General features: G+C 46.8%; 1 protein-coding gene across 1 annotated transcript; it reads left to right on the forward strand.

Moving 5' to 3' along the window:
- Positions 1-25,774: 25,774 nt before the first annotated feature.
- Positions 25,775-56,872, forward strand: hhip (hedgehog interacting protein). The gene is made up of 13 exons (XM_067250511.1): positions 25,775-26,113; positions 29,022-29,214; positions 33,545-33,686; positions 35,477-35,693; positions 42,271-42,422; positions 43,432-43,605; positions 43,845-43,988; positions 44,124-44,245; positions 45,772-45,895; positions 46,636-46,775; positions 48,043-48,124; positions 53,824-53,972; positions 54,297-56,872. The coding sequence occupies exons 1-13, from the start codon at positions 25,841-25,843 to the stop codon at positions 54,491-54,493; spliced, it is 2,109 nt and encodes a 702-aa protein (XP_067106612.1). The 5' UTR covers positions 25,775-25,840; the 3' UTR covers positions 54,494-56,872.
- The last annotated feature ends 4,076 nt before the right edge of the window (positions 56,873-60,948 follow it).

A 60,948-nucleotide genomic window follows, 5' to 3' on the forward strand; every position in this document is an offset into this window, starting at 1 on the left:
AGCTTAGAGGGGGGCTGTTTGGGGCCTGGTGGTCAGAAGGCACGAACTGTTTGTCTGAATGAGGGTGGGCTGGGATGGGGGCGGGGGTGGAGGGTGGAGGGGGCGTGGTTGGGTTGGTGAACATGTCCTGATGTGGTCGTCTTGAGGTCATCCATGAAAGAGAAGAGAGCGCTCTGTTCTTGCTATCACGAGTGTGTGTGTGTGTGTGTGTGAGGGGAGGAGTGAGGGCACCTGTGATTGAGTGCCTAAGCGAGTGAGAGCACATGCATATGCGTGTGCAGGCGTGCGTGTACGTGCTCATGCATGTGCGCACACACATGCAACCGCACACAAATATACACACACAAAATATAAACAGAAACACACACAGGTCGAGCACACAGCAGAAGGTGCGCAGATGTGCCGCGGGCTACAGCAGAGGTAGGTCTTGGACTCCAAATTGATAGCTCTCTGCATATGGCAGTAATATTGGAATCTGACATAATTTCCGATTCTAAAATATGTGTGGCCGTACAAGGGACAGCTTGCGATGCCATTTGGTCAGACAGGAATATTCATGATCTCTTCTGGTATTTTAATTGTGCTATATATTTAATAATTTTTTGCTTTCAAGGCAGTGTGTGCACTCTGATAAGAGAACCGTGTAATCAAATGTGTTCCACATCTCAGGTGGTATGCCAAAAGCCTGACAGTGTGTGATTGATTTTGTTTGTGTAACTTTTTGAAACAAATATACTGTTCTGATGCTCAGCCGTGTCATGTAGTGTTTACGGTAATGCGATAGAAACAGGAATCTGTGCTCTCACATTTGCCTTTTTTGTGTCTGTTTTTTTGTGCTTATGTTGCGCTAGTCTTCTGTGCAAATATGCAAGCGCGTGTGTGAGTGTGTTGTGTGAGTATGTGTGAACCTGTGTTAGCAAGGCATGCGTGCAACCAGGGTACACAGGTGTGTACATTTGGGTTTTACTGTTCCACCAACAAACACTACCTGAGTGACTCAAAACAAATGTCTGCAAGTGAGCCATATGACATTCCCCCCACCCCATGCTAATCACAGAATATCCCGGTCCATCGCTATTGGTGGGCCCTGTCCCAATTATCCCGAGGCCTCAGCAGTCTGGTATATTACAGCCAGAGGACCCAGCCTGCTTATTTCCACAGGCCCAACATACCACCCAAAGTGATCTCATCCATCATGTGTGCTGTGTTATAATACTGCCAGCAGTCTGTGGGAGCATGTTTATGAGGGTACGGCATTGTGTCCCCAGCCCTTGTCTGTCCCTGCACAACTGCCATTGGGCGAGCTGTTGAATAAACACACACAAATACTGCACACACATAAACACACATATTGTGGCAACTTCTCCCGCCCTGACTCCACGCCCCTCTTTCAACCTTGTAAAACTTGTTTATCTCCTATTAAGTTCCTTCCATAAACGTCATGTTCATTCAAAATATCCCTGTTTGGAATCATTTGCTTGTTGTTTCCCGACAGTCTTGCTCAAAGCTGAGCCAATCCAACAACTAACGTCATGTTACCGTAAAACCCAGGATATCCAGTCTACCCAGTAAAGTGGCACACAGCCTTTACACTAATGACCAAGTGGAGGTATGGAGGAATGGAGGGAGGGCAAGAGAAGGGGGCAGGGCAGGGGTGTCCAGAGCTGCGTCACCCCTCCCCGAAGTGCTTTCATCTCCCCTGATAAGTGCCATACCTAATCAGGTTAAAGCAGCACATGCCACAGAGGAAGGAAATTCCGGGGCCGAAATGGTAACGTATCTGTTCTGCTCTCATGCATCACATTCCTCCGGCTAATTAGGAGTAAATATCTGACCCCCCCGAGAAACGGTCGCATTAGCGCTGGCCCCCCAGTCGGTGTGGTCCATCTGCGCTCCCACCCTCTCTCTTTTGCGCTTATCTTTTTTCTAGTTTTTTCTTTCCACCCTTCTCTTCTTCCCTCGCTCCTTAAGTTGACACAGAACATAGGGGCAAGCTCTCCGCGGGTTTCTTTTTTACCCCGTCTCTCTTTCATCTCCTCCCTCCTTCTGTCTATTCTGGGGGGGGGGGGGGGGAGGAGGGGGAGGGGGGTTCTCCTCCGGGCGTGAGCCCTCGTCATTACTGACAGGCTCATCAGTTGTTCTCAGTGCAGATTATCTAGTGCCACTGGCCCCCAGGGTCACGGCGTGAGGCTCTCCGGCACTTTCTCTCCCCGACCGCTGCTTTGTCTTGCCACTGATCCACTCCAATGGGTTTTTAGGGTTTGCTGACTCTGAACCAAAGATACCATCAGCTGCGGTCCCATTCTCACTTTTAGTGGAGGCATGCAGGCAGACTCGCAGTGCATCGCAGTTTGGCTGTGTGGAAGCTCACCGTGTTGATTTGTGACATTGAGGGAATGGTTTAATGGTTTTTGTCCTATTCTCAACCAGCTCTCGAAATTAACGGCGTCCCGGGGACGATGAAAAAGATGTCTGGGACAGACTTTTGGACGACTGCGGGATGATAGACCACAACATGGATGAAGAGCTAATACAAATAAAAAACGTTGTCACAACATTGTACTTTAATATGTAGATACAAACCTACATCAAAACATTCCAGCCTTAAATCCAATAGCGATATGTTAGGATTTCTTTCTCTTTTCGGCAGTTACATTAGCCATGTGGGTCACGTTATCGGCCATTCAACCACTTTCAATAGAGTCATGTCAAGTTTGACGTTGTGCAAGAAAGAATATTACTACACACAGGTGGCGGCAGGTATGGCTTGGTTGGGCTAACGTTTTTTTTCAAACTTTTTTTTTTATAAAATTTTTGTAAATTAGTTTTTTACCTTTTTTCCAAACTTTTTTTTTTCAAAACCTTTTTTTCAAACCTTTTTTTTTAAACTTTTTTTTCAAAACGTTTAGACAAATAAAAAAATGCTTTTTTATTAGAAACTTTTAAAACAAAATATTCAAGCCCTGGTCTCAACACCCCCATTCTCTCAGATCCTTCGAGCATCATAGTGCTAATGTTGTAAACTGATAACTTGGCCCAAAGCCTTAAACAACTTTAGAAGGTAGCAAGATCCTTTTCTAATGGTTCCCTAATTATAGTATCTCATGCCTAAACTGTCAGTCTTCCATTTTGATGGAAGGTTTTACAGGTGTACAGATGGCATTCCATATCGGTTTCCTGTGGCCAGACCAATCGGTTTAAGATGCTAGAGTACCTCGAGCAGGCAAACTGAATCATTATCTGCAGACTTTCGCCTTTTAGGTATTGGGCATAACTGTATTACCTAAATGGCAAATGAATATGATTTTTATAAAGGTGATTCTAAATTAGATTCGTATTTATCTTCAGCGAGTCATTTATCTTCAAAGCTGCATTAAGACTCAAAACAGAGCCCAAACAGCAATGTTTAGCCAGCAATGACTCTGTAGTCTATTTACATACAAAGAAGTCCGAGAAATCTGCTTCATGTCTCATCATGTGATTTAATGGCTGATTTAAAGGCCATGCCACGTGCAGAGTACGGAGTACAGACTCCACTCGCAGAGGTTTACACTGCGCCTGACGAGGGAAAAGATGGAGAGGTCGGAGAGTGTGAGTAAAAGAGAGAGAGGGAGAGAGGTGGAGAGAAAAATAAGAGAGGGGAAAAATATGTCGGGATGGAAAAGGATGGAGAGAGAGAAAGAGAGGAAGTATGATGGAGGTGGGAGAGTGTGTTTGTAAGAGAGGGAGAGCGAAAGAGAGAGAGATAGATAGAGAGAGAGAGAGGGAGAGCTGCTTTGGAGGGACATCATGATCCTGACCTGTGCTCAAGTGAATGTCAAGCCACTTTTTTCCAAACTGGATGGTGGTCAAGAGCAACACAATTTGAGGTCGGGGAGTCGACTCAAAGGCTGCGATTGAGGCATGGTGGGCAGTAGCGAGAGCAAGGAAGGGGGATAAGAAGACAGAGAGAGGTAAGCAGGCAGAAGGATTTCAGCAGCAAACGTTTCGACAGTCCGGCCGTACTCCACAGCAAAACAACACATCATCACGATCTCCGTTTTATTACGGGGCATTAACAATTTATGGAGCTTATGAAAAGTGTAGCCATGCCCTCTGACAGCTTACATGCTGTGAAATCGTCGGTGACAAAAAAGATTGAGCCCAAGGAGAGGCTAGTGGAGTCTTGAGCAGATGATAGATCACTATGTGTCTGCCAGCTGTCACAAGCCCAGAGCTCTTGGGTAAATGCTTCATAAATCATCTATGGCCGTCTTGTGACAAGGCTACACATGTTTCACAAAGGCTTTATGAACTTCCATATATTCAGAGTAGCCAGCTATGAAGTGCTTTGGAGAGGGGGAAGGGAGGCTTTGGAGAAGGCGGGGGGGGGGGGGGGGGGGTTCAGTACTGTCTATGGTGTGGTCACAGGCGTATTTCACAGCTCTTGGGACCCTAGATGTTAGCGAAGGACCGGCGTGGCAAGGCTGAGCGCTCTGGAGCGAATAAGGGCCATGTCTGTCCACAGCGGCTCGCGTTCACACAAACGTCACGCCGCTTTCACATGTTTACCGGCCCCAGAGTGTTGACTCCGCTGACGGTAATTAGCTGATCAGAAAAACGGTTTTCTCTTTGAAGTGTTTGTCAAACAAACAACTTCTAAATGCTTCCAGACACAGCGCCAGGAACTATTTTCAGCTCACTACGACTGCCGTTTCAGTCCGAGGGATGAAAATAATGAGGATGAGGTTGAAATAACTAGTGTTGGCTATATATAGGGTAAATGGATATACGCTGTCCTTATGATGACAGTGTGACTCTGAATTTTTCTATTCTATTCTCAACTACAACCGACTATTAGCTTGTGATTGCAGACAGACCTACTCATTACTCTGAACATTACTCCCTGTTAAGTCACTTTAAACATGATCATACAGTTAAAGTAAATGAATGTGGACAAACCAAAGTGTCTCCGTTTCACATAAAATTAATAGTAATTTTAAAATGTTCAAACATCAGGTCCATACTTTCACCTCCTATTTAAATCAAATGATTTTACAAGCACATTTTAGACACAGCAATTTCATCTTTAGTAAACACAGAGAAGGATTTCTGCCAAGAATAAATCAAGCAGACCTAAATCTCTCTTAAGTATACTATGATGTATGCCTTGTGAGTGGTGAGTTGACCACACACACTGTCATGCTCCGGGGCTGGGACTGAGGATCGGGGACTGGATCCCAGGTCTAGGGGCAGTGTCTGGGGATGGAAGTGGGAGAGGGCAGGGGGGGTCTGGAGGTTTGGAGCCCTGGAAGCTGGCAGGGAGGCGGTGTGATGAGGCATTAAGGGGGGGGAGGAAAGGAGCCTGGTGGGCAGTGATCTGTGACAGCAGACAGCCGAGGGTCAGCCGCCCTGACAGACCCTCGACACCAAGCAGCCTCCCGGCCCGGGGCCTGTCCACACAAGACACGAGTCAGTGGCGCATTATAGACTTGTTCTATCAAGTGATGTGTGTCTGTGTGTATGTGTCCACTTTCAACATATGTTCATCCCGCTACGTCCCCTCAGAGTGTAGAGCTATTCACACACACGCACACACACAAGCACACGCAAACACATCCTCAGGGAGCAGATCAGCCCAGGTGGTCCAGACCGGAGGGGAAACCTGAGAGTGGCTGAACACCCCCTGGTGCCCCGGCCCTACCTGTGAAGCCTGGCCTTTAGACTGACAGCATGTGTGTGTGTGTGCAACCTAAGCCTTCACACCCCCTGCCTGCAGCTGCCCGCCCGCCTGCCTGCCTGCCTGCCTGCCCGCCTGCCCGGCCCCTTGTCCCTCAGGATCCTCAGGATGCTTCCTAACAGGGCTGTCCGCTTTGCTTTCCGATCCCTGCTCCAACATTAGCACCACAACCGCCTCCACAGGGGAAATCGGAGTCCACCAGATCTGAAAGGGCGGTTGGAGGTGGGATTGAAGGGGCACTGGGGGAAGTGAGCTGGATCAAAAGCAAAAATCTGTGCAGGTCTCCTTTGTTTCATTCCCCTATGCTGGATTCCCCTCGGGCCTTTCCTATCTCCCACCACCCCTGCCCTAGGGCCTTTCCTATCTCCCACCACCCCTGCCCTAGGGCCTTTCCTATCTCCCACCACCCCTGCCCTTAGCATTGGTCATTTAGGGGTGCCGGCTTTGTGATACACGGTCTGTAGACCGCCGACATTTGATCCAAACAATGGAAGGAAGGGTAGGGTAGGGTAGGGGAGAGAGAATGATCTAAGACTCCTGGTGTGTCATTGTGACATATCGTTTTTCACCAAAATTCGTCGCGTTGCATGACTCAGGCGATGCCTAACAGGCAGTCCAGTGCGTAGTTATACGCTGTGAAGAAATCACAAGGGTGAAAGGGTCAAACAAGCCCAGTGTTGTGATTACAGTTTTTTTTGGGGGGGGGTCACATTCTTAACTGTGTGTGTGTGTGTGAGTATGTGTGAGTGAGAGTGTGTGGGAGTTTGTGGGAGTGTTTGTGTGTGTGCGTGTGTTTGTGTGTGCGTGTGTGTGCTTGTGTGTGTGTGTGTGTGAGTATGTGTGAGTGAGAGTGTGTGGGAGTGTTCGTGTGTGTGTGTGTTGCTTGTGTGTGTGTGTCTGAATTTAAGGAAGGGGGGTCTCAGGCTTCTTCCCATTTATCTCCATTTTCATCAATGTGACTTTGTTCTTTCTGTGTCCTGCACCATCAGTCTACATTATGGAAGAAAAAGTAAAGAACACGTCCCCTTTGGGAGGGCACCACTACGCCACACACACACACACGCACACACACACACACACACACACACACACCCAAACCCTCCTCAAAACTAAATCAAAGGTTTAATCAGACACAGCCTGGGGTGGTGAATGGAAACTAGCCACAAACCCCCTCATCAGATGGCTGTTCGCCATTTCGGAGGCCTCCACTGTTCAGTGGCGTGGCCAGGATGGAGTCCTGTACTGTCTGGATCCTTCTGACCGCACAATGGAAAATGGAAAGCGACCACGCCACATTGAGTGATTTTAAACACAGCCACTAAAAAAAAAACTTTCTGGAGACCACAAAAAAAGATGCATGCTTGGCTGGTGAGAACCACACGAGGAATCTGGAGGTGAAGGGATGGGACCTGTCTTTAACAGTGTGAGCCAAGCGTGGTTGCTGGGGGACATGCTCCAGATGAGTCATAGGTGGTCAAGATGGCTACCGGCCACGGGCATTGGCTGGAAAAAGTCCAGAGAAGACAGAGAGAGAGATGGCCTGATTTATAATAACAGATAGGAGTGACCCAAAAGTGAATGTGATGAAAAGTGAATTCGGAGGAGACGCCTGCCAACAATTTCTCTCCTGCTGTTGAATTGACAGAAGGAAAAGATCGAAAGGCAGATAAATTAGGACACTGGAGACAGACAGTAAAAGAGGAGGCAAAGGAGATGAAAACTATGAGTGAGAGAGAGAGAAAAAAGAGAGAGGGGTGGGGGGAGAGAGAGAGAGAGAGAGAGAGAGAGAGGGAGAGGGAGAGAGAGAGGGGGAGAGAGGGGGAGACAGAGAAAGAGACAGAGGGGGGGAGAGATGGAGGGGGAGAGAGAGAAAGAGGGAGAAAGAGGGAGAGAGAGAGAGAGAGAGAGGGGGGGGGGGGGGAAAGGGGGAGAGAGAGAAAGAGAGAGAGAAGGAAAGAGAAGAGAGAGAGGTAGAGGGGGAGAGAGAGAAAGAGAGAGAGAGAAAGAGAGAGAGAGAGAGAGAGAGAGAGAGAGGGAGAGAGAAAGAGAGAGGGAGAGAGGGGGAGAGAGAGAGCCCTGATGTCACAGACGGCACAGAGGCACACGGCAGACAGCAATCACTGCATGTTGCAGCCTGGCCTTGAGCTTGTTTAGATATCATTAAGACGCTCGGCCGCCGCTACTTTGTGCGTAAACACAGCAGCTTTGAGTGTGTTTGTTTCACAGCATGAAACGTCGCCATGCCATATCCTTCATGTCAGTCAGTCTGGAGACACATTGAGGAATGAAGTAAGACAGCACATTTCTAAAGATTTAAATCTGTCCACCAAACTCGGAGCTCGTTTCAGGGAGCACGTTCAAATGATTGTCCCCTTCGAAGTGCAAGCTGAGGGGAAAGCTGCTTGAGGTGGCGGGATGTCAGTAGACAACGGACAGGACAGGACCAAGCTGCAGCACCAGGCTGATCCTGACAAACCTGTGGGATCACTTCAGAGGGGAAGCATTCATTTTGTTCTCAAGTGTTACATGTAAAGAGCCGCTCCCTTATTACACTGGAAATGATAGATTACCCACAGCACTCAAATCACATGTCCGGCAGAAGGCGGTCAGATGCACGGGAAGGGGGGGGCTTCCTACCTTCGCTGTGGCCGCCAGGGCAATTGAGTTCTGCATTTAAATTACGTCAAGGGTAAAATTGGGCTGCAGCTACTCATTAGGACGTGGCAGGAAGTATAATTGGAGAGCATGGCGCCCCAGTGTTTTCTTTTCACCCCTCCTGCTGTTCTCTTCAGTGGATGTAGTATTGTCAGATTGAGACCAATGGGCATATTTCCTTCAGCAGGAACTATAGAGATTTGAAATGTTGGAGGACATTTTATATCTGGGGGCTGTTTGTCTATGGTCCAACACGCAGAGATGTTTACCTCATCAGGCTGGGGTAGTTGGACTGAAATGGATATATAACAGGGCATGAAATAATAGACGGGACAAAACGTAGAGACGGAAAACCTCTTGAAAGAAACATGTTCTGCAGGTAGAGAGCATCCCGTCACGACAAGGCGTCAAACACAAGGTTGAACACTGCCTTGCATAATGCAACCCAGGAAAATGCTAATTCTCCCTTCTCTCCATTAAAATAGACATCCACCAGCGTTCCCCTTATCCCCCCCCCGCCCCCTTCCCTGTCCCTCCACTCTCTCACTCTGTAGAAGTTATTAATGCTGAGTTCATTACAGCTGTTCAAACAGCGGGAGGCTAAGTGACCCATGGTTTAGGAAAACACGGCAATCTACAACGGCAGTGTGTGCGTTAGGGGAGCATAATAACCTTTGTCATAACTCACCGGACGCTCTGCGGAGCTGGGGAGGATGGATGGGGGAGGGGCTAGGGGGCAGAATGGCGGGATGGGGGAAAGGATGGCGTGAAGGGGGGGACATCGACGACAAATGTCTTGAGGAGGGGCTGAAGACACAGCAGGCCCACAAACCTAAAGACCGTATGTGTGTGTGAGAGCGCTTGTGTGCGCGTGCATGTTGGCGTGACAACCCCAAACTCAAACAGGCAGACTGTTCGTACCTGGCAGGCCTGACCAAAAAGGAGGGGATGAGGAAGAGAAGGAGAAGGAGGAGGACAGAATTAAGACCAGGAACTCTTTAAAGTCCCCATTCGTTTCATCTGTTGAGGAGGTCCACAGATCAGAGGAGGCGAGGGGGTCTCTTTTGGGGCCAATTGAGAGGGCCAAAAATAGCGAAGTGACCCCCCCCCCCCCCCCCTCACTCGCTCTCTCCCTGTGACTCATCTGGAGTGGGGTAATTAACAGGAGACGCTCCACCACCATCGTGGCTGAAACCACACGGTGCACAGCCCAGCGATGGGGGCCAAAACAAACGTGCATCAAAGAGAGGAGGTGGGGGAGGGTCGAGGTGGTCGAAGGCGTGTGGGACTTGGATGTGTCACACTTGGAACCCTCTTTGGTATTACCAAACCCTTCCAAAGAGAAGAGAGAGAGAGAGAGAGAGAGAGAGAGAGAGGGGTGGGGGTGGAGAGAGAGAGAGAGAGAGAGAGAGAGGGGTGGAGAGAGAAGGAGCTATGGAGAAAGAGGAGTGCGAGAGCTGCGACCTGTTGACTCTGTCAACTTGATGTTTCTGCTTGATTTTCCAGTTCTAAAAGAAGAGGGTTGAAACTAAGTACAGTACCTTGCACCTTCCTCTTCCTCTCCCCTCTTTCAACCTTTCTCTCTCTCCCTCCCTCTCTTGTGATGATGGAGATGTACTCTGCTGCTAGTGTGTGAACTGTACTGTAGAGGTCCGCGCTCAACTATAATAGGGTGGAATTGGTCCCGTGACATTAAATTACGCTGTCCACACATCAATTAATTCAACACAATTTTCTCCGCAAACAGAACGGTCAATTCACATATCATCATGGGCCCTGCAAAGCAAACACATGGCTTCATCCTCTCTGTCTGTTTTTAGATCAACATTGTTTGCCCAAAGTTCCTACAGACAGTACTGTTAAGTTTTTTTCTTTGCATTAGGAGGTGCAGTGATTTATGTCTATAAGGGGTGTTAGTCTGTGTGCATGTGAACGTATGTGTGTGTGTGTGTGTTTAAGTGAGTGGTCATTTCTATAGGACCACACAGAACACACAGTCCCAACGTTGACCCATACATTGTTCACCTATGAAAAAAACTAACATGTTTTTCTCCTTTTCAAGGGGGACTGTGGAGGAGGAGGAGGAGGAGGAGGAGGGAAGGGGTGGTAAGGATCAAAGTGAAAGCAGCAGTAGATATAAGCTTGTGTTCCTGGCTAGTCAGGGGGTGGGGGACGTCATACCAGACATGGGGAGCACATAATATCCTTGGGCCTAGGGCGTGGTATACTATGGCTCTGCTGGGTGTACTCATTACTCATTGTGTGTGTGTGTGTGTGTGTGTCTGGGGGGGAAGGAGTAGGGCTGGAGAAGAAGCCCACGACGCCCCTGCCACACGCTGACCCGTTGTGTAATGCCTCCCGGGGGTTCGGAATGCAGTCATGATGATTGACTAAGGTGATAGGGCACCTTCAACCTGATACACACACATGTACACGTCTACGGTAAATACACACATGCACACAAACCCCAATGTTGACTAATGCATTGCCACAGGATTCTCTCTAAAAGGTGGGGAGGAGGACAAACATTAATCTTTGTCATTCTCTAAACTTCAAGTTGTGCTTTGTACGTACTGCACTGTACTGGACAGTCCTCTCCCCCCCCCCCCCCCCCCCCCCCCCCCCCCCCCCATCAGACGATGGTGTTTTCCTCACAAAAACTCAAGTCTACTGACGTCGGTTTCTCACACACATGCTGTGAACATCATCTTCTTGTAGAGGACAGAGTGAGAGAGATATTGACAGAGACAGACAGAGAGAGACAGGTGAAGGACCGGGGAGGACCAGATTGAAGAAGTCCCCAGCAGTTTACTAGACGGGGAGCCAGACCTGGACATCTGGGGGCAGAAATGTGGAAAAAATCCCTCTATTATTTCTGTTCCTCTCTCCCTCCGTTCTCCTCGGAGACTTGGTTACATCACCGTCAGTCTCCACATTTCAATAACACTGCCACTGAAGCCTCTCACCAGGGAGGAAGAGTGAGGGAAACCGAGAAAGAGTGACAGAGAGACAGAGAGACAGAATAAGTGGTGACATAAATATATCTGTAAAAATCAGCAAGCAGAAGGAGTACATGAAATTGAGGATATTCAGCCTTTAGTATGCTGGTCTGCCCATAGAGCTCTGTCCTCTCTCTCTTGGCTGTGTTGTTTTGTAATTTGCCCTAGTGGATGTGTAGTGGTAAGTGTATCGACTGGGGCTGGACGAGCCCTCTTTTCAAGCCCCAGCCCAGTGTGTCTTAGTTGGGTAGGTTGGGGAGTGAGGTGGGGGTCTGGTGGTCCCAAGCAGTCCAGGCCATAGCAGACATTTTTGTGGTGAAATCATTAAACCCACGTGCAGCTTTCTCTCTGTGGTCACTGGGGGTCGTGCTCCTCTGCCTTTAGCTGAATAAATCATAAAGTTTGCCGGGGGACCACACAAGAAGAGGCCCCAGCACAGGCAGCCCGGCCAGCCCAGCCAGAGCAAGACACATGCATACACACACACACGCATACACACGCACACACACACACAGCCCTAGACCTTGTTATTTTTCAGGGGAGAAAACACCAGCGGAAAGACAGAGACAGAGAGACAGAGAAAGAGAGAGACATGGAGAAAGAGAGAGAGTATGCACAGTATAAAATGAAGAAAATTATAAAAAGGATAAAAAAGGGACAGTTAATAATAGAATACAGACAAAAATATATTAATATAGAATGAAATCACAGAGAAGCAGAAATAAAGACATACTGTTGAGGACTAAAACACACACATAGACAAACCGGAGAGCGAGGAAGAGAGAGATGTCAACAACATTTGCTAGTAACATCAATTTGAGGAAGTAAAAAATAGAAACATTTTTCTAGACAGGCTCAGGAGCGCCATAAAGTAAAGGGAGAGAGAGACCGAGAGAGGCAGAGAGAGAGAGAGAGAGAGAGAGAGAGAGAGAGAGAGAGAGAGAGAGAGAGAGGGGCAGAGAGAGATTTCTCCCCTCGCTGGGAGACCCCCGGACTGATCCCTCTGACTAGCCAGACTGCTGAAGGAGGAAGGACTGTCCTGTCTGTGGATCCCAGCCTGTCTAGGGAACAGTAAGGCAGGGCAGGCCACCGTGAGTGTGAGTGTGTGAGTGAGTGTGTGTGTGTGTTGTGTGTGTGTATTTGCCGAGTCTGTGTGTGTGTGTGCATGCGTGTGTGGCGAGAGACGACCCAATTACTCCCATACACCACTAAAACAGATCCCGTTTATAAGCGGCGGAACATCCTGTGCGATACCGCAGGCGTTCTGGGATTTGGGACGGAGGAGAGGTGGGGGGGGGTGTCTGTGTCCATCTGAGGAATTCTCCTCTCTTCACTCCTCTCCTTGGGAGCTCTCTGATGAGTTTGGGATAGGAATGGCGAGACGCATGGAGTGACAATTTCCTGTCAACTGGTAAACCCAAGATAAGGAGGAGAACACTAGGCTTCCTCTTCTCTCTACTATGCCTCCACTCCAACAGACAATGACACAAGCGATATTTTTCTGTACAGACAGAAGAAAAAAGACTGAAAAAAATGAAGATAAATCAGCTACCATCAGTTCCAACAAGCGGGGGCATATGTTTAGAGGGAGAGACATTCTTCACTTTTCACTAAAATAACTCAAAATAAATGAATCGATGGTTCCTGAAAACAGAGACCTCCAATATCAGCCAAGAGGAAGTACTACAGGATGCCCTGGTGGCTCAACAAGTAAAGCGTGTACCACATGGGTTTAGGTCTTAGCACAGCAGGCTAGGTTTGAATCCGGCCTGGGTTGTTTGCTGCATGTCTTCCCCTTTCCCCTGCCTTTCCAGTCTACCTTAAACTATACCATCCAATGAAGCATGAAAATGCGAAAAACATATCTTGAAAAAAGAGGATGTACTACGCCAAATTCCTATTCAAACTACTGTCAACTAGAATGAACCTGCTACAGTCAACCAACCATCGTAACCCAGCTTGATTCATAAGCAGTGCATTTGCACCTTAACAGTCTGCATTTTTCCTCTTCCTTCTTATACTTTTATATCAACTACTCTGAAACATGACCCCCTCAACCCCGATCACCTGACCAAAGGCCGGGGTCGTCACACGTGTCATGGTGAGAATGTAAGTGGCGGCAGGGCAGGAGAGAGACAAGAGGGCCGAGGTGTAATTCTATCCTCACCTTTAGAGGAGGCCAGAACACCTCCTGACCCGGGCCACACATTTAAGCATGACCTCTGACCCTGTGACCACACCGGTGGTGTTAGGTGCCTCCTCCAGACACACATACGCACACACACACTGTGACGACTGGCTCAGTGTCAATACTGGGGTGATTCATGGTCCCTTTGGGTACAGAATTAAGGGCAGACGCCTGCTCTTTCTGTGAAATGTTAACATGGAACAACACCGTCTTATTTTTGAAGAGACTGAGTATTGTGGGGGACTTTTGTCCACTTTCAGCAGACACATAAGGCATGGAATCCTACTTGATAGTGTCTAAGCTCAAGCATATGTCCCCATCAAATCATGAAGAATTCACCCCAAAAATCTCTCTTGTCTCTCTCAACACAGAGTTCATTAGTGCTGGTATTCCAATCGCAAAGACAGATTCCTCTGGTAAACCGGCGCAAGAATGCAGGCCCTGTCCCCTTATCAAAGTTTGTACGAGATCTGGAAATGCCTCGCTTTGTTGAGCGTTTACCTTATCTCTCCCATAATTGTCCATTGTAAAAGCGGCCTCTCCGGCCCTAGTCTCGCTATCCCCAAGTGGCCAATGCAACCATCTGGCCCTCGCAAAGATTGGGGCCAGGAGCCATGTGAAATGTCAGAAGACCAGACTCCAATAATGGATATTTCATCTCTCGAGTCGGCCAATTCTCTTTTGACGTTCCCCTCCCGAAGCAAACTGACGGAGTGCTGTCGGGGGAGCTGCCAAACCGTCAAACTAAACAATGTCCTCCCTTTGAAATATGTTCCTCGGTTCTACAGAGAAGAGGACAGTAAAAAGATGATCGAAGAGAAGCTCACATAACAAATACAACGAAAGTTGGTTGAAAAGTTTCTGAAAAAGGCCTCCACAATAGAACTAGGCTACATTTTACGTTTATAGAACTAAAGGTAGTCCAGAAAAGGAACTATTTCAAACAACCACGGTAGTCATCCTACCCTGCATAAATGGTTCATTGAATCAGACTTTCTGGCATCTCTTTTCCAAAGCCCAGGTGTATGGAGCACACAGCCAAGTCTTTGTACAAAGAAGCACTGCCATTCCTCTACAGGGGAGCACCTGCTGTATTCTTCAATTACAAACATGTCTTTTTCCAAAATGAGTTTGTCGATTGAATGGCTGGAAGTGCCATCATGTTTTTCTCATCCCGTTTTTGTATTGGATACCACAATGAAGTGATAAATAGCATTGTCAAATCATGGCTGATGGCCTGGCACCATACAAGAGCTTACTGTGTTACTATTTGCGTATTACCACCTCACATGTGCTCCTCACACTGAGGTGCCTTAAACAATCAATCCCTCTGTAAGCTCTGAGGAACAGGTGGTTGGCAGCTTCCAGCTCCGAATCCCACACAGACCTCACCCACCCCACTCCTGAGTCCATCATCTCTGCCTACCAACGGGTGCTATCTCTGACAGGAAGACAGAGAGGAAGAGCCCCCCGACCGTCGGACAAGGAGGTCCATGGGTCACCCCTGTTTTGGCTCCCCCAGTGCACAGATCCTTCTTTATGCTCCTGTTTATTATGGTCCCAAGTAATCCATGCCTTGTGCACTATTGCAGCGCTGCCATATGTCAACATCTTACTGGTGGTTCCCAGAGTTCCAAACAACAGATAGGGTGCAGTGAACCTACCGTGTAAACTTTATACAACACATTCAGCAGAACTGTAATTATTTACAAAAACCGACGCATGAGAATTTTTTTGGGTCAAAGTTTTTTTTTTTCTCTAACGTTGAACGAAGCACAATTTCGTAAACTCTCTGTCCCAGGCCTTCACAGATTATCTTTTTAGGGCTATTAAACTTTTAAAAGCACCATCTTAAGGTGTGTTCAAAGCATCCACCAGTTGGACTCTCAAAAAGGTCCTTGTTTCTTGAGGTGGCAAACAATGGACTCATGGGCTGTTTCTGGTGTTATATATGTGTTTAGCGTTTCTAAGCAAGGCTATCTCCCTGGTTTGTATATGTCAATGTTCCACCTTCAGTGTTTAGTGCAGTAACGGTCTGATGGAAAGTTCTGGAAAAATTGTGTCCACCTTTCTGTAAGGCAGGCGTGGCAAACTGAGAGGAGGGTAGTGATGGTGGGGAGGGTTGTTGGTGGTGGGAGGGGTGGGGGGTATGTATGTGTATGTGTGTGTGTGGGGGGGTATTTTTGTGAGCACCCCTACAATGCCCCACCTGTGCCTCAGCCATACCCCAGAGGACCACCCACTTAGGGAAAGAGAGGGCAGTCGAGAATCCCTATAACCTCTTTGGGTGGGCAATAAGGCCTTGAGCTGAAGTAGAGTGTTTCAGACAACTGAAAGACTCAGGGGGAAGCACTATTCGTACCACGAGAGAATGCTATCACACCACCAGGAGAAAAGCAAGGGCTGGTGTGAACTGAGGGGAGTTATATCAGAGCAGGATGTGCCTGAGAGATGTCAATGTGTCAATATCTGTGCTTCCAAAGAGGTGGCTGACTTCACTTTGTTTCAATAGTGACCAAATTAAAACACACAATAGTAGGAGAAATATCTGTGGCAGTGCATTTCATGACCATTGACCACTGTGGTGGTGCACTCATTTCTAAATATTCAAGGGATCATAAAAACACTCAGTACTTTCACTGGCCAGTAACTCTGACCTCAAAGCACTGTTGACCCCACATAGGAAGCACAGTCCGCCTTATCAGTACGGGTGAGGCAGGAGGTCAATGGCCATTAATTTCAGAGTTCACTATGTTAACATGCAGGCCCTGAGAAACCAGCAACCACACAAACAGGATGAGCAGAGCAGCTTGCAGAATAGCGTCCCGTTTTAGGCATTAAATGGTGAGGTCACACTTGATTAAAATGTTATGTGTCCATCAGATGAAAAAGATTACAGATGAGTGTATGCTTGTGTGTGTGATTATGTGCGTGTGTGAGTGATTAATGGCTGGGGACCAAGCTGAAGGCTCCCCATCTCCGGTGCCACTTCGCAGCAATGGCTGTTGCCGCGGTGACCCGCATCACCGACAACAAACTGACCTCAAGGTCCTCCTCCCAGGGTCTCCTCAGCGGCGCCCAACAAACCGCTATCCAGACGTAGATGTCGATGCCCCGACTCCCAACGAAAACCGCCGACAAAGAATTCCGCCTCCTCATTACGAAGGGGAACTCACTCTCCAAGATAACGTTTGTTTACAGTAACCTAGCAACCGTCATTAGCTCAATACGATGTCTGCGTGACGGGTAGTGGAGAGGTGCTGTACAGACAGACCGTCCCTGTGTGCGATGCACGTGTTGGGGTGGAAAACACAGGGAGGATAGGACCCCTCAGGAACACTATCCCATGTTCAAATAAACAGAGGTGTGTGGGAGCCCGAGGAACAAACACACATTCACTAGGCGTCTAGGGCCCCTGGTCGTAGTGTTTGAGCAGCGATGCGCACACACACGCAACACACACACGTAAACACACTCAGTACACCCCCCCCCCCCCCCCAATTAGACAATCAAACAGCTCCACTGACCCTTGTCTCCCCGGGTTTGGGAGTTTACACCCCGACATGGGCCGCCCATTCCTGTTTACCCCACAACCTGACTGATGGATTGTATTGTTTGGCCTTCCCCTGCTATAATTGGCTCTGTTGTATAGGTTAAAGCTTAGGATATATTTTGCAGACCCCAAACATGCCATGCATGGCCCCTGGGTCAATAACACTCCTATCAGTTGAGGGCCCCTAAATGGTAAAGGGGTCAGAGCCTAGCGGCATTACAATGACATCAGCTATTGGGCGTTGATTTCACTGCACACACGTGCACAAACACACACAAACACACATACCTAGGACCAGACACACCGGTTCAGTCGACCATGCCTTCTAAACCCTAACCCCCCACTACCAGTAAATATTTAGCCAGGCCTCCAAAAGTGTGACACACCAGCAGTCCAAACAGTCAGCTAAACAATTATCAGCATATGATCTGTATACTGTTCCACCTCTTTCATGTAAAAAAATGTAAACAATGTGTCTTGTTTTCCAGCCATTGAGTGATATTTTATGTTTTTGAGATAGCTTGGGTAAAGGGTACAAAAAACATACTGTAAACTGTGTGATATCAATGACCTAGCTCAAAAGACAAGAACATACGGTTGCAAACTTTCCTTCAAGAGCCAGCTAAAATGAGTCTAGGAATCTAGGTTTATTTGTAGGACAGTCGTGTGACGTCCAAAACAACATACCACGTGTACATATGACTACATTATAAAGATGAGAAGATCTACTTCTGTGCCACTACCAGCAGGTACCCTTGAAGCTAAATGATATGGGAATGAAAATAATACAAGTCAAAGAAGCAAATAGGGATCCTGGTGCTTAGAAATGTCAAGTCATTATCTCATTGACAACCTGACAAGAACAAGTACTCTATGAGATGTGTAAACTTACACTTGAAGTATGAAATCATGTTTGGACTACAGTGGACTGAAACTCCGGGGCTGGAAAGGGTTAAATCTGCCAAGAACCCAAGAGTGTTTGGATGTTATTGGTCAGACCGCAACAGCCCACTGTCCAATTGACCATACAAATATTTGGAGACCGTAAGTGGTGATGTTTGGCGGTTCCGTCTCCTCAAAAGAAGCATAGAAACCGCAGGTTTGAGGAAAGGCAAAGGAGTGAAAGACTGAAGAAACAAATCCCCTCTTCCAAGGGAGGACAAGTGTTGAAATACACATGAGAGTTGCTCTATGGTGCACAAATGATTTATGATCGATTGCCCCCTCCATCCGTCGGCAGGCATATTTCACATGCATTGTCAGAGTCAGGTCGGCTTTCACTTGCATATCGAAATTCACAGAGCTCGCTTGGTGGGCTGGATGCACCGCAAGAATATAAAACCCCCCGAGTTCATTTAGCATCCTAATAAAAACCATACCACATGGCCCCCGCATCTTGGCTTGTAAAATCATAATAACTTTTGACAATCAAAGACACATATGTCAAAAGGATTATTGATTTCTAGCCTATAGCACAGCTTTGCCGTCCCAGTTTTGGCAAGGCTTGGTAACGTTAAAAGAAGACCACACTTCCTGCCATTGGCACCTCTTAGCTAGTTATGGAACAAGAATCCAACCATTTACAGATTACCACAAGCTTTTATGAGCATCAATGTCACAATATGTTACCCTGCCACAAAACATTTCCTTCACCCGTGTTCCTGTTCTGAATCAGAAGATCTTTTTAAGAAGGGTTTGGAGCAGCAAATTCATGTAAAAAAAATGGCTGAAAATGTTTGGTTTGAAACCCGCTGTCTTTCCCTTCACAGTTTTTCTCTGAGATCAAACTTGTGTGCAGAGAGGCTGGTCAAAGACAAGACAGAGTCCCGCTGACAGAGCGGAGCCATTCTGTCAAGACACAAGATGGATTAGCGGCGGAGGGAAGCTCTTTATCAGACACTTTATACATCTTAAGTCAATAAAGTATACTTAAAGTCTTTGGTGGTCCTCCAGTGCTATCAGCATCTGGAATGCAGTGGCACAGTAAGGACCACAACCCCAAAACACCACACTGTATCTTTGCAATTAGTGTAAGATAAACTTGGGTTTTGTCCTGATTTATACTTTGTTCCCAAAAATATTTATAAAATGAGCTTTCCCACACAAATGTAGAAGAATGCAGCCTCTGTTTATGGTAATTGGCTCTACTTAATTTGTTGTCTGCTTTGAATGGCCTTGGGAGTAACGGGATGAGATCTTGTGTGTGTCTGTGTGTGTGTATGTGTGTATGTGTATGTGTGGGATGTCTGTGTGTGCGTCTCTTTGTGAGGCAGCCTGTCTGTCTACTTGTCTGCGTGACGATGGCTGGAGGAATAAGGCCATGGGGTGTGGGGTAGCGAGCAATGGCAGACAGGACGATGACCCCACTCCTCCGAGGAGAGGGACCCTGCTGAGAGCGGCCTGAGGCCCGGGACTCAACTACTCAATCACACTGACTCAAGCTTTCAGTCACCTGGGGCCGACACAGAGGCCTGGCTCTGACACAACCATCACCCACCGGGTAATGAGAACCTTAAGGCCAGGGGGAGAGGGCGGGCAGATCTGACTAACGCACAGATGTGCGTGACCAATCGGGAGGGACTTTGTATCCATTATGTAGTTAGGTGATACATGAATAGTTAAAAGAAGTGGGGGCAGAAGAAAGGCACCTGGACATAAATAATGAGATGTTCGGAGTTGGAATATGTTTTTGCACCAGCAAGACTAATGACAAGCAGTTGTAAGAGCAGTCAACGACATGAGAACATGCACATGCACACAGATTGTACATTCCATCTAACCCCTACCTATTGCGCTAAAGCTAAAGCCAAAAAAATGTCAACCAGTAACAATAACCAGACTGTAGATTGGGTTACATTTAGGGTGGCAATGTGAAAATGTATACCATTACCACTGGGCAATGTTATGGAGCACCTTGGCCTAACTGAAAGAGATTAGAACAAAAACTTCCGGACATGAGAATATCTGGCACGTTATGAAAATGACTCATTCCCGGTAATCAGATCCCAGACAAAGGGGGAAGTTTTCACTTCGGGCTTTTGATATAAAAGAACTAGAAGCCAGACCAGGAAATATTACTCTAAAATGAGACCTCAAAACAATTCCCCCAGACAATAAAACTCAGTGGGTGCCCAAACCGTGACCTTTGGAGTGGGGATGAAAGGGATAGTTGGGGATTTTTTTTCTAACTGAATCCCAACGCACCTTACTGCCTTCTCTGGAGCGCTCTCGCTCCGGTCCCCTCTTCCCTTTTCCGTTGTAAAACGACCCCAGCGCTAAGAGTCCATGTAAACCAGAATTTCACAATCCACCGCAAACCCTGGGAACACTACACAACGTCCATTCAGAAAGGTTTGTACTGTGCAGTCCCTGTACCACCAAACCAGCTCTTTCTGGAGAGACACTCTAAGGACCACCTTGAGAGTAACAATTTCCAAATAATGGGGAATAAAATGCTCTCCACTTCCCTTTATCTAAATAAGACCTCCCATTGATTAATTTAGCTGGCGTTCCTATCAACCTTTTTGTTTGAGTTGTAAAAGTTGAATATATGAAGATAAAGCAACACTTCAGAAGAGCAGCATCATGTTCGTCTTCGTGTTTAGAAAGCATTAACTGAGAACTGAAGTCTCCACGTATTTGCAGTCCCAGAAAGAATCCTAAGCGTAAACTACTGATGTAGTTAATAAGAAAGGTACAAACTGCTTAGAGAGGTAATGACATTGCTTAGATTTGAACCTGCGTCAATGGTATCTCAGAGAGAATGTGTCTGAATCACTATTAAGATATTTGGACAATATTCCATGTCATGAGACACAAAACTTTTCAACTGTGGTTCACTCCAAGAACAACAAGAGTAGAGGTGGCATCCAAAGTGTTTTTTCTTCTTTGTAACAACTTCTCTGAACTGAGGAGTCATTCCGTTGAAATGAAACCAACCAACTAACCAAAAAGATGAAAGGGATAAGATAGTAATTTCCCCGTTATTTGTGTGTGGTGGTGTCACAGCCCTAATGTCAACATACGTGCACATGGTAATGCACCCCTATTTCCTCCTCCTCCTTCTCTCCTCCTGGCTGGTTCCAATGCCATAAGGTGAGAGGAACACTCAATAGCCGGCTCTGCCTACCTGATGGAGAGCCTGAGAGGCCAAGCAGGAACAGATGGGCTGAGCATGGGGTACTGGGAAGGGAGCGAGGGAGGGAGAGAGTGAGGGAGGAAGAGAGCATCGACAGGCAGGGACCACCATCAATGCTGCCCACACCAGACCGCACTTACCACTCTCTTCCCCCTCCCATTCATTTGCAGTGCAGTGATGCTAAACTGTAATGAATCTGCAATTTGCACACATATGTGCGGTGCATAACATGGTCCTACTTTGGGGTCTGTTTAACCCCTACTGGAAACATTTACAAATAATTGGACCGAGAAAAGACATCCATCTGTGGGATTAACCCCTTGTTGGCCTTAAGGGATGCGCCACATCCTACCATGGGGTCCAAAACATTGAAAACATCACATACAGTGAGGAGCATACACTACAACCTCAGATAACTCCTCTGGTCATTTGAATGATTGAATGAATAATTGAGGACGTTATGTGCAATGACATGAAAAGGGGGGGCTTCACCGGATTCCCTCTGAATTGTAATACATAGCTAACAGGGTGCAAATGTGAGAAGGGTTCTGTTTGTGATGGAGGGCCCTTTGGGCCTCCAGGGGTCAGGTACAGCCCACAGGTCATTGTTTGGAAAGGACTTGAGGGGCATCGCTGGGCAAATTCACTGATCAGTACCATATTTCCTGGAAGGAACTCTGCAATCCCATGCTGCTACAGTCCATTTCCTTCCCCCGGGTCACTGCCCTCTTCTATTACAATGTGGCCTGGTGTGTATGTGCATCTGTGACTGAAAGTCCATGCGTTTACTAAAGTGTGTGTGCAAAGGAGTGTGATTGTGTTTGTCTGCACGCAAGCGTATGGATTGGGCATCGAGTGTCACGTAAACATCTTCATAGGCCCCACTCAGTCTTCTCTGTTTGCGTAACCTTGTGTCTGTGACTCGTGCCACCAGCCAGAGAGCCCTGGGTGGCTTCAGTTACTCATGCCGTGTGTGTACTTTAGCCAAACAGTGCCTGAAGACACTTCGGGGTGGTATGGGGAGCAGAGGAGGGAGGTGGTTGAGAATGCAAGGCAGTGTGGTCTGATGGTTGAAGCCAGTGATTTAGAGGCTGTTGATACCGGGCATTGGGCCCAGGATCAGCCTCTGACTCACAGTGGATGACTCTGCGTAAGTCACTACACTTAAAACGTCCTTATGTGTTTAGATCCATTCAAGTGGAAATCGTGCACACACGCTGCTGGAAATCGCTACTGGATTTGTTTTGTTCTTCTTCTTCTCTCTCTCCCTCTGAAGCTTTCATAAACAGATGGCGAAGGCTCATTAAGCTGTTGTCACGACAATTAATGACACTGTGAACACTTTCCTAGCGTCCTGGGGCTAAACACTGACGAAGTTCAGCAAGAAGGTGTGAGAGTTACACAATGCTGATGTATGCTGGAAGGTGAGGAATAGATGAGATGAAAGAGAAGTACTCAAATTGTTGAGTAGCTGTGAACTCGGAGCTGACAGTAATGGTTTCTTGCAAGAGGCCACACTTTGACTCAAGAGGAATGGTCTACTGTAATGGCTCCATAAAGTTGATACACATGAACATGAACAAAACATGAATGCACCTGTGTTTATGTCACAAGCAAACTGCTGCAACTGTGGGACAGATATGCAGATACTCTCCCATTTTTACGGCTGCATATGCTTATGATTATGACTAACATTCTCCAGTCCAAAAAGCAGCAGGAACAATGCATACCGACATTCATATTTACAGCTTATGGCAAGTCAGACCCTTTCTGTTGATGTGTTGCGTATGTTTCTCATTGGGCTCAAAGTTCAAACTGGGATGTTCAGTGTGAAAGTAAAAAAGTAAAAAAGAAAAGGCTGGTACCAGCAGCTGTGGCTCCATAGGTGAACCCATCTGGACCAATGGTTGAATGATGGCCACTGCTGACATGCTCAGAGGGGGCTTGAGGTGTTCTAACAACCTGTGAGGTACTGTGGTTTGGTGCTGGGAAAGATGGGAGTGCAACCTATTCCTCAACAGGACTGCTTCCGTCACAAGAGTTAGCGAGAAAACTGCAAAGAATGGAAAGAATAAACCAAGGACAATATAGTTCGGTGCAAAAATCTACTCTTTTCTAATATAGAACCTTTTCTATTTTGCTGTTTATGCTTGCCACAGAGCACGCAGCGGGAAAGGCTGTGAGAGCAATGCTGAGTTCCAGACCTCTGCTGTTGATCCTCGTGTGGTCAAACCTAACCATACCCCCAGTGCGATACTCTGTCCTCTCTCTGCGAGGGACATGTGCTGAGTGAGACACAGAAAAAAAAGTGAGAATTTCCCATCTGACCCTGCAGAAACACAAAAGCAAGGCAGGTGCGTTTGCGGCCACGTGAATTATCATGTTCTCTCTCTGAGATTCGATATTTTTTCGGATGTTACAAAAAATGTGTTGATCAATAGTATATAAATACATTAATAGGGTTTTCATAGTAATCTAACAGTAGAACCAGCTATACTATAATGTGTATCACAATATTACAGTCATTTATTTTAAATGGGGCATTTTTGAAGCAAAAATAAGTCTGAAACTGTCTTAAAAGCAGCTTATAAAAAAACTATGACCCCCGAAAACTAAGATGTCACAAGAAAGAGAGTCGAAGCATATCAACAACAGGGGGTAATTTATTGTACTACATTGCTGTTTGTGTGTAAAAAATCCCCAGCCTCCACCACACCGGGACACTGGGTTAGCTTAGAGCTGTGGTTTGTCTCCCTGTGATTCCCCTTGCTGGTCTATCTCCCTCCAGCAGATGTCCTCTCCTCTGCTCCACAGCTGTATCCCACATGTTTTCACACTGCTCAACAATGCGGCTGTATTCCTCCGCTGCTGCTCGCGAACAGACCTGCCAGCGGAGAAGTCTTCTGAATACGCTGAAGTCCAGGTTTCATGACGCTTTCTCTTTCTTGCTACAGTATGTTCTGGTGGAAGTGGGGTGGGGGTGGGGGGGTTCGGTTTCCCAAAAGCTTCTAGGAGCTGAGATCATTGTTACCTCCTTAGCCCGGGATGTACTTAAGATCTGGTAGCGCTTAAAAGCTTTGGGAATCTCACCCCATTTACTGTAGAGTAGCTTGTCTATACTTGGCCCAAAAATGTCTCTAGTGGGGTAACGCAAGGAATGCGAGGACAGATTCAGAATGCAGTAGAGGGAGGGGGGCGGGGGGTAATTCGTAAGGTCAGACCATGGCAGGGTCTGTTGTTGCTGCCTGTGCTGCTAAGATTCGAAGAGAGAGTCATTTCCATGATTGCCCACAGTCAAATCAGGCCCTGCTGGATTTGTACTACTCCAGATTTTGGTCGATAAGCCAAGCTGGGGCTCTGGTCAGTGCCGGGGACCCCCAAGGAAGAACAGGTGCGGTCAATGTTACTGATTTTGCGATTCTCTTTGCGAATCCAAAATAAGCCAGTAAATCTTTTTTTTTTTTTCTTCTTTAATTGCCACAGTTGGACATTCCCTTTTGGATTGTTATCATGTAATCTCTCTGAAGAGGGAATGAAAGAGGGTTTGTCCCGCATTTGGCTCGGTCTTATCAGAAGCCCTCAAAGGAAGAGGAATACCTTGAATACAAGTTTGAAAAGTGTGTGCTTTGCGTGGGAATGCACTGGGTTTTCATTTTTCAGATCAGGTCCTATGCCTATGATATTAGTGACAAATAAATATTGTTTATCTATATGGGAATATATGTCAATATTATACAATACAGTCTTCTTCCATCCATTCAATGAAAGAAGTGAATGGGATAATACTGTTATCATTGACTCATAACATTTGTAATATTTTAAGCTTTGAAGTTCGGAGACACAATTTTTTTTCTTCATTATTCAAAGAAATGTGACAATTTTAGAGCAATTGTCATTTTTGAATGGTTTGGGGTTCTTTCCCAACTACCCTTGACACATACTTGCCATGAATAATCGTTTACAACTTGCTCCTTGCATTCCTTGTAAGAATCATTGTACATCTCAACATATCATCTCTCACTCTGATAAATCGCACCTCTTCAGTTCTTCGCTATGACGACACCGTCCTGTTCCGAGAGGCAATTTTCCCCCCGATGCATACAAGACTGGGGCCAAGTGCGCGCACCCGTTGCTGTCATACGTCACTGCGCTTGCTCGTCTTCTCGCGCGCTGGTTAAAAAGAAGGAGGAAAGAGCAAGGAGAAACATGTGAGCGCTTTGAGGATCTAGGGAGACAACTTTGTGCTTACTTTTTTGACCAAATGCACCAACCACTGCGCTAATACGGAATTTACTACAGAGGGAACGACACTAACTCTGCTCATAGCAATTCAGTGTTTGTTTGTTTTTGGTTTGTATACTAGATGATGGTTTTAAAAATATTTTTTGTACTGCCATTATAATCAGCACTTCCATTAATTTATGTGTTACTGTTTTTATTTACAAATAGTGTTGATGCACAGACATTATATAAGTACAAGTTGCCAACACCTGTAGAGATTTTGAATATATAATCTCTTTAGTGGCAGGATTACTGCATTTCTTGGTCAGTGGTCCAAATTCGTTTTGTTTGGAACATTACGTTTAATATGAAGCATTTGAAAATTGTGCTGATGTTGGCTATAGCGGTCAATGTGTGGGAATGTGGAGAAGCAAAATTCGGCGAGAAGGGAGAAATTAGCCCAAGAAGACGGAGATGTTATGATGGAAGCATGCCTAAGCGACTGAAGAAAAGGGAAAGAAAACTGTCACTGGACAGCGGCAGTAGCAGCGGAGAAGTTTGTCACAGGTTGTACCCTCGTGGGTCCTGCTGTCCCACCAGGCGAGCTGCCTATCAGATCCTCCACCGGCGCGACGCCAGGGTATGTTCTGCATGTTGCATTCTTTCATTGTAAGTGCTGTCTTTACTGCCAAACGCCTCAGGGAACGTATTTACAGCGTTATTGTTCTTCCGCCGCGGTGTTGACAGCTGAATTTACAAGATACATCATGATGGGGGATGGTGGAAAATGCTAGCTACCACTTACGAGTACGACACACTCCTCACTCGTACTTCTTCGCAGTTTTTTGTAAGTTTCTTGGTCAGTTAAATGTTAACTTCATATTATTTGAATAAAATAAATGGTGACATAGTGTTTGTAAGAAAGCCTTCAACAGTATTCGGTCCATAAATGAGACTATTTTCGATTATCGCTTGCTAGTAGGAGCTGTTTTTGGCTCGAGCGTGTCCAACGCGCTTCTGTTACCATGGTTATCAACCCTCGTAACATTTTACGTTTACTCTCGCAACAAAATATCAGCACGAGCGCTGTCCAAGTGAGTCAGCAGCACTGGAAGTCGACCAACATTGAGTGATTAGATGTTTTAGATTAACTAGATGTATTCGCTAGATATCATTTTTGACATCTTATATCATCATTTTATCATCATGTTTATTTTTGATGTCGGGATATTTGTGATGAAATGTACTTAAAATGCAAACGGTTAATTTCGATTTTTATTTGTTAATTTCATGAGACTGAGTTTACAGTACAGTAAAAATGCCTATTATGTAAACCGCAAACATGTCGCTGGGTGGTATCTCACTTTGTCTGGTGACAAAAAGCCATATTGCATCATTTAATTTGCTCAAGTCATGCAAATAAGAAGGAAAAACTGAATGGAACAAAAAGGACTCGACTTCTCCTCCCCATTACACTGCCCACACACGGAGTCGTTTTTGCTTATGGCTAAAGAATAACAACACCATTGTGTTTGTTAGTTTCACTAATGGGTGAAGCTGGAGAACATCAGTCTCTCCGAGTCCTCAACCCTGTCCAAGTGTTAATGCCTTTGAGAGGGTATTTGTCCTGCGCCCACCCCACTGGTGCCCCCCCTTCCTTCCTTCACTAACTTACACCTATTCCCAGTGGACAAGTGTTTTGTTAAAGCTTTTTTAACACCAGTCTTAGTGTTGCCTTCACCAGAGCTCCTTTTCTCCAGCAGCCAAGAAGGCTGAATGTGTGGTGGCTTTCTTAAGCCATTGCAGTGAGCATGTATTAAGACTGAATGGTTACACTTTTGTCTCTCTCTCTCTATCTCTCTTCCTCCCCTGTGATTTCTGATGGTGGGACCTTATGAGGTCTTCTCAGCCCCACATTGTCAGTGATTGAATGACAAGTGATTGTTTTCAAGTGTGTCTTTGTGCATTGATATATTTGTTCCAGCAATTTAACTAACAAAAGCCATTGTGAGGATCCAATCAAAGAAAAGAAAAATCCTGTAACAGCTGCTTGCTGTCAAAAGCCTATATACACATTAGCTTGTTAAACTCTGCCTATAATTCTCTATGAATGTAATAAAAACAAAATATGCGTGTACCCTATGCAGCTTACAGTATGAAAGTCACGCTAGTGGATGTGAATGATTAGGGCAAATTGTCTTCCATGCTCTTCTAGTTCACTTTTTTAAACTAATCTCAGCCTTGTTAGAACGTTCACTTTTGAGGAACAACTGGGTGAAATTTAGCAAAACACAACAAACAAAGGTCCTCTTGTTCTGGTTTGGGTGATGGCAACATTGGAGCCCATCCCAGCAACATATGGGCACAGGGCATGGCTGAAAGCACACAAATACTCCTCTCCACGGACCCTCTGCCAGCCCATGGCACACAGAATCAATGGGCAATTTAGAGCAGGAGGGCAGGCATGCCCTCATCTCTACACAGCATGAGATGGTGGGGGGGCGGGGGACGCCACACCACTCAAAACGCGCCTCCAGGAATGAGCTAACCTGACACTTGCCTGCCTGCTTGTTTGCTTAGGCTGAAATGTCAATACTCGGTGGGAAAATAGGCCACCACAAATACGCTCCAACTCTGAAGTGTCCTGGGTTTGTGTAGCATGTGTCTTGACAGCAGAAAGGACGGTAGAGAAAACAGTGTGTAGTCCATCTTTGGATGGGTTCTGCTGGATGTACTGTACAGTAAGCTGTGTGTGTGTTCACTAAACAGCCTCTAACAGGTTGGGCAGAGGGCTGAGTCGTGCTCCAGTGTAGTTTTTGGATTCAATAAGAGGGAGGGAGGTGTCCATATGTTGAGCCCATGTCTGCAGTTCTAATTGACTTAGACAGACTGCTAATTTGTTGATACCAGTGCGGGAATGATGTGCCTGTCTATCTCTAAATTGATGTTTATACTCAGACCTCACACAGAGTAAAGCACTACCAGCCTGCTGGCCTATCCAAGCACATGCCTGGAAACAGCATAGATTACATTGTGTTTTATTACATCTAATTTGTTGCGTAAATAATCCTGCTAATTTTTCGGGGCTTAATCTTTTGTTTACTTTTGTTTAGTGACCCTAAGTAACACTTCAACCCTCCTAATTCGGCTTCATCCATTTCAGGACCCCCCGAGTCTGTCTGTCATGTGAAATGTAATTTGAACTTAACTGTTTGTACGCTTAGGTACACAAGCCTTGAGTGAGTTTGTTTTTTCAAAAAGACCAGGGTGTTCCTTTGAGTGTACTGTTATAAAAGTGACATTAAAAGGTAATCAACACTCATTTTGGTGCAGTTTCTGTTGTGAGATAAATCGAACTGAATCTAAACCTTGGAGCATTTAAGATGTGTTATAGATTGCGCTATAGTTTCTTATGATAATGGTACACTATCAACAACATGTCCACTAATTTAAAGCTGTGTGAATAATTTTTCTTGTATGTTGGGTCAAAGGTCAGAACACCCCAGAATTTTAATCAGCCATTGATCCTCGTTGCGTGTGGTCCACAGATCTTCTCTACCAATAATACAGACTGTGGCCGGCTCCTGGAGGAGATCAAGTGTGCACGCTGCTCACCCGACGCCCAGATGCTGTTCCACACACCTGAATCGGAAAAGACTGCCCTTAGGGAGCCTGACCTCCCACGTCTGTGCCAGGACTACTGCCGCAAGTTCTACTATACCTGCCGGGGACACATACCAGGTAACCAGGCCGTCAACTCCCACTAAAGATCAAACAATTCCCAACTCCTGACTCCCAACCAAACTTGCAGGTTTTTCACTTGCACAACAAACGGACATGTCAGGAGGAATATCCGAATATTTATTCATCCTGCCTTACCTCACCTGATCCCAGCCCTCCCATGAGTCAGTCTGGATGCTTCACTTACCCCCACACGTGGGTTAAAAGGTCTGCTACCCACACACACTGGCAGACAGTGTGGCCTACCCACCAGCACTTTGACAATTAGTCTGCTCACTTGGGCACTCAAGGGAGCAACAATTGTTGTGCTCTTTTTTTAACAGTTTGGGCAGTAGGCTAAACCCACCGAGCTGTTTAACAGCACCAGGTGGAGGGGATTTATTTCTCCTGGGCTTCGAGTTAAATGGATTTGTAAATTATTGTGGCTTTTTCTAGATTCTGAATGTGGGTTATTGTTTTGGTTTTTCTCGTTCACACAGAGACTCTCCTTTGAGATGTGCCCTTAACAGATGGTTAGGCCCTATTATGAGAATCCTGGAATAACTACGCGTCAATCTGATATTTAGACATACGCACTCTCAGACACTCCTACACATACACACCCCTCACATACACACATAATCTGCCAGAGAGCTGTTGCTAAATGAATAATTTTATGACCTGTTTCTTCCCTGGGTCCATATTTGGCAAGCTCCATGAACGCTGATGTCAGCCCCCCCCCCCCCCCCCAGCCCCCCCAATGCTGCCCAGCCCAGTCTGCCTGTCTCCCTCCCTGCACTGTGTGGGGGATGTGTAAGCATGCTGGCTCTAGTCTAGACATTAACACCCCTCACCCCCTAACACAGCCCCCCCCCCCCCCACCGACACCTCTCCGTGCCTTGCCTCACCTCTCCCCAGCACCACTAAAACGAACGCGTAAGCAGGTCCAAAGCAGACACAGACCATGTCCTTGTTTATAAAAAAATACATTTAAAAAAGGCCACTCAACATCATCAGTTTGTTTTCCTTGGTGGTTAATTCGATGGAACGTAAACACAATCAGAGTGCTGCCTTGCTGGCCTCAAATCCCCCCCCCCCCCCCCCTCAACCACACACACACACACACACACGTGCTAATGATTTGAATTGACACGTTTCCTACTGAATATGATGGTACAGTGCGGAGCTAGGAGCACCGCTGCCGTTCCTTTAAGCTTTTGTTGGCTCCTCTGAAGCTCTGCTTTTGCCTGTTACCTGCACGTTCTCAGTGATCAAACACTCTTCTTTTTCTGGCTTCTGAAGTCTTCTCGTCCTCTTGCCAAGTCTTCTTCCTATCTACATCGCCACAACAGATTAGATCTGCCCTAAATTTGCAAACAGACAACAGTGTTTCAAACATTCAAACACAGTGCTGCGAGCCACCCACCCGCACAGCACGCGACCCTTACTCCCACTCGCACACACACACACAAACATACAATCAACAAGGGTTTGCTGTTTGACACATAAGTGCTCATAGGAAGGGAAGGCTGGTGGAGCAAAATATATATAAAGGGAGGGGGAGACAGAGGGATTGAGGGGTTACATTACTAGCCAGTTAGTGGACAAGACGCAGTGACGGGGGGAGATCAACAGGGGGCTCGAGACGGCGAACCGGAGCCAGAGGGGGAGTTATTCCTCCTCCCTCCCCAGCCTCACTCCTCCCTCCCCAGCCTCACTCCTCCCTCCCCAGCCTCACTCCTCCCTCCCCAGCCTCACTCCTCCCTCCCCAGCCTCACTCCTCCCTCCCCTTCGCAGATCAGCATATGTGGTGACGAATGACACATTTATTTTTCTACAAAGGTTGTGTATATGTAAAACTGCTGAAGTGCATCAAGATGTCAAGTACTTTGGGTGGCCACCCAGGTTGTCTTGGAAGATAACCAGATGGATGTATAACTTTAGCGCTGGGGAGCAGGGATGTGGATGAAGGTTTTCTCTCTTTCTCCCTCTACAGTTTTTTTTGAGGACCAGTACAATAAAACTGGGCCTTGTTGAGGAGGCTATGCTGCTCCCTGCCATATGTTTAGGGATTCATTTCAACATAAATTGCCTAAATTGGACAGACCTCTAAGTACATATAATTCTAAATACAGCAATGTTTTCACCTGTGGAATTCTTTTTTCATTTCTTTTGGGTTAAAGAGCTTGAACAGCTTGTCATTTTTAACAACAGATGGTTTATGTTTGTGGCCATTATAAGTGGTCCTGGACAATTATGGTGACATACTAAAGTACCCACATTTTATATTCAGTAACACTTATATTTGCATCAAGAGAAACAATAATTCTCCTGACAAAATTCAAGCTCTTGCTCTGTACTTGTTTGCTGGAACATGGAGATAAGCATGTTTCAGACAGCTGACTAACAGTATTTAAGTGAAACGGTAGCATTTACAGCATCCTAAAATGTCCTCCTGCTCCAGTGAAATCCTCCCCCTGCTCCAGATTAGGCCATGTACTTAACTCGTCATTTCTCCATAAAGACATTTACTGGCTTGACTCTCACTTTTAACATCCAGGCCCTTCACCCTCTCCTTTCCCTTCCTTTCCCTTCCCTTCCCTTCCTCCCTCCCTCCCTCCCTCCCTCCCTCCCTCCCTCCCTCCTCCCTCCCTCCCTCCCTCCCTCCCTCCCTCCCTCCCTCCCTCCCTCTCTCTCTCTCTCTCTCTCTCTCTCTCTCTCTCTCTCTCTCTCTCTCTCTCCTCTCCCTCCCTCCCTCCTCTCTCTCTCTCTCTCTCTCTCTCTCTCTCTCTCTCTCTCTCTCTCTCTCTCTCTCCCCCTCCCTCTCTCCCTCCCACCCTCCCTCCCTCCCTCTCTCTCTCTCTCTCTCTCTCTCTCTCTCCCCCTCCCTCCCTCCCTCCCTCCCTCCCTCCCTCCCTCTCACCCTCGCTCTCTCCTTTCCTCTTTCCCTCCCTCTCCCCTTCTTTCCCTGCACCTGAGGTCCCCTGACCAGCATGATTAAGATAACTTGAACACATGTAGGTGGGTGGCATTGCCTGGGAGTTCTCCCGGTGTGTTTGTGTGTCTGTTTGGAGTGTGTGTTTGATCTCTGTGTTGTGTTTAGATGTTTGGGAGGATATCCTATCACCTCCAGTTATGGTTTGGTCAGGCCCTGTGGTCGGTGTGTGGGGGGGAAGCCCGGAGTGGGGGAGGAGATGAAAGGAAGAAGAGAGGGAGTCCTGTTTGTGTTTTTATCCCTGGCATGTTTGCTCTCCTCTCATCGTCAGAGGGACTGGCCCGGGAAAAATTTAACTGGCAAGGTTGTTTTTAGGTCGCGTAGGGGCTCCTGGATTTACCAAGTTTCTTCTGCCGTCTGTGTGTGTGTGTGGTGGGGGGGGGGGGGGGGGGGGGGGGTATTGAAACTTGTAATAATGTTGTGAGTGACTACCTGGACCCTGGAGGTGGGTGAGGCGCCTGTGTCTGATTGCAATGTTTTCCTAGATCACTTTGTTCGCACGACATTGGAACAGCGTTAAATCAGCTGGTGGGTCCAAAAGAAATAAAGGTCTGGGGGTGAAACAGCAATGGCATTTTTGCTTTGAAACTCCAAACCAATACTGCCGAATGCCATCCATCAGCATTGGAGAACATCATTTCTTTATTTGGATTTGAGTGGAATATTTATCAGTTTAAAATTTGAAGTGGTTGTATGTGTGTTTGGAAGACTAGGCCGTTCATTAAACAGGCAGACTTTGTATTAAAGGCCTCTCACGTTACACATGCTGCGCCCATATGCCGCAGAATCATTCGATAACATCGTGCCGTGCTCCCACCATCCATTTCTTCATTTTTTGCTTCACTCCTCGGTGTCATTGAACCAAATAGAATAACAGACAGTCCTTTGATTAATTCAATGATTAGTTCGATCATAGCTTACATTACATGTAATCATCATCCCATTGCTGTGCCTTGGGCTTTTGTAGGTGTCTTGAAGAAACATGGACAGCGGAATCAGAATCTCTTTATTTGCCAGAGAAAGTAAGCTTTGCTCCATAGTTGGAGAAGCAAACACCATTACCTGTCTGAAGACAGTGTTCTGTTAACTCGCTCAACTTTTCTCTGCTTGTCTAGCCAGGCTTTGGTTCGTCTAGCCAAACTCATACTCTTCAACCCTAACACATTACACACACTTACACTCGCACACGGGCACACACACACACAGCTGTTGCTATAGTTAATAATTATAGCTGGTATGTTGTCAGTTAGGTGTCTATCTCTGTCTAACGTCTGTCTGTTTATCTGTGTGTCTGTGTGGGTGTCTGTGTGTGTGTCTGTGTGTGTGTGTGTGTGTGTGTCTGTGTGTGTGTTTCAGAGCTATTCCAAGCTGATGCGGATGAGTTCTGCCAGTACTATGGGAGGAGGGACGGCAGCTTGTGCTTCCCAGACTTTCAGCGAAAGCAACCGAGGGGCCAAGACTCCAACTACTTGGGAGATGAGAAGCTAGAAGACAATAGGTTAGTTTGTCTCCCATAAATCTGAGGTTTTGTTCAATTGTGCCATCTATTTTAAATATATCAAGTGTTCCCATAATATTCCTCACATAAGGCTGTTCAAGGTAATCTCTTGCTGACCACAGTGTTGCAATTTGTCACTCTTACTCATCACACAAAACCAGATATAGTTCTGACTGGCCACCAGTCTGACAGCCTTGTCCCAATTTGCTGTTAAGGGGGAGGTCACTGATGCGGCTCCAACCACGTGTTCCGGAATGCCCCCGCCACTCCAAACTGCTTTTCTGATCCTAAAGCTGTTTTTTGTTTGGTGTTTGTTCAGGGTAAATTCACCCCAGCTTTGGACGCACAATGAAATTGCTTAGCCTGCGTCACTGGCAACCCCACTCCCTCCCTCCACCCCACCCTCCACCCTACCCCACTCCCTCCATACACCCTACCCCTCTCCCTGCCCACCATAGGCACCTTTGACCTTTAACCCTTTTGAGGGAAGCCCCCGAGACTAGGTGAAAGCTTTGGTATGGCATGCCAAATCCCCACCACCACCACCACCACCCAAAAAACAAAAAACAAAAAAACGGCGTGTGGGGCGATACTGTCACTTTACTGACAAGAGGCCACCAAGTTAGCAACAATATTTTCTCAAAGGGCATAAAAAAACCCTCCCCAAAGTACCTTTGTGATTGACCTCCAGCCTGCTCTGTCCTTGAGGGTCCACATAAACGCAGCAGTGAGCTGAGGCTTAAATGGTGCGTTCCTGTTTGATCGGTCCCTCGGTCTTCTCTAATGACAAAGCCCCAGTTGCCTCCGATTGAGGTTGAGGAGAGATACATCGTTCCTTTTGGCAGTCCTGAGAGCTTCTAGAGGGACTCTGGAAAAGAGAGAAGAGGACGATGACTACGGACTATGCTCCAAAGATGCACTCCTGCCCTCCTCCTCCTCCCCTCTCCTCCTTTTTTTGTCATCCTCCTCATCCCTCATTCTGAGAAGTCCAAGTCACCCTGTCTATGAGGAGAGAGGATTTTCCAATTAAATCCAGTCGCAGATGTATTTTTTTACAGGTTGAAAACCGCCTGTCTGCTGACATCATGAGACCTCACACTCTAAACAAGGGTGGCCAAGGAGAGAGAGTGAGGGAGAAGAGAGAGGGAGAGAAGAGAGAGAGACAACACAACTGGCCGGCACGTCAAAAACCAGCCCTGTCGCAGTGACATCATACTGAAGTCCCAGACTGCAAACTTGAGAAAGATAGATAACTGACTCCCCTGTCCTTCCCTCCCTCTCCCAATAGTCAGCATCCACCCATCAGATATTGCTCAGCGTCAAAAAACTACAAACAAAAACCACCTGCTGATTTTGCAATGTTGCGTTGTTAGCTAGCTGTGTGGTAAAATGATCTGTGCTGTTCCCCTCCCACATCACATATCAACTGTGGTTAGAGCAGCGGTTGTTTCACAGCTTGAAAACCCCTGAAGAGTCGGTAGCATACTATGTGTCCCCAATGCACATTATCCACTGCAACTGACTGGAAGCCAATGATACTGTGTGAAGATTTTTTATATCCTACCTCCCACAAATCAACAAAATGTATACTTTGCTATTTCTCTGTACCTCCGCATCTTCTCTCTCTCTCTCTCTCTCTCTCTCTCTCTCTCTCTCTCTCTCTCTCTCTCTCTCTCTCTCTCATCACTCCTTCCACTCTGCTCCCCCCCCCCCTCTCTCTTAACAGGATTATCTCACTTGTTTACCCCCTGACCTTTTGTCCTCCCCTCTCCCCACCACCACCACCACAGTCTCCGGTCGCCCAAGAAGCACAAGCACAACTGCTACTGCGCTGAGGAGGTGCTGAGCGGGCTGCGGCAGCCTGTGGGCGTGGTCCACTGTGGGGACGGCTCCCAGCGCCTCTTCGTGCTGGAGCGGGAGGGCTTCGTACGCGTGCTCACCCACCGCATGGAGCTGCTAAAGGAGCCCTTCCTGGACATCCACAAGGTGGTGCAGAGCGGCCTGAAGGTGAGGAGGAGAGGCGTTGTAGAAGGCGGGAGGGAAAAGGAAAAGGGGGTGAAAGGGGGAGAGAAGGGAAGGTTACTGCAGGGAATTAAAAACTAAAATTGATAGGGGGGAGTGACTATCCTCCTCAGACATACCTAAAAAGTTTTTAGCCTATGCGAGCATTAGGGTGGACTGTGGTTGGCGTTGAGAAAACATTGTTATGATATTGTTACCTACTGTTGTTGACAGTTAAAGTTGAAGTAGGCACTTTCCAGACTAGCTGGAGACGAGGGAGAAATCGAGACATTCTTATTTTACCACACCAGAAGAATTGTTAACACCTCAGAGTGCCGTTGACGTCATTGTGTCCACTGGAGGGCTCCTTTAGCAGCTCCATGCGGTGGAACGTTTGGGCCTCATGGACCGAAATCGCTTTTAAAACCAGTTCACTCACCATTGTAACACCCAATTTAGCAATTAACCAAACTAACAGCCATTTATTAATTGCTCACATGGCTAACTTACACATTATTATCCTCTTGTTAAGTGAGGGTACACATTATGCCCCCTGCTAATTTGCTGCTAATTTATACAAGATGTTGTAATAGCTCCCTAATTTGCCTACATAATGCCTTACACATTGTTTCTATACGAGCACTAAATATCCCATAAGGGGAAAACTAAAAGAAAAGGATAAACTTTCTCTGCTCACGTATTACCCCAGCGTCTCACACGGAGCTAGAAGACAGTTTTTGGTCTCTCCCCTCACAGCCCCTGTCTTTCTGCCATTGCTAAAGAAAACATCTCTCCGCTGTCTAGGCCTTTCTCTCTCTAATAGCAAGGGGTTTGAGTCAAAGGCACAGAGAAAGAGAAAGAGAGTGAAAGAGAGGGAGAGAGAGCACTCGCCATGCTACTTTGTGGTTTCCTTGAGACAGGAAGCCAGGACATGTCTGCACTTCAGAGGGGAATTATCGCCTTTTTTCTCAACGTTCGCTCGCTCAATCTCTCCCTCTGACTGTCAGTCCGACCTCCCACCAGTATGGAAGTCAGACTTCCAGAGAGCGGGATAAGAGTTGTAGAGGAGACCTGGGGTGGTCAGGGCCAGGGCCAGCCTCCGCCTGAAAGATAATGTTCTACAGCCGTTTGTTTTGGCATACTCTCAGAGGGAAGGAGGACGAGGGAAGCACACCCACAAGTGAATTTGAAAGAAATGCAATCACCACCAGCCGTTCTAGCAGTAGGCTTTGTGTTGGCATGGTCTCCGGGTAGAAATCGTTCTCAATTTTCTTTTTCTTTGTGGAAGCCTTGGATGTGTGTATTGAGCGTTGGAGGGCTGTGCGGTGCGGGCATGGTTTCCAGCCAGATGTACTACAGAGGCATGCAGCGTTGTCTTGTATTGCGCCAGTTGTGGAAACACCATCCTCGTAGCTGTGAAGGATTTGGAAGCTTTCAGATATCGTTTTTTAATCCGGCGTGAAATGTGATTTTTTTTTTTCTTCTTCTTCTTCTCTTGGATATCTCATCTGCTTCCTGCCACTTTGACCCAACATTTTTCAGTATTTCGATCTCAGACACTTTGTCGGATATTTACCAGCGACCACAACAACGGGTACAAAGAAAAGCTTATTGATAGATAGCATCAGATGTTAACCAGAGTGATGAGCTTGAGTTGGTATGATGGTGGGGCACACGCCACCACAGCACACAGTTTATCTATCACGCAGGCCTTCCGCGCTAACCTGCAGGAAAAAGAAGAACCAGAGTCTCTGAAGTGCTAAGCACAGCCCAATGGCTGGACATGCAAACAAACAGGTCCACCGGGACCAACCTTCCAGCCTGCGTCTTATCATCATTAAACCTAACTGGTTGCGGATAAAACAATCATTAGAGTAATTGGAGGTGGCTCAGGCCCGCCCCTAGGTCGGGGTGTCAGCACCAGGGGAGGGCTAAGATGTTTACTCCGCTGCATCAACAGGACGTGGCTCAATCTACACAGATGGAGGGATAGAGAACCCAGGAGTCTCTCGGGAATCGTGGAGTGGGATGGGGGGGTATGAGGAGTAGATAACATGTTTGTCGCTGTCCCTCACACCCCCCCCTGCATGTGCTTTGATTGCAATGTACTGTGTTTGCCCTGTCCTGGAATCACCACAGCCCCCCCCCCCCCCCCCAATTCTCTCGCTCACCCTCGTCCTGCGATCCCCCCAGTGACAATTAAGCCGATTCGCTCGGAAACAAAGCTGCGCTGCCGTGGAGTCTCTGCATCGCCGTGGGTGTTCTCCTGAAACTCAATCTCTGCTCTCCTCCGCCACACACACACACACACACACATATATCTTCCTGTCCTTTCAGGGGTTTGTTTAAGAAAGAGTACAAAACTCTTACTGGCATTCTCTTCCCTCTATAGAGCCTCCTAATTTACAGTACACACCTACTCACAGAGGTCGGTCTGTCTTGCCCTCTGTTGCCTTAGTGACATATTCTGATATCCTTCCTTCATCCTTCAACTGCAATGATTTTAGTCCCCAATCACATTGGATCAGGGCCTTTCAGATGTCACAGCTAAATGGCTATGGCTCATTGGGAGCCCAGCCTCTTGATAATTTGCTGTTGTCACAGGCCAGGCGTTGGATTAGCTGCTTCAAAGCGGTACATCCTAATAAAGATGCCACACACAAGAAGAATTTATTTTATGACTGGTTTTATGACTGTGCCAGCTGTGCCAGGCTATTTAGTATGTTTCAGCTGAGCCCCAGTATCTAATAGCGACGTTTGGCTACAAAGCAATCTTCCACAGTTCACTTGTTGTGGCTGTTGTTTCTCTCCAAGGAACCCGCTTCCAGATGCTACACAGCAAAATCCCCACATACATTCCCACATGTAGAAACTCCCATAAACCTTGCTGTATTTAGCACTGGCTATACGTCTATCCTAAAAAACACATCAAATGGCATCTTTGATTCAATAAACAGTGACCGATCAGCCTTGTGTTCCAAAAACGCACCCAGGTTCCAGCAGTGATAGCGAAATTGGTTTTCATGTGCCAGTCCGATAACCGTGTGGGTTAACACCCCATTGAAGTGTATTAGCCTGTCTGACAGGGAGCAAGAGGCCCGTAATGAAATATTTCAACAAAAAAAAAACGAATCGCTCCCCACGTGTTATTCTCTACATCCCGCTTCTCACACACAGCTGTCAGACTCCCCCAGCCCGGGGAACGCAAACGTGGCTCTCCCCAACGTAAGTACCCTGTCCATGAGAAACGAGAGCCCTCCTCTGTGCTGTCACACTGGTGAACGAGAGCCACAGGCCCCAAGTCGTGTTCATGTCACTATTGTCACTATTATCCCATTCATGTTATAGCCTGCCTGGCCGTACGGTAGTGCTAGGGAAATTATGTGGACATTTCAGGTCATGTCAATCATCCAATATGAACATCATGTGTTAGCACCAACATGTACACCCCTTTTGAAAGGTGTACATGTGTTTTCCAAGATTTCTAGGTTTCGTTTCTAGGCCTTCAGCCTTCAGCCTACAGCTACAGTCCTGTCGTAAGATTAACGAGTGTTAACAGGTGGAGTGGACACATTGAACTGGCTCTCTGGTTTTATTGTGCCAGAGAACTGGGGAGGAGATGGAAGATGGGGCTGTCCGGGGGGGGTGGGGGGGGGGGGGTGACTGTGAACATTTGCCTTTGAGGAAAGGAGGTTGGAGGGCATTGTTTTCCTGGCGGACGGTCCGAGTTAGTGAAGATCAAGAGTTGCCGGGCAACAATTCGTCAGCCCAGCTAGGCGTCAAGGGCCTGGATAGAAGTTTCTCCTGTGCAATCACCTCAGCTCTTTTCCACTATAAGTGGAGTGGTTTCCAGGTCTGTGGAACTCAACTGGGATTTGCTTACACAACCCTCTTCTACCTCACCCCACCTTGCTTTGCCAACCTTCTGTGGAATGTGGCTGAGAAATATCCTGAACCAACATTGAGAAATAAAAGTTCAAGCAGGTGTTTGGGGAAGTACAATTTTTTTTTTTTATAAGTCTCAAACCCTCTAATGGACTGTTGAAGAATAATGATAATGACTAGTTGCAGGTTGACATGGCAACGTGTTTTGTGGAGGCTGACTGTTGTGAAGGGAGGGAACACAATGACATCATCGGGTGCATTGTCCCCAGCAACGAGACAGCAGTGTTCTCTTATGACCGCTCACTTTAGGGGGAGAGGGGAGTGTGTCTGTGTGTGTGTTTAGGGGTGGGGGTGAAAGGGGGATGTCAGAACAGAGGATGTCTGGATGTAGAAGTCCTCGACCCCACACACAGTAAAACCTACCCAAAACAACTCCCCTAGTGTTTTATGTCAATGATGGAGCCAATGTTCTGGTTACACTGTAACTCCACATAATAACTACCAATTGGAGAAGGTTGCCAACAGTCTCTCCACACCTCTAACTCTGGCAGCAGTGCATACAGTATATCAAGCCCAGGTTAGTGTTTCGTCCTGATCAAAGTTTCCACATTGGCCCTGGTGGGAGAGAAGCTCCAGTGGAGAGTTGTGTTTTCCATGGCCTGGTGATACTGTGGGCCTGCTTCTGCAGTAGCTGCTGATTAACTCAGGAACTAACATTTCAGTCTGAGAGACCTCGGCCGTCTCATGGTGGTCTCCCTGGCTTCAGATCACAGCTACGGCTGCTCAGGAATTCCGCTCTCGGACCTGCTCCCGCTCACTGTATTTATTTTTGGGATCCGGGTCACTGAACTTCCAGATTTGACATGTGGGTCAAGTATTTTTGAGGTGGATCGGGAAGGCCCCCCTCTGAAAAAAGCCAAACAATACTTTTTCTTACACGTCCCCTCGTGAAGGGAATCTTGTATTACCAGCATCGACCTGCAGCTTGCTTTATGCATCCCAGCCCACCACCTTTTATTGGACCACATTGATCTGACATTTAGTAGGGATCATAAATTCTTGCGGAGAGGAACTGTTGTTTTTGGAGCTGAGATTTATTTGTCACCTTTCACAACTTCTCGCCTCATTCTTGGATCGATGGGAGCACCCCGTCTCCAAACTTGTGTCTCTATTGGCGTAGGTGGACATTTTCATCACATTCCAATGTGTGCAGTCATGCCGCTGACGTGACCATGTGGACTATGTCACCGCTGTGTTTGGCCTGGGCCTGGCCCAGTGCAGTCCAAACACAACTGGGGGATCCAACGCACTTGAACCAATTTATGATGTGTGTTCCTTGGCCTGGTGACACGGACTACACCTCTCTCTAAAGCCTTCTTCCACCGACGTCCAAAACACAGACCACCTCCTGCTCCTCTCTTTGCCGAATTCCTTGTTAAATATTTTGAGAGCGAATACCAAACGGCTGATACTGCCCTGCGCGTCCCAGACCTGATGCCACCAGGTCCGACCTTTCTAGGGGGGCAGCAGGAGAACTGGGGACCCCCGCCCCCATCCCCTTATTGTCTTCATTCTTGAATTTTAGAGAGCTGTCATGCTGTTTTGGGATGAAAACCAAAAAGCCCCAAAAATGTCTGAATCACATTTGAAACATTCTTAACACCCAAGCCTGGCGTTCTGTCCATTCCTTTGTTCAGAAGGGGATAGAGGGAGGCACACACACAAAAAAAGGGCCGACCTGACCGACTTGCCTCAGGGACTGAAACGCTATAGCTGCTTATTACAACTAACTATGATGGGAGGACCACCATGGTAGTGACAACAGATGTGGTAGCCTCCGGGGTGAGACAAAGGTTTACGTATTACACAAGCAATTTAGATGTTTTCTAAACATGTTGCCAAGACAGTGGGAGTTGGCAGCCCCTTCCTTGTTTAGGTTTTCCTTCTCTTTCTTCTCCCCCCTCTCTGTCTCTCTCTCTCTCTCTCTCTCTCTCTAGAATTTAGCTTAGATTTGGGGGAGTGGGGGTTGGGGGGTGAAGGTGGAGAAAGAAGGCAATGAAGGACCCTGCACTTTTGTGCTCTCTATGAACTGCGAGTGAGCTAATAAATTCTTTCAGCCACTCAGCGCAGCATTCACGGATATCCCCCAAAGATTACACACACAAATCACCGCACAATGGAGGCCGCCGGGAGGGCTCGGGGCGTCGCACCCCCCCACCCACCTCCACCACCGCCGCCCCCCATTCCCTCCAACCTTTGGGACGGGCACACACAACCAGGATGGAAAGACACGGGATGGGGGGATGGAGGGTGGGGCACTGCCCAGAGTCAAATGTTTTATAATGGTGTGTAATGCAGTGGTCAGGCAGGGTGGAGGTGGGGGGGTGGGTGGAGGTCTCAGTGTGACAGGGTATCTATAGAGACCTCGATGGCAAGAGAGCTAGCAAGCGGGATGGAGAGAATAAAGGACAAGTGAGAAAGGGAATGTGAGAGAATTAGAAGAAGGGGAGAAGAAAAGAGAGAGAAAGTAGTGGCAAGAAAGAGACAAGGTGGGGGGCAATTGGCTTTAAGTGTGTGTGATGTGTGTGTGTGTGGGGGGGGCAGGGGGATTGGCTTTGACTCTAGCTGGGACACAGCAGAGAGGCGAAAGGGAACATAATTAACTCTTGGATCCTTTGTGCTTCTCATCTGACTGCAGGGCGGTGATGAAAGAGGCCTGCTAAGCCTGGCATTCCACCCCAATTACAAGAAGAACGGCAAGCTCTACGTCTCCTACACCACCAACCAGGAACGCTGGGCCAGCGGACCGCACGACCACATTCTCCGTGTGGTCGAGTACACTGTCTCCAGGTAATGGGGACCCTGTGGTCAAGAAAAAAAAACAGAAAAAAAAACAGTTCTTATTTTGTGTTGTTATGTCATAATCCAACAGTATTCAACCCCTAAACCATTCTTGGTCCAAATAACTCAACTGATCTTGCCTGTGACCTTTGCAGCGTTTGGAATAAAATATTGTGTAATACGTTTGTAAAATATGCGTGTAGGAGAGTTGATAGACATTTTTTTTGAGGGTTTGGATATATTCCCAAATACACACCAGTCCCTCAAAAACGCCTTTACTGTCAGCGATGGCATTTCTAGAAGCATATAATGATATAATTATACAACGTGTCTAAATGACTCCTCTGGTGTTGTCTTATTCTGCAGCTTAGAGACCACTGCGCCTATTGCACAACGACACGCGATTAAGAAAACAAACTTCTAACTAACCCATTAAAGTATTACGTTTTATTATCGTAATCACCGTTGTACGTTTGCTTTAAAGACTTAATTTTGTCAAAGCTGCAATTATAATCTTGCCAGCATCATCATGGGCCATGCAATAAACAGATGAATCCTGCTTTGGTATTTCTAGAGTCGGTGCCTAAACGTGTCAATCCTTCTCTGGCAAAACACTAGGAATCTTACTGTCAAAAACTGTTGCCCAAAATAACACCTCATTAAACCTTTTATTACCCCAAGCTTTACGTTTGAAGGATTTGATTACAACTCTTTGCTCCAGCCCACGTTAGATTTTTGACGATTTGACGACACATCAGTTAATGTCAAAATGCCTAGAGAAAACAAATTAAACCGACTCAATGCTGGAGCTTGTTGATGCATGTCAGTTTACTTTTGCTCCATAACATCAATCCCCTTCTTTATCAGGACATGCACACCACATACATTATACGTTTCTTAATTAGTCTCTGCATTGTCTGATCACACTAGTTTGAAGAGTTGAGATGAGGCCAGTTGTACGTACTGTCTCATAAGTGCTGTTGTACCTGACACTGCCGTATTTGGGCCGCACCTTTAGGAAGAACCCCAACCAGGTGGACACTAGGACGGTGCACGTGCTGATGGAAGTGGCCGAGCTCCACAGGAAGCATCTGGGAGGACAACTGCTGTTTGCTCCCAATGGGCTGCTGCACATCGTCCTGGGAGACGGCATGATCACGCTGGATGACATGGAGGAGATGGACGGCCTCAGGTGAGGCCCCGGGGGTCACATGGTCACCGTGGAAACTACCGTATATAGGTTTCAAATTAGGACTGTGGGATTCTGTTTTAGGGTGAAACAGTCGCCTTGTAGAAAAAAAAGAGACAGATAGATTTTATGTATTTTATATGATGTATATTCCTTTGATTCCATTGGATTATTTTTCACTGTAGCTAGACCAGAGCAATACAGTCTGATTTGACATTGTGTTTTTTCCCATGTTTGTGCAGTGATTTCACCGGGTCAATTCTGAGGGTTGACGTGGACACGGATGTCTGTACGGCCCCTTACTCCATACCCAGGAACAACCCGTACTTCAACAGCACTAACCAGCCACCGGAAATCTTCGCTCACGGGCTGCACGACCCAGGCAGGTGTGTACAGTACAGTAACCTTCCACCTGGGATATCTGGTCGCTATGCCATAGAGCTCCGACTCAAACCTAGTTTCTACAGGATATGGTTTTATGGCTGTATCTTTCCTACAAATAAGTCATGCATTCTGTCTAGGTGCGCCATTGATCGGGATCACGTAGACGGCAATGGCAGCCTGCTGATTCTCTGTACCGACGCCAGCGGGAACAATGCCTCAGCAGGGAGGATACTGGAGATGGCCAAGGGGAGAGACTATGGTGAGTTCCCAGGCCTGTCCCAGGCTGCACTGGATTTGACCTTTTCTGGAGTCTGGAGTAGATTATTCCTACATTATTGTAGCTTGTTATGAAATTGCTGCTTTGTCTGACCCTTTTACTTTGAATTTTACGGTCTCTCAGTTTGGTAATCTGGGGTGGAATCTTGAGAAAGAATTAGAAAAAAATAAAATAAAGAACATTTGCTATGTTCTGAGAAAGAGTAGGGAAAAAAAGCAGCTTTGATTTTTTGTGCTACAAATGTCAAATCTTTTTGCGTTGTGAGAACATTGGTTTGGTTTTCATCCAACGTGCAAGTACACGCTCGGCTGGCCAGCGAAAGAGAAAGAGTTTTGATAGAACAGCGAGTTGTGATCCACAAAGATTCTTCCCTCGCACCACATTGCCAGGGAATGTGAGCTTGTGTCCATGAACATGATTCATAGCTGTCAGAAACAATCAGCGTTGAGATGATGGGTTAGTATTGTTGAAATCCATGAAGAGCCCAGTTCATCTCTCAGTGGAGCTGATATATCACGAATAATCAATACCAGAAGACTGGCCACACTTTTTTTCACAAACAAACAATAATTTTGGAAAGTTTGGTCCATGATATGTAGAGCTGCTGGTTTGTTTTTGCCACACAATGAGTCCTACGTTATCCACTCCCATGCAGAATAACCCTCCTACACAGAGCTAACTCACCCCTCACCCAGGAGGACTCTGATTGGGCCTGATTACCTCCAACCTTGTCCTGGCGCTGGTACTGAGATGATGGAAAAGGCTGTTCTCTACCTCCTTGATTACAAGCAAAACAAGTCCTCGGATTGTTTAATCCCAACACTACTATAACTTTAATATAACTCAAGAGAAGTGGAACAAACCCTAATGGCCTAACATTAGTTTCAACATGATTTAGTTCATCTAAATCTGATTTTGTCCAGCATGGTCAGGTCTTCTGACGCCTATTAAATCAACTTCAGATTCAGACTCTCCTAAGTACCTACCGTTCCTGCCCTGATTGAAACCGCCCTCCGCCAAGTGCTAATAGACTCCTGACAGATCACCATAACATGGATATCCTTTTCGCGTCTGAAGCAAACGCAGAAAACAGTGCTCGTTATAACAGGCATAAATCACGTTGAGGTCTCGGAGTGCAGTTGGTTAGGAACCTATCATGGAAGTGTGATGAGTGACATCGTGGTGCCATGTTGGGCATGAGTTTATTCTCTCCCTGTTGTGTGAGCAACAGAACAACCTAGAAAAAGTGCTCTATCTTTACTAAATAAATCTACTGACAGGCATATGATCATTGTTATTGATTTGCTTTGTTTTAAAGTGATGTAACCTTGTTTTAATTCCAGAACTCTCCCTCTCTAAACACTACAGACTCACAGCTACTGTACACTTAAGTCGTTGTAGTTAAATCTCACCTTTGTAGTACCAGGCTGGTAGTTTAGCTTTCGACTGGCTTTCAAATGTCGCTTACGTCATCTGTCTTTCCTTTTCTCCTCCTCTTTGCTCCACAGAAAACGAGCCCTCCATCTTCGACCTGCAGGCCAGCGCTGGGGGCGCCCCCGTGGGGGGGTTCTTCTACAGCGGTTGCCAGTCCCGACGCCTCCACAGGAATTACGTGTTCGGAGACAAAAACGGGTAGGCATCCAAACACCCTGCCACTGAGACCCACGTCGAATCAGTTGTCAAACACTTGCGGCGAAGTTGGTGTTACGCACTGGAAAAAGGAAATTGGAATAAAATACTGAATCCATCCTTAAACAGAGTTTGTTGGCGTCATCCGTCGATTGGAGGAAATCCAAAAGAGCCTCTAGGAACACTCGCCCATTGACGTTTGTCCCCTTGCTTTGGTCCAACATTCCGCTGATTTGGGGAGGGATGGGGGCATGACTGTTACACAACGGCCTCTAGCACAGTTCAGCTCTTCTAGTGTAAATTGAGATTGGATATCCTGCCCTGAACTGTTTCCCTCTCACCCGGTGTCATTCCCACTTGTCAGTGCTGTGTAATGTATCTCCCTCTGCTGATGTCAAACACTCACTTTTGTGTAAACAGAGGAAATAAATAGGGTAGAGCAGGGGGGAAGTGCGCTATCAGTAGATGGCATTGAGCTCGGAAAAATCTGATGTTGGATATTCTGCCTCATTTCAGTTCACCCGGCCAATTGTTGTGATAGGGCCAAAGCGCTTTTATTTTGAAAACAGTGTGAATGACACAATTTAACCGAGGCCAACAGAGACAATTATGACACCTTTAAATGCTTCACTAATGGTACAGAAATGTTTCTGCAACTGTACGCTAACGTTTTGATGTGTTTTTCATGTGTGCCTGTTGGTTTTGTGGGCCTGTGTGTGTGTGCGTGTGTGTTTTGGTTTTAGGAACCTGCGAATCCTCCAAAAGTCGTTGACGGCGTCCGGGCAACAGCTCTGGGAGGAGAAGGCTCTGTGTCTGGGCAGCAGCAGCTCCTGTGGCTCCACCCTGGTGGGCCACATCCAGGGCTTTGGAGAGGACGAACTAGGTGAGTTGAAACCAACGTCTCAATGGTGAAACCATAGCCTCAAGTTGGATAAAAAGGCTTCGTTCGACACTGCTTTTTTATTCGAGATCATTTCTTTCTTGCTCTTTCTCTCTCACTGTTGCTCTCTTTTTGGCACTGCTGCTCGCTCTCTCTCTCTCACGGTCTCTCTCTCACGGTCTCTCTTTCTGTCTCTCTCTGTCTTTCTGACTCTTGCTCTTGGTTTGTGAGTGTAATCTAAGTCAACAAGGCCTCTGAAATGCGAGGGCTGACAGATCATCCCAAAACCACAGTTTACTTGGAATGACAGATGTCAAAACTCTGGAAAAATCCTTGTTTAGAAGCACAAAACTTTGTATACGGAACAAGGGCGCATGTATTTACACAGTGCATCCCTGATGTGAAACGTGCTGCGTTGTTCACTTTGTTGTTCGGTGGGAGGGCATTCCACACCATCTGACTCTGACTAGGGTGTATCACTTTCGAAGAAGATTGAAACTGGAGAAGGAAAAGGGGGGGAAGTGTCTTAAGTTTTAGGTATTAACAATGCTGTATTGGACGAATTGCCCATGGAAGGTCACAAACTGTGGAACCGGTAAAGGAAAACTCCCATCGCCCTTCCTGATGGTACTTTCCAACAGGATATTAAAGTTGTTCAGCTTCCTGGCAGGATAATACTGTCATTTCCATAAGATAGCACTGTGTCAAAGACTCCACTGGCTGGGCATGTGTTTGGCCACCTAGGTGGTGTTCAATATTTGTAATAGGGGTTGATATGTGTTATTGTTTACTCTGTGGGCTGTACCATTACTCTGTGGACTGTACCATTTAGGTGAGGTGAGGTGAGCTACACTACATTAACTATCCAGTCAAATCCAGTTGAGACTGTCCTTGATCATATTGGCTCAAGACGCAGATGTGTCACAAATCCCTCATGTTAAAACCTTATTAACCACTGCGCCAGCCAAGTCTCTGGTGATCTAATTTTACATTTTAGCGGTGTGGAATCTGGTTGGGGGGGGGCACAGGCGTCATTGACAGATGTAGGGAGGGCCCATTGACAGATGTTCACAATTTGTCTGCTCATTAAATCGCATGGTTCCAGTTGGGAGTACGTCAGTTTTACGGTAAAAAACTCTGCTGAGGCAAGTGCAGCGCTGGAGGCGCTCCGAGGAGGGGGAGGGACTTTCTCTCCATTCAGTTTCGATGGAGAGTGGAAAGGAACTACAACAAACGACAAGGGACTACATTTCCCATCTCTTTCCTACAGGTGAGGTCTACATCCTGGCCAACAGTAAAAGCATGGCCCAGTCACACAGCGGGAAGCTCTACAAGCTGGTGGACCCCAAAAGGTAAACAGTTCCTCAACGTCTCATGAGTCGGTGTGACTGTGTGTGTGACCGTGTGATTGATTGTACGTGCTTGAAAACGGTGTTTATTGATCGTTTTTGTGTTGGTGACTATAGGGATAACCTACTGTACCTAAAAAAGTGTACATCCAACATTTATCAGGTGCTCAAAATCGGTTTCAGTTTTAGCTCTCGTGATTGTCAGTGTGGCAACTGCACAATGAAACAGCAAAACATGAAAACATACTGTGTACCCCAAAGACATTCCCATTCCTCTCACTCTGGTTTTCACTGTCCTTCGTTCTACCCCTCTTCCTACACATCCCTCTCTCCAGGGATCTTATCCCCTTAAGAAAGCATCGCACGACCTCTGGGCGCTGGCCAACACAAACCTCGGGGCGGTAATTGGAGAGAAAGCGCACCATTTGCAAATGTTAGCGTAACGTTCCTTGACACCATCACGGACGAGCATGCCACTCACCGCCCCCAGAGCGCTCCTGCTGAAGAAAGGCCTGCTGGGTAATTTCAGAGCTTTTGACAGCGGGGGTGAACACACTTGCGGTGAAACGCACCTGTCGAAGAGCATCTGTGAACCAGTGTTTTGCTTTGTCGTAGCAGGCATATGGAAGACCTCCTGGAGTACTGGGTTATACAGTGAAGGGGTGGAGTTAAGGGTGTGCTTGTACCCACAGACAAATATGTGACTGCGTTGTTTTTAATTGTGTGTGTGTTTTTGGTGTGTCCTAACTTCTGCCACGTTGTATGTGCAAGGTATGTAGTTAACAGCATGATGGATCTTTAATAATGTTGTTTGTGTCAAGATCTAAATACGTAATCCAGAAAAAAACGATTCTGTCTGGGGACCAGAGAATACATTGGAGTATATGAGTTATTATTATGAATTACCACCAAAGCACTGCCAGTATTTGCATAATGTGTTTCAGGCTTTGAGTGCCGATGATATATGACCAATAAGAAATTACATTGAGCACAACCAGATCCCCTTTAGGCTCAAACTTGATTGAAAAAATTTGAGATCCATCTTTCAATAAGAAGTGTCTTCTTTTTTTAAATAATTCTCTGCCTGTGCAGTACAGCCTCCCTCCTCACTCACATCCACACACACACATCCACACACACATCCACACCCACACACATTCCCCGGCCGTCCTTTCAACACGCTTGATCGGCGTAGAGAAACGGAGCCCCTCGTGCTTGGTTAAGTCATTCAGCTGAGGTGGGCAGGTGGGGCATCTCAAAACATTTCACATGAAGCTTAAAGTAGGAGCTTGTAGGTCCAAGAGGTTCCCAAACTGATGTTTCCTTACGCCCTGCGTGTGTATGTGTGTGTCCGAATGTCTGTGTGTGTATGTGTGTGTCCGAATGTCTGTGTGTGTGTGTATGTGCGTGTCCGAATGTCTGTGTGTGTATGTGTGTGTCAGAATGTCTGTGTGTGTATGTGAGTGGGCAGCGCTCGCACCAGAATCACAATAGAATTGGATCCCCCCAGCTAATTACTCCTAGGTGATGACAGTGCCACCCAAGACTTAGCACAATTAATTAGGCCCCAGATGTTGTTGCGGGGGCCCCTGGTTTCTCGCTCTGTATTTATGTTTTCTGGCATGGGTGCATTTTTTCCCCCCAAGAACAATTCTTTCCACCATCCACAAGGCTTGTTTAGTCTGCCGGCTCTGCGGCGCTGGAGTCTGACTCTCCACACACTCCAGCATCGTTATTAGTATCTCGTTACAATGGAGGGGGGGGGGGGGGGGGGGGGGGGCGGAGAGGGTGCAAGAGAGGAAGGAGAAAGGAAGGGGTAGAAGGGAAGGGCGGGGGGGAGGGGGGGGTTGCGAGCGAGCTAATGTGTCTGACCCTGGTGCGTTATCGAGTCGGGTGGTCCTCCGTTGTGCTCCTCTTCCTCGGTGCTCCGCGGGGAGACGGGGACCCTGAGACAGGTTTCATGTGGGAAGGTGGGGGGGGGGGTTGTTTTAGGAATGGGTGTCAGCAGTGGTCGAAGGAGCAGGACCACATCTCCACATGGTGTTTTGATCACGTTGTGTTTGGGAACACGAAGGCGAGGGGGGAGGCGGGGGGCTGAATCACCTCGAACCCTGCGCTCCGGCGGGGTAAACACCACCCTGAACCACATGACTTCATCTCTATGTATTTGTTTGTCAGTTGGGGCACCCTCCAATAATAAATAGGCCACCGTGCATTTTTGATGATGTATACGTGCGTGCGTGTGAGTGTTTTGCGGGCCGGCGGTGGAGGAGACAGAAATGTTTCAAAACACCTCGCAATGCTGTCAATTCCAAACCCGCACCATATGAATCCCACACACGCGTCCAGAGAGGGCTGTGTTAGTTTTTTCTTTTTTTCCTCTTTCTCTTTTTCTTTCTCTTCCTTCTCCCCCCCCCCCCCCCCTCATTCCTATAATTGAGACATAGAATGCTTCATTGAACAATTCTTATCTCAATTGCCCTGCCACACGCAGTCTGAGAGAAGGTCTTGTGGGAGTTTGTGTCATTTAAAGAGAGCCATTTATTTGTATTCCCGGCACTGAAATCAATTAAGAATCTGTAGAGTTTGAGGATTCCTCATCCTCGGAACAGACACACAAACAAACAAAGATAATATGAAACAGCGCAGATGTAATCTGGGACAGCACAGTTTGAATATCTGCTTTGTATATACAACAAGACAAACGGTGATGTTGCATGTTGCTGTCATGCTGTGTACTGTACAATGTGAGATTCCATTGGGTCACTACGCAGCTATGTCCCTCCCGAAACCCCCACCGGTAACAAACTCTCTTTTAGTGGAAAAGACAAAGAACTATGTCAGTTTAACCATGTAGAACTACATGGGAAATGGCAAAGATTTCTCTTTTTCCGTCCATTTAAAACACAATTAATTATTTTTTTAATCTAGGAGGCAAAAAAAGAAATACTTGATCCTAAGAGGATTTTCACACGTTGGAGTTCAGTCAGGTGCAGAGTGGCCTGATTGAATTACAGTGGGCAGAGACTTTGAAAAGACACTGTGGACTCCCAGTAAGGCCCTGGGACTTCTTTTATTAAGTGCATTCGACATGGAAGTCACAAATCACAGGCCTTCATTGGAGAATGAGTGGGGTGTGTGTGGGGGTGTGTCTGTGTGGGGGGGTGTCTGGGTGTGTGTGTGGGAGGGTGTGTACTCTTTAGCTTTGTGTGTGTGTGTGTGTGTGTGTGGTATCCCAGCTCCTTGCTAGCTCCCATCGCACTACGAAAAAGCCTCTTTCATTTAAAAGCGTCCCTCCTAAATCTTGGTAGCTCGCTCCAGTGCGGCCCACCCCTCGACAAAGCAGCTGAATGGGCCTGGCTCTTACAATACACAGTCAATTTCAGACACAATTAAAACAAGGGATGAAACCACAAAGAGAAGCCTAACCCAAACAATGGAGTCGGATGACAAAACAGCAAAAGGACCCACACTGGGGCGTTTGATTAAGCTATTGTTGCACCGCACAATGTACACCACTTTGCTGGCTTTTTCTCACATACACCTCATGTCAATCAAACCGGCCAGCTAGCCAAGTAGCTAAAGACCCCCCTCACCCTCATTTTTTGTTTTTTATTGTTCCCATACCAAAACCCCATACCCGTCACTGTCCAAAGTAATGCAAAGAAATCGAGGGAGTCATTAGCTTGCTTTTGCATCATTCTTCAACACAAGACTGGATCGGTGATGTGGGGTTTTTCAAATATATATTTTTGACCTTTTTTCAGCTTTATTTACCTTGAATGAGACAGTCAGAGAGAGGGGAGGGCATGCAGGAAATGTCCCAGGCTGAAATCGAACCCGGGCCCCTGCGGTAAGACCTTGGCCCATGTGGTACAGGCTCTAACCGGGGACCCCTCTGCATGCCCAAGGGCTATGTTTTGAAGACAATCAAATGACTTGTGCGCTTGATGTTGTAAAGTGATATGAAACTGGACCAGGATCAGTCCTGGTGCATTGTCACTGCCTTAGCTATCCTCCTGAGGATAGACAAAAGAAGTGACACACACTAACTAACGCCATGCAGCCCGCACAACCTTAAACTAACAAGCCGCCCCCAGGCCCACCACCACCTTCCCCTCCCATTTCATTTATCAGTCTGTGTTTTATACAAGCACCCCACCCTCCCCCAACACATACACAAACACACACACACCCCTCCACCCTCCCCACCAAAGTTGATAAATTCCCACAGTGGCTGTTGACCCAGCTGCCTTTGTCAAGTGCCTCGGCGGCAGGTGCTGTTTTCACGGCCACCCTGGCAGTCATGCAAACTGTTTAGAGGCGGCCGCTGACCCCCCCCCCCCCCCCCCCCAACCCCAGACACCCCCAACACCCACCCCCACCCCTTCGCCGCCACCCCGGACGCCGTTAACAGTGTTCGCCACCACCAATCCTCCAGGGACCGTCTCTCCCTTCTCTTTCTGCTTGGCTCCGTTTTGTTCCCCCCTCTCCCTCTCTATCTTTTTCTGGAACCATGCTCAGCCTGTCCCCACAAAGCCCCCCAGGGGCGGGGGTGGTGGGGGTGTCCAGGGGCTGGATGGGAACGGGATCTGCACCCGGGTTTGGGTGCTGATGGGAGCATGGGAATCGCCTCCTCCCCAAAGCCCCCCTGCTCCGCCGGGCATGCCCCTACACACTGCTATCAGTCAGCATGGCTGTCAATAGGAACACTCTCCCAGCCACTTGTGTCCAACAGCACACACAAACTAATGCCTGATTACTGCTCTTCCGTACTTACACTTACACACACGCCAAACGCCCTGTGCACGACCTATGATGAACACAATGAACGGCCTCATGCCTCCGCAGTCTCCGCATCACAAGACCGAACGAAACAGATATGCACACGGAGACCCCCAACCCCAATCAGAAGCGCTCCCTAACAACCCAGAAGTCCAGAGGTATCACATTGGCTTCCCCAGAGCCCGGAGCTGTGGTCATTAGAGGCCCTCAGCAGTGAGCAATGAAGCACACAGTGCTCTCCCATGCTCTCATCACTGCAGAACCCTACCTACGCAAATGCACTGACCTCACCACTTGCTCCCTCGCCTCGCTACCAGCACTCAGCTCCAGTCCAATTAGTGTGTGTGTATTTGTGTGTGTGCGTGTGTGTGTGCGTGCCTGGCCTGCTGGATATGTCAACATATTGCCTGAAGGAGCTTGTCTTGCCTCATTAGGCGGCCGTGTTTAGCCCAGTACAGTAGGGAGATGTTTAGAGTGCCTTGAATGCCTCTCTCTTTCTCTCAGACACACACATACACATTCAAGCAAGTCACCAGGCTCTTCACATTTGACCTCCATTACCTACAATGCAATATTATTTCCAGATTTGAAGAGCGTGATTTCGACTTCCCACTACGCCTCATTTGGTGGAGTGCGTGCATATTTGTCTTGATATGAAATTATCACTGTGTGCGTGTGTGTGTGTGTGTGTGCGTGCGTGATGTTTTGCCTCTGCGCATGTGGCTTGTGGATGTTTACGCTTGTGTGTCTTTGAGGGGAGTTTTTGCTCATACCCCATATGTGTTATGGATATCAGCGTGACTCCACTGTGGTGGTGTTCCAGTATGCGTGTAAGTGTGTGTGTACGTCCACGATCCTCGCACTGACCTCTGCTCTCTCTGTGGCCCCCCTCCTCCCTTCTCCCTCCCTCCCTTCAGACCCCAGGTCCCTAAAGAGTGCCAGAGGCAGGTGGAGCCCCCGGAGCTGCTGGGCACGGTGTGCTCCAGGCAGTGTAAGAACGGACACTGCACCCCCACCGGGAAGTGCTGCTGCGCCCGTGGCTGGGAAGGGCCCTTCTGCAGAGTGGGTGAGTCCACGCCATTGGACTACCTACCTTCCTGCTTAGTTGTTATATATAACGCCATTTCAAGATCGTTCCATTTCCTTGCATAAGACACCAGAGTGCAGTACGAGTTCTCCTGAGCACATGCCGATAAGGTCACAATGTCATCTGTGGAAATTGATTAGTGGTCTGTTAGTCAACTGTGTTCATTGATTTGATGGATTGATATGTTGGATGACAGTTCCCTACATCATGTGGTATTAAAACCCTCTTGATTAAAACGTGATAATCAAATCCTGTGTCCTGGTTGTGACTCTCGCTCTCTCGCTATGACCCTCCCTCCCTCAGCCAAGTGTGAGCCCGGCTGTCGCAACGGAGGCGTGTGCGTGGAGCCCAATAAGTGCCTGTGCAAGAGGGGCTACTCCGGCGCCCAGTGTGAGAAGGGAGAGCCGGGCCTGCCCAACGACCAGGACAAGGACGGCATCCTGGACCACCTCATCGACATGACCTCCTACCTGCTGGACCTGACCAGCTACATCGTATAGGGGCACGGGAAGGGGTCCAGCCCCCCTGCCCACCAGTAGACTCAGAGTACACCAACCCCCCCCCCCCCCTCATCCATCTCCACCCAGCCAGCCTCCCCCAGAGAGGGTTTCTTTAATCCTTACCCGCTCTGACTCGCACACGTTGACACTCCAACACTCCTCAGACGCCGCCTGTCCTCGGACGGCTCGTCGACATCGCGTCGCCACCCCGGCTCTGCCCCCTCCTTACGCCCATAAGCTACTAGGTCTTGAGCCGTAAGGCTGCACTTCATAAGCCCTGCAGACAGGAACAGAAGGGAGATGGTGAGTGCAGTCCAAATATGGTCGTCAGTCTCAGGTCTCAACTCAGACCCCCAGCAGATATCCTCGGTATTAGAACTCCAAACCTTGCTAAGCTTCAGTGGAGACCCCGTACATTCTGTTGAATAGGACCGGAAGTTTTTGGCCACCAGTTTGACATCTCTGGGGTGTCAGTTGCAGTGCAGGTGGGAACTCCAAAATGGGGTCAACAGGAACAGTAACACACCGCAAGGCAAGTTGATGCCAAGGCTGAAGACCCACAATACACTTTGTGTCTATTGAAAAACCTCAACATGATCCTAACAGTCTACATACAGGAATGTGCTTTATTATCGAAAACCAAGCTGAAAACTATGATAATCCTATGTACCATCTCTGAACTATTGTATAACAAGAAAGAGCTAGTACTGTTATTGTGTTCCAGAAGATTTGCAGTTGCGTGAGTTATTTTACTGTCCCACCACTCATTTGAGGTCATATACCTTAGATAAACCATTGCCAGTTTTATATACTCAAAATGGAGACCTAAGCTTCACGCACTATTACCTATGGTCATAATTTTATTTCATTTTCAAGTGCAAATTGTTTCATTATGGGGAGAATGCTCTGCAACACCAGTGATATTGTCACTCAACCACATTGACACAAAGCTCACTTTATTTCTCACTGAATAAACACACACTCATAACTCGCTACACTCAACTCCAGTTGTTTAAATAAAGGGAAAGAGTATAGTGATGTATATTTCATATAGAGCTGAACTAAGTACTACTTAGCCTTGCGAAATAATATAGCATTACTATTGTTTTGATAGAGGAGGGTTTATTTTTTTAAGCGTAATAATATATGGGAGAGAAGGGGTGTTTATAGAAGTGGTTTTACATTAAGCTTGTAAATTCATGTCATTACATTTTTATCTTTTTTCCCGCCTACACGTATGCAGTGTTTTTTTCCTCACCCTGTTTTGAAAGGATCGCAATGACACGTGTGTTTTGCAGTTAACGTAGCGCATGTCCAGACCCGCGTATAGGACACGGAGACTTAAACACCCCCTCCCTCTCCGCGTCAAATTCCCCTTGTGACATTCTGCCTCATAACGACTGTCGGACCTTTGTCTCCGTTTCGAGAGTGATCAAAGGTAAAGTTAGACCACCACCACTGGAAACGGTGCCCAGTCAGTCCCGGGTCGGTCGGTGTAGATCAGATTAAAGATTAGGTTTCTGAAGATCTACCTAATGCAGGGTGACACTCCGATGAAAAAGAAGGGAGACATGTCAAGTTTGATTTTCTTCCCTCCACTTTTGTTGATCTGTATCAAATGGAGAAGAAAAAGGCAAGAACACTGAACTCATCACAAAACCTAGATCAAAAGTGTCTCCAGCCAGCCAAATGACAATTAAACTCAGACTGCAAAGTTATCTGGAGCTCAATCAATGTATTGTTTTTCTCTCAGTGAACTGTATAAACACACGCACACAATAGTCAATGTCCATGAAAATCAGGAACCAACAACCAAATTATATATTAATCCTGACATAACTTGCCAGCTAAGTCTGGTGTCTCAGATTTAACAACAACAAAAAACTCAAACTCTTGCATCTTGTGCCATTGTGTCTCAGGGCCTGTTCCCCACACATATCAGAATGTGAACTTTTGTACGATTAGTTCCCATTCTGATCATGGTTTCTGACACGTGTCCCAGTTCACTCAGTTTGTTTGTCACTGATTTTAAAGTTTGTCCTCAACCTTATGCCTCGTTTGTGCTTTTTAAAAATCAACTCTACCTGGAATAGCAAGTCACAATGAATTCATGCTGTAAAGTTGATACTATAATTTTTTAGCACTTAATGTGAAAGTTGCATTGTAGCTGCTGAGACAGCATGGTGTGAATAGCCTAACCTTTTTTCATTATTTAAGTAGTTACGCAAATAGAAAATAAGAAGTTATTTAAGTTCTCTACGTTGTTTTTACCACTGTATGTGATGATTTTTTTGGATCATGTATTGTATCTGTAAATAAAACTAGGCCTATCTTTGTTTCTTTTCAGAAATATCAATATGTCTATTAAAGTTTATAGCATGTCTGAAATGCTTCTGCCATCTGTCATCTGTTTGACTAATTGAAGTATAGCCTACTAGTCAAAGAACTATGTTAAATTTTCAACTTTCATATCGGCCTTCTACATGACCCGACCAGTAACAATGTGTTTGAGTCATCCTAACCCTAAACTTTATCCCTGTTTCAGTCATGAAGTCTGGAAAAACGTGTGGTCCAACAGATAGCACTTGTGTTTGAACTACATTTCCCAAGTTTGAGTTTTTCAAGAGAACTGTCAAAACGGTGTAACTGTAGTCTAGCTAACTATTCTGGCATACCAGGAATTTAATTATTTCTGAGGCGCCACTCACAGAATTTCCTGTCAAGGGGGTACCTCTCGCTGCCTAGGTAAAGTGTACAGTGGAGAGGGATGTTGAGAAAATGATTGGGCACCACCTGGGCCAATGTGGCCCTCGGCCCAAGGTTTTTCCTCAACGCTCGCTTGAATGGAAAAGTATGTTTGGGAAGGGTGGTCTCTTCTGTTGACCGAGGGTACAGAGAGAGAAGGAATGTTGATTTTTGAAACGTCTGGTAAGAACGAAAATCAATTCCACTCTGATATTGTAAGGGATTAATTGTCTATAACCTAAATTGGTATGGCTTTGACAATAAAATCCCCTATTTATCCCATTTCATCACAGCGATAAGAATCTGTCATGTAAGGGTTGAAGAAAACAATTGACAAAAGTTTGCATCATTGATGAGGAGTCTAATATATTCTACTGTACTCTAGCCTAGAGCATGTACTCTGCTCTAGGTTTCTCTGTTCTCCTTTCCCCTTTCCTCCTCTATCCTCCTTTCACTTCACGTCTGGGGAAAAAAAAGTTTTGAAAGGTCGAAGTTATATTTTCGAAAATAAGTTATGAAAAAAGGTTTTGAAAGGTTGAAAAAAAGTTTGGGAAAAAAAGGTTTGCATCATTGATGAGTAATTGATGAGGACTCAAGTGTACTCTTCTCTGCTTTACTCTGTTATAGGCTTCTCTGTTCTCATCTTCCCACTCCTTCTCTCTTCTCTCCTTACACTGTGTATGTGAAAAAAAAGTTTCGAAAGGTTTAATAATTATTTACGAAAAAAGGTTTGTCCCATGGATGAGTACTTGATGAGGACTACTTTGTTGTATTCTGCTCTTCTTTTTATCTTCTCCCCTCCTCTCTCCTATCCTCTTCTTTCACTTCACGTGAAGAAACTTTTGAAAGGTTGAAAAAATATTTTCGAAAATATATATGTCTATTCGAACATTTTACATTTGTGGATGTGAGTTTTCAGTAGTATGGATGTGTGTGAACGTTTCATATGTGAATGTGTAAGGACAGTCTGAATTATTGCCTCAACGGACCCTCATACTTTTGTATTGAAGGAACAAAGCCTTAATTTAAATTCCAAATTAATGGATCTCTACACATCACACACGCAGGCGTACTAAAGAAACCTCCTTGGTCGCCGGCATTATTCATTTCCTTGCTAAAATATCAATCAAGGTGCTGCTGTGCGAGGACAGAGGAGAACGTGGAGAGACCACCCACCTCAGCGCTCTAGCACACGGACGTATTTAGAGGAACGCAACACTAAGTTGTCTGCGCACTGTTTGGAGCCAATCAACATTGCGTAAAGTGGAACTGGGCAATTGTGCTTCAAAGTATTTGGCTTTATACACTATCTGTGGCATGAATCATGACTTTTTCATTTGGAACGGGTTTCTTTTTCCCCTCCCAGCGGGCCTACGCCTGGCTATCTTTCATAAACAATGTAACCCAGCACTTTCAGTAAGCATGGCGACCCTGTATACTAAATATTTGTAGGACCAAGATGCCTGGAAGTGCATGCTATACTATTGTGTACACCAGGAAAATAGTCCGTCCAACCAATACTTACGGTGTGGCAGGAGGGGAGACGGAGAGAGAACAACAAAAACAATCATGTCAGCTAGATTTTTAAAATTTATTTTTTCAATTCTCTCTATTTTTCCATGAAAATGTTGCGGTTGACCAAGCAACAATCTCTTAACAAGCTTAAATGTTTTCAGGGCGGTGTCAATGTAAACTGAAATCCAGCCAAATGAGACCACAGTAGGCTAATTTCGTATTGTGTATACTGTATGTACAGGAATGATGAGAGACGGAGAGAGAGAACATGAAAAAAGGAACGACAGGCTGACTGGAAGACTGACTTACTGACTGACAAGCAGACTGAGGTGGCGTCCCTCCTTATAGCTTCTTCTGCCAAGCTCCACAGACCCTAGAGTAAGGTAAAGTAACTACACCCGACTCTTGATTTGACGGCAATGACGTCTGCTCCGGGCCTGCCTCGACACCTGAAAGAAATGTTTGTTGCCGGCCTCGTGGCGCGTGATTCATTGTTTCCGTGTGAGCTAATTGTACGGTTCCATTTTACAATGGCAGAGGACAAGCGCAATGAGTCACCGCGAGGCCAGTCGTACGTGTCTAACGTAAAGGCTTATGTCAGAAGGAATGATGTGTTACATTGTGTCATCTCCAAGCTGCTTGGGCCATATGCGCCATACTGATTGAGACATATACACACAGTCTCCTGTGTCTCTTGTATGACTTTGACTTAAAACATGGCCCCAGCTAAATTGATTGATGTGAGAACATTGTAATTGACCAAAGTAAACATTTACGAGTGTGTGCGTGTGTGTTTGTGTCAATCCCTGGTTATATATCTGGTGTTGTCACAGTCCTAATTGCGTGGTGTGTTCTATTACATCATGTGTTTACTTATGGCTGAGTCTAGTCTATATTACACTACTGGTGTAATGTACAACCGAGGCAAGCTGAAGTCTGATACTACCTCCCTGATGAAGACACGCTCTCCAGCCAAAGGTTGCTGTCTTTTCTCCTTGCCTCGTTTATCCAGTGCTTATCACATATCAAAACAAAACTAGGGGCAAAAAATTACTGACCACAGTGTAGTAAGAGTGGGAATGTGAATGTCTTTTGTAAATGTTTCAACATGTCTGAGTAGACTTCTTTTTCTATATGAATATTTTTATTTCTCTCATCTCTTGATCTCTCCCTGGCAGTTATTTCTTCCGCTGCTGTGTGTATGTGATGTCATTATCTGTCATGAGCGTTTTAAGTCCCATCTTTCTGTCTTGGTTTATCTCTTTCCTCTGTTTCTGTCCATCCTCCCTCACCATCCTGCAACTTCTCCCCTCTCCCCCTTACCTAATCTCTTTCTCTCACACCTCTCCCTCACAGTCCACCCTCCCTCTTCTCTACTTCTATCCCTTTTGTACCTTCATCCCTTTCTCCCTCTCCTCCTTCCTCCCTCTCTCCCTCTCCTCCTTCCTCCCTCTCTCCCTCTCCTCCTTCCACCCTCTCTCCCTCTCCTCCTTCCTCCCTCTCTCCCTCTCCTCCTTCCTCCCTCTCTCCCTCTCCTCCTTCCTCCCTCTCTCCCTCTCCCTCTCCTCCTTCCTCCCTCTCTCCCTCTCCTCCTTCCTCCCTTTCTCCCTCTCCTCCTTCCTCCCTCTCTCCCTGGTCCTGGATACAGAGCCTGTTTACTGCCTCCAGGCTTCAGAACTGATTCGCATCCATGAAATGATGCAATTAAGGTTCCCACTGGGGTCCAATCTGTCATGTAAACACATGCACAACTCCCCTGCTCCAACCAAGATGTTGTGTTTTTTGGTGTGAATAACCTGAGGGAGACAGGTAAGAGATTTTGGGGGACAGGGTGGGTGAGGTGGGAAGGAGGGGAAGGGAGAGGAAGGAGTGTGATAGGAGCTCTTTATTGCAGCGCCCGTAAATGTTTTATTGAGTCGGACGTGTCAGCTCACACACGGCTGGGGGAGACACGGTGAAGCAGCCAGGCTCCCCCAGGGCTGTGTGTGTCTGTCTGTCTATGTGTGTCTTATCACCAGTGTGTGCATGAATGCATGTGTATTTGTGCACGTGTGTGTATACTCGTGTGTGAATGTGTGTGTGTGTATACCTGCGTGTGTGCGTGCTTGCACGTGTGTGTATGAGCATGGGTGGCTGTCAAGGACGACACATCTCCTTTCTGTCTGCTTCCTGTCTCAGTGATTTCCAGCCAGGCT

This window comes from Osmerus mordax, chromosome 14 (assembly GCF_038355195.1).
Source record: "Osmerus mordax isolate fOsmMor3 chromosome 14, fOsmMor3.pri, whole genome shotgun sequence".
In the NCBI taxonomy this organism is placed as follows: Eukaryota; Metazoa; Chordata; class Actinopteri; order Osmeriformes; family Osmeridae; genus Osmerus; species Osmerus mordax.

Excerpts from the sequence above, each read along its gene's own strand:
- hhip (XM_067250511.1), top strand. The coding sequence starts at position 25,841 with ATGAAGCATTTGAAAATTGTGCTGATGTTGGCTATAGCGGTCAATGTG. Across the intron at positions 26,114-29,021 it reads TCCACCGGCGCGACGCCAGG|ATCTTCTCTACCAATAATAC; the intron begins GTATGTTCTGCA and ends TGTGGTCCACAG. Across the intron at positions 43,989-44,123 it reads GGGCTGCACGACCCAGGCAG|GTGCGCCATTGATCGGGATC; the intron begins GTGTGTACAGTA and ends CATTCTGTCTAG.